Source organism: Lontra canadensis, unplaced genomic scaffold (assembly GCF_010015895.1).
Source record: "Lontra canadensis isolate GAN:19392208 unplaced genomic scaffold, GSC_riverotter_1.0 scaffold73, whole genome shotgun sequence".
Taxonomy (NCBI): Eukaryota; Metazoa; Chordata; class Mammalia; order Carnivora; family Mustelidae; genus Lontra; species Lontra canadensis.
In genome coordinates this window covers 66,509-137,790 of record NW_022631067.1, presented here as the reverse complement: position 1 = coordinate 137,790, position 71,282 = coordinate 66,509, and the positions used below count along the sequence as shown (strand labels likewise).

General features: G+C 44.0%; 2 protein-coding genes across 3 annotated transcripts; both read left to right on the top strand.

The window, feature by feature from the left end:
- The first annotated feature begins 3,090 nt into the window (after nt 1-3,090).
- Nucleotides 3,091-15,856, top strand: CFAP97D2 (CFAP97 domain containing 2). Its single transcript, XM_032880994.1, has 4 exons — nt 3,091-3,180; nt 13,245-13,325; nt 14,237-14,355; nt 15,597-15,856. The coding sequence occupies exons 1-4, from the start codon at nt 3,091-3,093 to the stop codon at nt 15,778-15,780; spliced, it is 474 nt and encodes a 157-aa protein (XP_032736885.1). The 3' UTR covers nt 15,781-15,856.
- A 26,002-nt stretch (nt 15,857-41,858) lies between these two features.
- CDC16 (cell division cycle 16) lies at nt 41,859-68,134 on the top strand. Of its 2 annotated transcripts, XM_032880987.1 has the most exons (18): nt 41,864-42,023; nt 43,150-43,204; nt 43,308-43,405; nt 44,786-44,824; nt 45,168-45,308; nt 46,937-47,096; nt 48,025-48,116; nt 48,597-48,730; nt 49,813-49,892; nt 51,686-51,735; nt 52,679-52,752; nt 54,189-54,314; nt 56,896-57,048; nt 58,582-58,645; nt 61,018-61,079; nt 62,415-62,550; nt 64,246-64,336; nt 67,664-68,134. In XM_032880987.1, the coding sequence occupies exons 1-18, from the start codon at nt 41,976-41,978 to the stop codon at nt 67,921-67,923; spliced, it is 1,863 nt and encodes a 620-aa protein (XP_032736878.1). In that variant the 5' UTR covers nt 41,864-41,975; the 3' UTR covers nt 67,924-68,134. The 2 variants fall into 2 exon arrangements, with proteins under 2 accessions (XP_032736879.1, XP_032736878.1); XM_032880988.1 differs by lacking the exons at nt 64,246-64,336; nt 67,664-68,134 and adding an exon at nt 62,711-63,014 and having other exon boundaries at nt 41,859-42,023.
- The last annotated feature ends 3,148 nt before the right edge of the window (nt 68,135-71,282 follow it).

The window sequence follows — 71,282 nt, the reverse complement described above, 5'->3', positions numbered from 1 at the left end:
GCCTTCATGTGAAGCAATATTTGCCCCCCAAACGCTGAATTAATCTGAAGTAATTTGAGATGGTTTTCAAACTACTCTGTGCTGTGGAATAAGAATGAGGCCCGTTGCCTTGTTTTGGTCACACTGCCCTTGTGGGAGAGCAGGGGGACATAAAAACCAAAGCTCGAACTTCAGGTTATATCACAAGACACATACAAGAATTAGAATATTAGGAGTTTAATTAACATAGATAACTTCACAAATGCTTTGTAGCAGGTATTACATACAATGTGATAGCAACCACACTAATAGCCTTCACATATGCAGGGAGTCGCCATTTCAAAGTATTCCTAATAAACCCAGTACTCAAGTCAACATTGAGCCAATAATGATTAAGGCTAGCTGAGCCTACTGGTATTGTCAGAACGAGCAAATCAAAGTAGGGTTACTTTGTACAAAGTATAAACAGAAACTGTATAATAGTAAGCATTCCAACCTAGCTCAAGATAAAAAACTTCTTTACTTAAAAATTCACAAAATAGAAACTGATATTGTGTATTGAATCTCTGAACAGAAAAGAGAACATTAGTAGAAACTGACATGGACACTATTAATTAAACTCCAGGCTTCCCAATTTTCTACTTTTATGAGTAATTCTTTGTTGTGCATAAATCCTTGTCAATGTTTCAGATTATTTCCTCAGGGCAGAGTGCAAGGAGTTTCTGGCTAGCTGATTTTTCTGATCTCATCTTGCTAAGAATATGAGGAAACCACAAGGCTGGGGGCCTCAGTCACTGACCATCCAGCTCTTGATTTTGGCTCAAGTCACGACCTCAGTGTCGTGGGTCTGGCTCCACGTTCAGTGGGGTGTTTGCTTCCGGATTCTCTCTCTCCCTCTATCCCTGTCCTCCTTCCCCGTCCCCGCCACTCCATGCACACGTGCATACTCTCTCTCCCTCTCTCTAAAATAAAGACACATTTAGAAAAAGAAGAATATGCTAAAAACCAAACTAAGTAGGAGCCTGGGTTGGTGGGTGTACCGTGCCGCTGAGAGTAATCTTTCTGGTTCCGTGTGGGGTACGTCTAGTTTCCCCAGATCCTCTGCTGTGGGACCCCACCATCAGGTCAGATATCAAGTCAGAGAGCAGATGTTAATTAGATACAATGTTAGTCAGTTAAGCGTAAACGTAAACGGGGGCGCCTGGATGGCTCAGGCTGTGAAGCGGGGGCCTTCGGCTCCGGTCGTGGTCGGAGGGTCCCAGATCGAGCCCCATGTGGGGCTCCTTGTTCCCCTGGGAGTCTGCCTCTCCCTCTGCCTGCTGCTCCCCTGTTTGTGCTCTCTCTGTCAAGTAATTAAATAAAATCCTTTTCTTTTTTTAAAGAGTAAACATAGATGAGGGGAAGCACAGCGGCAAGACTCCGACGTGCGCTGACTCACCGCACAAGGTGCGGTAATAACAGTGTGTGTCGTCAGTACCGTGAGCACGACAGTGCAGGAGAAAACCCGGAGAACATTTCATATCATTTATCCCGGCCAGCTTCTACTTTGCCGCCCGCCCCTGGTCTATCCTGAGCAGGAACAGGCTGGGCAGAGCCATGCCTCCCCTCCTCAGCTGACCGGCTGTGGCGTTGAGCACGGCCAGGAGTGTGTCAGCATGTGCGGCAGACAGACTTTGGGACAAGAAAAAGACGGGAAACATACAGAACCAGCCCCACAGTCTGCACAAACAAATCTTGGAAATCGTCATCATCAATACCATGACTTCATTAACCGTACGGTTTCCTTGAGCATCTATTGACTATTGGGCCTGAGCAATGACAGTAACTGGGCAGAGAAAATTATTTATTTATTATTACCATGTACTTCTTTCTTTATATATTCAGAGAAATATGACATGTAGATCTGATAGGCTAAGAAATCTTAATAAAGCCTCATGTCTCAAGGTGCCATCTGTATTTTTCAGGCAGTAATTCTTACATCTATCTTCTACTATGTATGCATAATTTCCTAATTGTGAACTAAGATAAACTCATTTTGAAAAACCCAACTTTTAAACTGTCAGTATATCAACAATTTTAGCAGCTGCAAAGTCTTCTGCCCACTTCTGTAGAGCTCTGGAACCAGCTCAGTCCACAATACCTCAGCCACCTAATACCAGACAGGAGAAAGTCATATTCTGATTTTATTCACATCTTATTTTTCCAAAGTCTGATTCAATTTAGGCTTAGCTAATTCTCTTTCAGACTGACAGCCACTGAGTCATGCTAATATGCACAACAAAATTCTTCATAAAATGCCTCTTTTCTGTTGTGTTCTGCTTCCTGACAAACAGCTCAACAGTGAGCCCCAAATCACGAATTCCGTATACCACACTTCTGGGGTGAGTGTGGCGAGATGTCAGACCAGCAACCTGAAAAGAATAATATTGCTATTTTGTCATTAGCCAGTTCCTCTAATCATGTCATCTTGAAATGATGCCTATGAATTCGACAAAGATGAACAGCTCGACAGACAGTCTGGCACCACTGTCCCTTCATCGGCCTCCCGGAAAACCCATCCCAGCCAGATAAATCCACGGAGAGAGGAATGGCTTAAAATGACTAAAACTTTCTGTACCTAATCCTCAAGACAATTGAAAAAAAATGAAGATCTCCCACCTAAGCTGCAAATAAAAATATTTGGAGTTTTCCAAATTATTACAAGTTCTTCAAAGATAGGAGGGAAAAGGGACGAGGACTGGAGGCAGGAAGGGGAGGAAGGGAATATGAGAGAAGAGGGAAAGAACAGTTGGAGAAGGAAGAAAGCAGGAAAAGAAGGGAGACTGGGAAGGGGAAGGTCAGCTGGAGAAGAAACTCTTTGCCCTCTTCCATGAGTAAGGGGGAGCTGAGCAGAGCGCATCAAGACGGCATCACGAAGCTATCTCAGATCTGTGGAGAAAATGCCCTTTAGAGCAGAAGAATCTTCAGTTCTCCTGTGTTAGGATGTTTTCTTGCCCTTTCTTTCCTCCTAGGCTTGGACGCCATGACAACGGTCAGCTGACCCAGCAAACACAACCCTCTGCAGATTGCACGGTGGCTGGTGGAAGGGAGCCGCTGTTTTTGCTGTTGGAAATGCGGAGAGCCCCCCGGCCAGCTCTTTCCTGTGTCAGTGAGTGCCTGCAGTGCACCTGGGAGAAAGCCTACCAGGATCACAGGAGAAAGGTAGGAAAGCTGAATGTCAGCCCAGATGGCTCCGAGCAGGTGCCCAAGCAGCCCCCACGGATTGCCAGGGCTTTCCCTGGAAACCAAAAACTAATTTTATTTTCAGAGATGGAATGGTTGGAATGGTGTTTCCTTAGAAGTTTGGTCATATATACTGCCATACGATGAAAATTCCGTTAAATGGATTGCGGTCTTTTAGGACTCTGAATTATGGCACATTTATAAAGTACTTAATTTTTCCTAATTGACTTGAAAGTATCTTAAGACACAGAAAAGCGAGGAGCCCTCTCCCCTGTCAAAACAGCATTTGCCCATGGGAACTAAAAGCCACCTTTTATCTCCATTAGGAGATATGCTACTATTTCCATTATTTGATGCAAATGTGGATATCATTTGAGAAGGTCACCTTGTGCTTTTGAAATGGCCTGCCATGGTGGTCTTATGCCTCCGAGACGTCAGTGGGCCCATCCCCCTTCACGAGGCTCGGCCGGTGCAGTCTCTCCAAGTCTGCGTCCCTCCAGGTTGAGAAATGCTCTAAGAGGGGAGTAAGCTGGGAAGGGGGCGTCGCTCTGTGACGCTCTGAAGGCATCTCGCCAGGGAGGGGACCCCAGGTTCCTGCAAGGATCCAGGTGAGCCTTTGCTCCTCTCGGGATTCTGTGTGCCTCAGTGGTGGTGACGCTGTGGCCTCAGGGAGGTCACGCTTACCGTAAGGCTGTTCTGGTGTCCCCCATACCTGGGCCCTGTACCTGCTGTCCTCCCTGGGAGCCCGGCCGTCCCAGGGCTCATCCTCACTTCCTCAGACCTCTGGGCTTCCTGCGATCTTCTCTGTGCCCTCTTTTAGGAAGCACATCCCCATCGCTCTCTGGTTCCTCGGTCTGCTGTCTCTTGTCACCACGTGATTGATGTAATGTATTCGTCTTATCGTGTTTGTTTCCCCCACCTGGCCAGGGGGTGGCCCCATGGTGCTGCTCTGATGTCCGTGACACCTGGAGCACCTAGTACATCGTGCTCAGCGGGGAGAAACTGGAAGAGCCCTTACGGTAGTAAGAACGAGACCAACAGGCACGGCTTCTTCAAAGGGCAGATGAGAATGTAAGCCATGAGCATTTTGTTGTTCACGTGTGCGTCCCAGGGACCAGCAGGCGGGTGACACCCTCAGTGTGAGTGAGTAACCGTGCTCTGCGCCTGAGAAACACGAGACAGAGAAGATTTGACCCAGTCATCGTATGGAGTGGGGAGCTGATGACTAGGGAAACCTGGCATTTGGCGCAGGACCTTGGTGCGGTGCTGGAGCCTGAAATTACCTTGTCCTGATGCGCACACCTCTGAGATAGCTCAGGAGCACACGCTTGCTGGGTCTGAGTAGGGACTGCTGAGACATCCCAATAGCACGTGGCCAGCAGCCGAGGTCACTGGGCCGGGGAATCCGTGATCCCAGCATCAGGTGTTAAAGGGAGGGCCATATGTCTCACCTGGGAGGGGACCACATGGAGACAGGGAGAAGGTCTCAGATACAGTCAACTAAGAAAGCTGAAAAGAAGGGAACTGTGGGTGTGGAACGGAGCAACTGGGGCCAGAGGGGCCATTCCAGGCAGGGACTATGTCAGGAGTCTTGGCAGGGATTTCCTGGAGAGGGGAGGAGAAGAGAGGAGAGGAGAGGAGAGGAGAGGAGAGGAGAGGAGAGGAGAGGGGAGGAGAGGGGAGGAGAGGTCAGGATAGGGGAGCGCAGGGAGTGGGCAGCACCGTCCCTGTGGAGTAGAACACATTGTGGGAAGACAAGACTGTGATCCAGACGGTGGAGGCCCCCATGAAGGAGGGGCAACATGGGCATGCAGAAGAAGGAAGGGAGAAGAGGAGCGCGGGCGTTGGGGTTGGCCAGGGCATTGGGGATGGCGGCCGCACAGAGCTGCCTGGAGGCCACAGCAAGAACCAACTCCAGATCTTACCAGTGGGCACGAAAACTTGGCTTGAAACAAATTCTTCTTCCATATTAAGAGTAAGGGGAGTCAGCTCTTTGGGGTTACTTAGTTTCTTACTGCTTGGCTGAGAATCCTTGGGAACATATAGGACCTCAATGCGTCCCGTGTCCAGAGCATCTCTAGGATGGAGCTCCTTGTCCCCAGCCCAGCGAGCATCTGGACGGAAGGTCAACAGGACCTTCTGTCTCAGAGCCTAGACATCCATTCATGCTGAAAATAAAATTAAAATGACCTTCATAAAGTAGACATTGCTACTGATATTTCCCAAACATAATAAAATATAAATGTCTTAGTCCTAAGGCAGAACTTAATTAATAGGGAAACACTAAAGGTACTTACTCCCTGTGAAGTTAGAAATAGGACAAGGGTGCCTGCTACCTTGTATACCTTTTGAATTGTGTTGGAGGTATCAGCAAACGGACAATACAAATCTGTTAGGCATGAAAATGTAGTGAAGTAGGTATTGGGTTTTTTTTTCTTTCTATTTGTAGATGAAATGATTAAATATCTAAAGAACCCAGAAGAATCAATGGAAAAACAAATATAAATTGGGAAAAATAATTGCAACTTACAGCACAAAGGGTTAATATCCTTATATAGAGAGAACTTCTGAAAAGAAAAAAAAAAGGCAAACCATTCCATATAAAGATGGGCAAGGGGGATAAATGAAAGTTCACAGAAAAAGAGTTGCAAATAGCTCTTAACCTATAAAAAGTTGGAAAAAAAATATAAAAGTTGGTCTACTTCACTTGTAACAGAGAAATGCAAATTAAACGTGCACCATAATACGATTTCTCAACTAGCAGGTTGACAAAGATCCCCCGAATTGTTGGCCGTGCTCTAGGGAGAGCGGCACCGTCTGCTGTGCAGGTGGGCGCGTGGCAGACATGGCCCCACGGAGGGTCTAGCGGTCCACAGTCAAACTGCACATGCATTTAGCCTTCAACCCGGCAGTGCCCGTTCCAAAGGCACCCTGGCAAAGATCTGAAAAGAAATTGCAAAAGATACTAATTGCAGCAGTATTTGTAATAGCAAAATTGGAGCGAACCCAAATGATCATCCAAAGCAAGCCGGGTGAGGCGCTTAGGGTGCTTCACACTACAACGCGCTATGCAGGTGCGAAAAGGGACACGAAGCCTCTCTTGATACCACTACAGAACTACGTCCAGAATGCGTTGTGAAAAGGAAAATGCAATGTGAAGAAAAATGTGTAAAATATGCTACATTTGCCTAAAAAAGAGGGGATGGAAATATATATACACATACATACAAATATATTGGCACATACATACTGTGTGTCCTTTATTTTCAGAAGTTAAAGGAGTGATAGTAAAACTAGGTCTGTCAACAGGGAAAAGGGCAAAGATGACAGGATGGAGCCTAGACTTCTTAGAAAGAGTTCTTTGTCAGATCTGACTCTGGAGACAGGTAAATATTTCACAGAGCATTAAACAAAATTAAACTTGGGAAGCATTCCAAAATACTGAAAATAAAATGGACCAAAATGTAGAAGCAATTGGTTTCATAACCACATTGAAAGGGCCTGTGGCAGCTGCCTTTGTCTTTTTAGTGTGGGTCTTTCTTTTTCGTTGTGGAAGCACAGCCCGCAGCCGGTGCTCTGCGTGTCGCAGGCGCACAACACAGCGGTTCCGTGACCCTCTACACCGCTCCATGCTCAGCTCCACAAGTGTCGTCGCCGTCTGTCACCGTGCAAGGTTATGACAATATTATCGACATCATTCCCTGTGCTGTCATTTCCATCTCCCCGACTTACTTGTTTTATACGTGGAATTTTGTGGCCCTTAATGCCCTTTACCTGTTTCATCGTCCCCCACCCCTCTCCCCTCTGGCAATCACCAGTCTGTTCTCTGTATTTATTTATTTTTTTAAGATTTTATGTATGTATTTGTCAGAGAGAGACACAGCGAGAGGGAAAACAAGCAGGGGAAATGGGAGAGGGAGAAGCAGGCTTGAGGGAGAAGCAGGCTTTCTGCCGAGCAGGGAGCCCGATGCGGGGCTCGATCCCAGGATGCTGGGATCATGACCTGAGCTGAGGGCAGATGCTTAACGACTGAGCTACCCAGACACCCCTGTTCTCTGTATTTATGATTGTGTTTTTTGCTTGTTTGCTTTGATTTTAGGACTCCACATATAAGTGAAATTGTATGCTATTTATCTTTCTCTGACATATCTCACTTAGCATTGTGCCCTTTGAGTCCATCCGCATCGCCACAAATGGCAAGATCTCTTTCTTTTTTGTGGCTGAGTAGTATTCCATTACACGTATGCACCACATTGTTATCCCGTCGTATGTCAGTGGACACTCGGGCTGCTTCCGTAGCTGCCTCTTGTTGTAGAGAGCGCCACAATGAGCAGAGGGCTGCACGTATCTTTTCAAATTAGTGTCTTCATTTCCTTTGGGGAAATACCTCGCAGGGAAACTACTGGACCCTACGGTATTTCTATTTTTATTTATTGATTTTTTTGAGGAACCTCCCTACTGTTCTCTGCAGTGTTTGCACCAGTTTACCTTCTCACCAACAGGGCATCAGGTTTCTGTTCTTCCCTCTTCTCCACACCCTCTCCAATACTTGTTCTTTCTTTCTTTCTTTTTTTTTTTTTTTTTTGATTCTAGCCATTCTGACAGGTTCTGATTTGCATTTTCCTGACGTGGGGAACGTGGAACCTATTTTCACGTGTCTGTTGGCCCACCTGGACGTCTTCTTTGAGAAAATGTCTGTTCAGATTGTTTGCCCATTTTTAATTGGATTGTTTCTCAGTACTGAGTTACACAAGTTCTTTATGTATTTTGGATAGTAACCCTTATTGTATTTGTCATTTGCTGATATCCTCTCCGGTTTGGTAGGTGGCCTTTTCTTTTTGCTGGAGGTTTCCTTCACTGTGCAGAATCTTTTCATTTTGGTCCCAATAGTTTATTTCTGCTTCTGTTCCCCTTGCCTGTGGAGACAGACCCGTAAGTCTGTGGCTGAGGCAGACGTCCACAAGATGCCAGGATTACTCTTATGGGTTACGTGTGTCTTTAGGGTGGGATAAAGCAAATGAGTAGTCATGTTGGTGTCACTGAGAACTGGAGATTTTAGCTCAGGAGAAGGGAAATGCAGAAGTAAGACCCCTTAGCCTAGCTAAGGGGAATGGGGTTCCGAACCAAAGCTAGAAGGACCAGGGGAGCTCTGTCTATGGCAAAGACCTTGAAAGAACAAACTTGGTACAAACGAAACTCCAGGGAACCCAGACTTGGTCTCTAAATGCCATTCCCCACTGGAAGAACCAGGCTTTCCTGTAGAAATGGCAGATTCCAAGTTGAGATAGGATATATACGTATTAACCCCACATCACTTTGTCACTCCAGAGGGCAAGGAAGCTGTCAAGGTTATTAGCACCTTCTCACGGGCCACAGGTGGGGCACATTGACTATCCATGGCAGTGGGCTGAAACCCATCAAATAGGTCTGAGTCTTTGATTTTCCAATGATATTAAACAGAAACACCATATTGGCCGCCATTGCAAGGGGTTAAGAACCAAGTCCTAAGAGGAGCCCAGTATGTATCCTGCCAACTGAAGCTTGGCTTCATCGAAGTATTCCCGCAAATAAACAGAATGAATGATGGACTTAGAATGTCTCTTTTTTACAAAAACAGAGACAAGCAGACATGTGTACCTTGTGATAAAATATCACAGCACCACCTAAGGGATAGTCTTGCCAGGGAAAAAACCAAACCTGAATTCCTGTCAGTTTACAGGTGGTGCCGGGCATTCCGTCAGCAAAATCCAACTGAGAATGTGCACAGGGCACATTCTCTGGCTTCCTTGTAACACGTTGCGGGGTTGGAGGGGAATGGAGGGAGAACTATCACTCAAAGAGATGCAGGGACACCGGGGTGGCTCAGTCGGTTAAACATCTGACTCCTGATTTTGGCTCAGGTGGTGTTCTCAGGGTCGGGAGATCGAGCCCCTGTCAGCAGGTTCAAGGCTCAGCGGGGCGTCTGCTTGCGGTTCTCTGCCCTCTGCCTCTCCCCCTGGCTCGCTCTCTCTCACTCTAGAATAAATCAATAAAGCTTTAAGCAAAGAGAGAGATGCAAGAGACATATCAAGTAAGTGCAACTTACGGACCTTCTTACTTGGGTCCCAAGTCACACCAGCAAATGAGAAAGAGAGAGGAGGGGAGGGACAGTAGAAGAAAGGGGCAGTGCCTGGATACCGAGAGAACTGTTGTCACCTTGCTGTGCTTACGGTACTGCTGGTCTGTGTCTTTTAAAGGTTCCCTGTATTGCGGAGACATACATTAAAATATTTGAGGGTGAAAAGGATTTGCTTGGTTTGCTTTGCTATCCTCTCAGATGAGGGAGGGCAGCCGGCGGGGCTGAGGGGCATGAGGCTACGTGGGAATCCACTGGCTATTTTTCTCATTTTTATGTTTAAAGTTTATATTTTTTAGAAACGATAATTTTGAGTGAAAAAGGAAGCCAAGTGGTAATGATAGATGGTAACAGTTTCCGTAAATTTAAGAAGGTGACAGTAAAGTGGATGGGTTGTAAGTGCCTTCCCAGCGGCAAAGATGGGGAAGCAGGGAGGGAGTCAGAGGAGGGGGACGTGCGGGCTGCGGGGGGTCTGTCTGGAACCTGAGGGCCCAGGCGCTTCTCCGGGCAGCGGGGTCAGGGGCTCTGCACCTGGAACTGGGCTGTACCGTAGGCCACCTGCTTTCTCGGGAGCCTGCGCAATTCTAGCTCCCGCTCTGTCTGATAATTCTGCAATCCTTTTACTTTTTATAAGAGTGATATAGATACATTTTGAAAAAAAAAAAAGAATAGTATCAAAACAGCTTGATAAAAAGCAGCAAAGCCTGATTCTGAGGCAGCCATGCACAGCCCTTCCAGCAGTTTCTCTTGGTTTTGACCTCCATTTCTCAGAATAAAATGCTCATTTGCCATTTCTTCTCAACATGGAAAGAATCAGTTTTTATTCAGTCAATAACCAATTAAATAAGAAATGTAGATTATTGATAGTTAAGGTGACTATGCAAAACCTTTTACTGTTGAGTCAAGTTGTAACTATATCTCCTTTCTCTTACAATTTCTTGTAAGAGTTAATATTGCCTTGTTTTCATGTTCTTGAGTTTTCTGTATATTTGTAGCTATTTTTTCCCAAATATTCCATTAGTCATCAAATGCTGATGAATAAATTCTCAAACACTCAAAAACTTCGCATAATCTATCAGCCCTGCCCACCTCCCTTCTGCCCCCCTCTGTCTTCTGCTCCCAGCTGTGCGGCCCACCTAACTGCTGGCTAGGGGGCTCCCTTTGCTGGTTTCCCCTGCAGAAAGTGCTTCTCCAGGTTAAGTCCTGGCTTACACCCTCACGTGATGAAGTACATGCGGGGGGTGGCTTTCTAAGAACAGGGGCAGGGAGCTTTTTTGCGGGGGGGGCGTCTTTTGTTTTGGATTTTTTTTTTTTTTGGTCTCCGTGTTAAAAATCCTTCATTCTCCCATCACTCTTTTTTTTTTTTTTTTACAGATTTTATTTATGTATTTGTCAGAGAGAGAGAAAGAGCGAGAGCGAGTGCACAAGCAGGGTCAGGGGCAGAGGGACCAGGAGGCTCCCTGCTGAGAAAGGAGCCTGATGCGGGACTCAGCTCCCAAACCCAGGATCCTGACCAGAGCGGCAGGCAGACACTTAACCGACTGAGCAACCTGGGTGCCCTCCTCTTATCACTCCTGATAGAAAGTTTGGTATGAGATTCTAGGATGGAAATAGCCTTCCCTTAGGATGCTGAAGGCATTGGTCCTCATCATAAGTTAGAGTAATATGAGCTGCTATAACAAATAGATCTTAAATGTATAAAGTATACATGTATAAAATGTATAAATGTATAAAAATGTATATATGTTATACATGTTATAACATATACATATATACGTTATAAATGTATAAAGACCCCAGCACTATCAGTCCCTGCGCCTATTCCCGTGTGTGGATGGCTCCGGACCAGACCCACTCACCTGGGGCTCCTCTGCCCATTAGGCTCTGTGACAACCTGGGTCCTGCTGGGGGGGTGGTGCGTAGGGGTGTGTGTGGGGGCGGGGCAGGGTAGAGCACAGAAGGCACACCTGCTTCGTAGAGACCTTGGCCTAAAACTGGAACATCTTTGATGCTGCTTTGGCAAAAAATCATCAGAGAGCCACACCTCAGTGCCAGGAGTCCTAGGAAGCATGGTCCTGTCTGGACAGGAGTGACAGCTCAAGACTGTGGTAGGGTGAGCGTGAGTTAACGGATGGTCAGCCCTCTGCTTCAGCCAACACCTTCTCTAAAGACTCCTGTGACTTCTGTGTGACCATGGGCATGGGTGTGTGGGTGTTTCTTCCCAGAAACTTTTAGGAAGGACCTCCTCTTTACTACTGTTGTTCTGACATCTTATGATGACATGCTTCCATGAGTCTCTTCGAGTTTATTCTGATAGATTCTTTCATTTTAGAGACTCTGAAAATTCTGTCCCCTTCCATTTTCTAGAAACCCTCCTAGTCCAATGTCCCTAACCCAATACTGAGTCTCTAGCGTCCTTTCATTTTCTCTCCTCCTGGCCGTCTCTCTACTTCTGGCTCACTTTGGGGAGGTTTCTTGCTTTTATCCTCAGCCCCTTAATTCAATTTATTTCAGTTTTAGGGTTTTTTTTCCAAGATTTTATTTATTTATTTGAGAGAGAGAATGAGAGAGGGAAAGGGATAGCTTGGGGAGGTGATCAGAGGGAGAAGCAGACTCCCCGCTGAGCAGGGAGCCCGACGCAGGACTCGATCCCAGGACTCCAGGATCCTGAGCTGAAGGCAGAGGCGTTAACCCACTGAACCACCCAGGCGCCCGGGAGATTTGATTTTAAAGGTAACATGAAAAAGTAAGGTACCGGGTGTGTTTTTAATCCCACCATCCCCGGCATACCTCTGCTCACCACCCCACAGCCCTGGCTAGCCCGCCTCTGGTCCTGGCTGCTTCCACAGCTGGTGACAGAGGGCCCCCAGGTCATGTATGTAGCCGTGTTCCTGCCTTGTTTCTGCTCCTTAGTCTGCCCCTCCCGTCAGGGGCCACGCATCCATCCCTGAGTGTGCTGTCCAAGCCTCTTGCCAGCTAGCCCCTCTGTGCTGTCCTGGCTCCCGCTGCCCGGCCCGCTGGCTTTCACTCCAGGAGCGAATGATGCTCACGTCATCGTTCCAGAGTCACCCGGCTGCTGGCCTTTCCCAACACAGTCGCTTGCGGGTCATCAGCTAATACGTCTGGGAGCTAGTGGTCTGGCTAGGGGTCGAGCAGGGTCTGGAATATGGGGGGGGGGTCCCTTTTTGTTGCAGATGGTAATGCAGGTAGCCCTGATGCACTCACTCCATCATGTTCTGGAAGCTAGGTTTTCTCCCCTCGCTGGCACGTTTTCTGACGGGAAGCTGCAGAGGTCACTTGGAAGTTCATCAGTGTTTCAGGGGCTCATCCTGAACATTCTGCTGGAGGCCCAGAGATCAGGGGGCGGTGGACACAGCCTCATAACTCACTGCCTTAAAGGCCTCTGGCAGGGGCGCCTGGGTGGCTCCGTGGGTTGAGCCTCTGCCTTCAGCTCGGGTCATGATCTCAGCGTCCTGGGATCGAGCCCCAAGTCGGGCTCTCTGCTCAGCGGGGAGCCTGCTTCCCTCTCTCTCTGCCTGCCCCTCTGCCTACTTGTGATCTCTGTCAAGTAAATGAGTGAAATCTTAAAAAAAAAAAAAAAAAAGGCCTCCGGCAACAGAACAGAAATGTTGGCTGGCACTTACGTTTGATGACTTCTTACTCTGTACCTACTTAATTCTCTACTTGAAAACCACGGTGTAGGCTCATCCCCCAGGGCTGCCCGTTTCCCCCACGGAATAACTGGGTTTTGACTTAAGTCCTGAGCCTCATTCAGGACCATCTGCCCCAGGCTGACCTGGAATCTTTGGTGCCACAAACAATCACCGATACTTGTCCCCAGGGCCACAGCCCAGGAGCTGCCCAATCTGGGTTCATGGTAATCACCAGCTAACGTGTGCCCAGGGTCACATGTTGCCCTGCACCGCAGGTCCAGGATGCCCAGCCCCTCGTGGACGCCCGCGCCCCCTGGAGCCTTGGCCACCTCCGCCTGAAACTCAAGAAGCTGAAGGTAATTTCTCTGCTACCTCTCAGGTGCTGGTGCAGCTCGTGAGGAAATGTCAACTCAGAAACTAGGGACGTGGAAAATGCAGGCTCAGTCAGGGATACGTGGTTCCTGTCATCAACGAGACCAGCCGCATCCGCGGCCAGTTAACCTCATGGTGCCGGGATGGAGCTATGGGGCGGCGGGGACGCCGGGAGTCCTCTCTGGTCTTCCCGCCGACCCTTTGTCTCCAGGAAGCGAGGGCGGCGAGGGGCGGGAGTGGATGGCGGTGGCTTTAAGGAGGTCAGTCAGTACCCTTCCTTTAAACAGGACCATTTATTTAAAAAAAAAAAAAAATAAACAAGACCACTTCTTGCCCACCACAGACTATTTCTGGAAGCATAAACCACCGAGTGAGAATAAGACTCTCATGGCTGTGCTGACAGGGATGCCGTGGGGCCTCCACGTGGCTGCCAGTGACAAGGTCCGAAGGGGGCGGACGGGCACGGACTGGGCCCAGGCCAGAGAGCTGGCAGATCCGTCAGTGTTCGGCCCCAAACCACGAGGGTGTCCGTTTCCTCTGGGCTCCGATCTCGTCTTCTAAAATTGCTCTCTTGAAACCTGAAGTGATTTCCTCATTAGCATCCCCATCTCGGAGTTTTGGAGGGTGACCTAATTTCACAAAGACCCGTGGCACCCTCGCTCTTACCCCCACTCTGAGCGCAGGGGATGTGGCCGCGCCCTAATGTATTCCGATTCATAGACAAAGGAGCCCACCCGTGGCACACGGGGTGCTGATGCTTGCCAGCACCTTAAAAGCCGCAGTGTGCTTAAGCCGAAGGAAGTGTGGGGTTGAAGTGACCCTCTAAATAAGTCTGTGCAGTCATGGCCCGGATGTGGCTGGTGCTTCCAGAGGCTCCCTGTGTGTCTGTCCCCAGCTGGAGGAGGAGCGGCTTGCCGTCATCGACAGGGACAACCGCCTGCTGCTGGAGAAGCTGTCTTGCGTCATGAGGACTGGGGGACAGACTGAGAGCGGAAACAACCACACGCACAAGAGGTACAGGGGCCCCCACACCCTACAGTCAGCACCAACCCGGGCAGAGCCCAGAGCGCGCCCCTCCAGGGCCCACACAGAGGAGCTGCCCCAGAGCTGGAACGTTTTCTTGCCGCCCACCCTGCAGGGAGCCCTGTGCCTTTTCCTCTGTCCTGCCTTAATCAAAGTATTTTCTGGGGCTCAGGCTAATTCTGTGCCCACAACAGAACAAAGACACCAACGGCAGCTCTCAGTGTCCCTCTGTGCTGTCCCAAGCCTGCTGCACCGTCTTCCTGCCTAACCCTCATAAGCATCCCATGAGGAAGGGGCCATGGGGAAACGGAGGCAGCAGGCAGCGAGGAACATGGCCAAGATGGCCCCCAGGAGGTTGTAGGAAGCAGATTCCTGCCCCAGGGCCTGTGCTCAGGCTGGGCTCCTGCACTTCCATGTGCAAAAACGGCCCGATGTCCGTCTGGAAAATGCATGGAAGGTCATGTGACTTTGTGTCCAGCGTGGCATGGTGACCGCTCCTGTTTGTTACAGGGGAGCCTGGTGCTGGTGCTACTCTCGACCAACAACATTGTTTTTACCGAAAGTGGGGCTCTCTGTGGAGGTGCAGGACAGCAGGCCTCCACAGTCTTTAAAATCTGCCTACAAATATTTAGAGACACTTATGAACCCCAAGAGCCCCTCTTCCCTAAAGCAAACAGCCCCTGTCCCCTGCACCCTACAAATCCCCAGAGTTGACTCCCTGGTTTCGTCACTGTCCTTTCCGTCCCGCAGTGCCTGTGAGGGATGACTTCAGGCGGGCGGGTTTTCAGAACTGTTCATACTTTAGCCCGCGCCTGTCTCCGAGGAGCTCACAGTGGTTTCCAGATTTCACAAGAAATTAAAATTTAGTTGACCCTCAAGCACCAGGAAGTGTGTCACAGAGGAGGGCTCCACAGGAGGGGCGGACCCTGCATTCCAGCTGGGCTGGCCTCCTGGACGCTGGGTTCTCCAGCAGTGGTTCCACGGAGGTTTCACGGGGAGGTGGGAGGGTGGGGGTAGGGGGACAGGGAGTGGGTCTGGGTGTCAGGAGTGCCTCCATGTCCAACCCCTGCCATTAAAAACCTGGAGGAATGGGTTAACCTCCATTTTCCTGGGTTAGTTTACATTAGATTTGGAATCACTTTCTGCTTTAAAGACAGATACTAGCTGGAGTATAAAATCACTGCAACGAAGTAGCCTAAACTAACAGTTCATTTCCATGCAACTCAATCCAGGACAGGATCCCGCAGGGAGAGCCCCCCACCTGCTGCCCGGATTCTCTTTGAAAAATGCAAGTCCCAGCCAGCCTGCAGGTCACCCCACACCATCGGGTGGCTTCCCCCTCCTCCTCCTCGCCTGCCTGATATGTCACACTCAGGAAATGGGGGAAGAAGGAGGGAAAAGAGGGAGCAGAAGTGATCCCGGGGAGGCGCCAGCCAGTCAGAGGGCACAGGAAGTGCCCGAGCTTGAACAAGGGGCCAGACAGACAGACAGACTTCCGGAAACACAAAAGGGATGTGAGGGGCCAGAGGGGGCCTGCGAAGCCAACCAGCTCCTCCCACACCAGGAAACCGTCTTAACAGGCCCTGCAAGCGACATGCCACCTCCTTCACCCGCTTGGATTTTAAAGCAAAGACCCCCTTGTGCCTTTCCTGCGCACTTCTCTTTGTTCAACTCTGGGCCATATGCCGAGAACAGAGTGTGGTCGCTTTGCATGTTCAGACTCGGGATGACTTCAGCATCACTCCTGTGTTGAAGCAGAGGGCACTGAGCTAATCACAAGGTGATAGTAGAAAATATGTGTCTCCTTGTGATCAGTTTATTGGAACCCCAGCAAGAATGGAAGTCAATGAGTTTTGTCAAGAATGCATCAGCGGGGGCGCGGGGTGGGGGGGCACCTGTGTGGCTCAATGGGTTAAGCAACTGCCTTCGGCTCAGGTCATGATCCTGGAGTCCTGGGATCGAGTCCCGCATCAGGCTCCCTGCTCAGCAGGGAGTCTGCTTCTCTCGCTGACCTCTCTCCTCTCATTCTCTCTCTCTCAAAAAAATAAATAAAATAAAATACGTCTTAAAAAATACATAAGCATAGGTAATGTTTAAAAAAAAAAAAGAATGCATCAGGGGGCGCCTGGGTGGCTCAGTGGGTTAAGCCTCTGCCTTCGGCTCAGGTCATGATCTCAGGGTCCTGGGATCAAGCCACGCACTGGGCTCTCTGTTCAGCGGGGAGCCTGCTTCCCCCCTCTCTGCCTGCCTCTCTGCCTACTTGTGATCTCTGTCTGTCAACTAAATAAATAAAATCTTAAAAAAAAAAAAAGAATGCATCAGTTTGAGCCTGATAACTGACCATTTCATTTCTCTGTCCTGTAGTTAATAAAAGACACTTATCAAATTAATAAATGGTGTGGAACGGAAGCCGCCCAGAGCACTGCAAACCAGTTGGTTCAATTAGTATAAAATTACCTAGCTACCTAACTACTCAACAACTATAAGAGCTACTACATAACCAGCAATTGGGCTTTCACTCTTCCTGTTATTTTTAAGGGCTTTATTGAGATTGTAGTCGGCATATGGCAAACTGTGTATTTGCGCTGTTCCATTTGACAAGTCTGACACACTTTACCCCGGGAGACTATCTCCACAACCAAGATAATAGCTACATCCATTGCCCCCCAAGGTCTCCTGTTCCCATCAATAATCACCCAACCCTTCCTCTTTCCCATCCACATGCATCCACAATCTGCTTTGTGTCCCTAGGGACAAGCTTGCATTTTTCTGAGTTTTGTGTGAGTCTCTCCCTGCAGTGTCTGCATTTTCCTGCCTTTCACCCCACGCAGTGTCGTGGCTGAGCGAGTCGACAGACCATTCCTTTTTGTGCTGAGTTGCCCTCACAGTTTTTTATCCACTCACCTATAGGTGAGCATTTGGACTGTTTCTAGTCTTTGGGTATTACAAATAAGGCTGCTAGGAGTATTCACGTTTTTTAAAAAACCAAAAACTATTATCTCTGCCCAAGACTGAAAATTCAATGATAAATGAAGAATCTCAAATATGAGTCACACAGAGAAGGTCTTCCAAGCATGACAGCATAATGAGGTCCCTGGACCCACTCCCCAGCAAAACGGATAAAAATTATTTTTAAAACAACCAATTTAAGTTTATGGAAATGGTCCTAAGGGCATATACCATATAAAGAAACATTTTTCCAAGAAAAGCTGCTAAAATGTGGCAAGAACAGATAGGTTTCATAGCACTTGAACTGGGACCCACTCTTTCTCCCCTCCCTCCCAGCTCAGCAAAGCAGAGACTGTTCCAGACTGCCACAGCCAAGAACACAGACTCCTTCTCTCACTTACTCCCAGCTGGAGAGCTTTCTTCCTGGAAAAGGCAGGACTTCAGCATTTATCATCCTGTCCCCAGCTGCCTACTACTGAGACCAAGTCTCAGATGAGTATGGCCCAGAGATGGGGGCTCCTTTCTGCTCAGCTCCCACTCGAGAATGGAGGCTCTATCTCAAGTGCGGTGTTGCTGAGAATCCTGGGGCCTGATCCCCTTGGTCTAGTTCAATTAGTGTAGTGATTTGAAGCCATGAAGGTCTACGTGTCCTCCCGTACACAGTGGAAGGGAATGGGGTGTCACGTATGGGGATGCTTGGCATCCCCCCCACTCTGAGCTTCAGAGCTCTGAGATTTTGCCTGGGAGATAAACATGCCATAAAACCAATGGCTCCTGATGTCCCCTCAAAGTAACTGACTGCTTTTGCAGCAGAGTGTGGGCAAGCTCCAAACTTCATTGGACATGAAATAAAAGACATCCACGTTGGGGAGGAAAGCATAAATCTGTCTCTATTCACAGATGATATGATCTTGCATACAGAAAATCCCAAGGAAATGACTAAAAAAAAAGTATTAGAACTAACAGACAAGTTCAACAAGGTAGCAAGATAGAAGATTAATAGAAAGTCCATTATATTTTTATATACTTGCAATTAACAGTTTGAAAATGAAATTAAGAGAAGTATTCCATTCACAAAAGCATCAAAAAGAACAAAATACTTGGGAATAAATTTAGTAAAAGAAGTGCAAACCTCATTTTGAAAACTACAAAATATTGTTGAAAGAAATTAAAGAATATCTAAATAAATGCAAAAAAACCCATGTTCATAAATCAGAAGACTTCATATTGTTAAGATGGCAGCACTTCTCAAACCAATCTCAGATTCAGTGTAATCCCTACCAGAATCCCAGCTGACTTCTTTGTAGAAGTTGACAAGTAGATATGAAGATTCTTTGGAACTGCAAGGGACAGCAAACTGTCACAACAGTTCTAAAAAGAAGAACAAAGTAGGAATCATGTGTCCTGATTCCAAACCTTTCTGTAAAGCAATGGTGATCCAGACAATGTGGGACCAGTGTAAAGGCAGGTTAGATCAATGGAATACAGTCGAGAGTCCAGAAATAAACCCATGTGTCTGTGCCAATTATTTTCAGTGAAGGTGCCAGGACCATCTGATGGGGAAAGAACAGTCTTTTCAACAAATAGTGCTAGAACAACTCTATACTCATATGCACAAGAATAAATTTGGACTCTTCACACCATACACAAGAATTCACTCAAAATGGATCAGACCACAATATAAAGCTGAGACTATAAAAATTCACATAAGAAAACACAGAGGTGATTCTTCCTCACCTCATATTTGGCAATGTTAGTAGATATGACACCAAAACCATGAACAAAAAATAAAATAGTAACTTGGATAAGTTAGGCTTAGTCAAAATTAAGAACTTTTTTTTTTATTAAGAACTTTTGCGTTTCAAAGAACAATATCAAGAAGGTGAAAAGACAGCCCACAGGATGGGAGAAACTATTTGCAAGTCATATATCTGATAAAGACTTGCATCAAGAATCTATGAAAACCTCTTATAGTCAAACGATAAAAAGAAAAATGGCCCAATTAAAAGATAGGCAAAGGATCTGAGTAAATATTTCTCCAAGGAAGATGTATAAAAAGCCAACAGGCACATGCAAAAAAATTCTCAACATCATTAGTCATCATGAAAAGGCAAGTCACAACCACAGTGTGATACAACTTTACTCCCACAAGAATAAAAGGCAGATAAGAAATGTTGCTGAGGATGTGGAAAATTGGAGCCCTCATCCACTGCTGATAGGAATGTAAAATGCTGCAGTCACTGTGGAAGACAGTCTGACCATTTTTCAAATATTTAAACATAGAGTTACCACATGATTCAGTAATTCCACTCCTAGATACATACACAAGAGAAATGAAAACATGTCCAAAAGCAAAACTTGTATATGAATATTCACAGCAGTATTATTCATAATAGCCAAAAGGTAGAAACGATCCAAATGTTCAGCAACCGAAAAACGAATAAACCCCTAACATGGAATGTTATTCAGCCATTAAAAGGAATTAAATCAAGTACTGGGCACCTGGATTGCTCAGTCGGTTAAGTGTCTGCCTTCAGCTCCCTGTTCAGCACGTGTCTGCTTCTCCCCCGCCCTCGGCCACTCCCCTCTACTTGTGTTCTCTCTCAAATAAATAAATAAAACCTTTTAAAAAATAAATAAAATAAAAGGAGTAAAGTATTGAAAATACTACAACATGGATGAACCTTGAAAACATCATGCTAAGAGAATGAAGCCAGTCCCCAAAGACCATACGTTATATGGTTCCACTTATATGAAATGTCCAGGTTAGGTAATTCCACAGAAATGGAAAGTAGATTAGTGATTGCTTAGGGTTGGGTGCATGGAGGGATAGTGAGTTGATAGTTAAAGGGTACAAGGGTTCTGAGGTTCCTGAGTGGCTCAATTGGTTAAGCATCTGACCCTTGATTTCAGTTCAGGTCATGATCTCAGGGTTGTGGGATCAAACCACGTGTCAGGCTCTGTGCTCAATGGGGAGTCTGCTTGAGATTCTCTCTCTCCCTCACCCTCTACCCCTACCCCTGCTCTGTCTCTCTAAAAATAAATAAATAAATTTTAAAAAATATGGTACAAGGTTTCTTTTTGAGGGTGATGAAAATGTTCTCATTGACTATGCTGGTGGTTGCACATATCCAAGATACTTATATGAGATCAAAAAGGAGGTTTTCATCTTAAAAGAACAGGTCTTATGATGCTAAATACCATTCATTGGTAGGAAGATGTTAGAGTAGGAAGTACCAGGAATCTATCTCTCCACGTAGACAATTGCACTAGCAAAATCTGTATGAAGAAACCGCTTTGGAACTCTGGAGTCTATTGAAAGCTATAACACACAGGAGGAAGCCTTGGATATAAAATTGTGGTTAATTTCAGTCAATATAACTCTTAGCAAAGTAGCAGGTACCTACTGCCCCCGGCCCCCACAGTCTCATAGGCACATGTGTTTCTGGAGCCAAAGTAGGCAACAAAGGACCTTACCTCCAAATAGCAGGTCTACTCTGTGATCACTGATTGCTGCTGCTGATCACAAATGTGCAGATGAAGAGGTGTTGTCCCTCTCCTCTTTGCTGCAAGACCATCCTCCTCCTGCTGAAGTGACTTCCAGGGAATTTAAAGGACCAGCGTACTTCCTCTAGCCACTCCTTCTCATTCCCCCCACCTTACCTTTTTTTCCTTTTGGGAGTGGTCTCACTCCCAAAAAGGAAAAAAAGGTAAAGAATGAAAAAAAAAAAATTAAAAGAATGCCCAGAAAAAGGCTCAGAGAAGAAATAAGAAGACATTAAGTTTATGTGCTAAGGTTGATCCTCAGCACAGAGACAGTCTATGACAATAAAAAAAAAATTAAAAAATGGATTAGCTAAGTATAATTTTAAACATCAGTTAGCCCTGAGGAAGGGGGAGAATCTTTTTTTTCAGAGTTACCATGTTACTGATTCAAATATCCAGTTTTCAACCAAGGCATACAAAGAAACAGGAAAGTAAAACCCATCCAAAGGGGGGAAAATGCATCAACAGACACTGTCCCAGAGAAATGACCTGATGTTAGATATACAAGACAAAGACTTTAAAACAATGGTTTTAGATACTCAAAGAACTGAAGGAAGATGTGGAGAAAGTCAAGAAAATGAGGTATGAACAATATGGAAAGATCAACAAGGAAATATAAAACCTAAAAAGAAACCAAAAGAAACTCTGAAGCTGAAAAAGTTCATAAATAAAACACAAAATTTACTGGAGGGATTCAAAGGAAGATTTAAGCAGGCAGAAGAAAGAATCAGTGAACTTGAAGATAAGCAATGGAAATTATCCAGGCTGAGGAACAGAAATAAAAAAGAGCAAAGAAAAGCAGGCAGAACCTAAAGGACCTGTGTGACAACATTAAGTGGATCAACATATGTATTAAAGGAGTTCCAGAAGGAGAGGAGAGAGAGGAAGGGGTAGAGAGAATATTTGAAGAAATAATGGCAAAGAACTTCCCAAATTCCATCTGAGAAGTTCAGTGAACTTCAAGTAAGATGAACTCACAGAGACCCATGCCAAGACACATTATAATCATACTTTAGAAAGACAAGACAGAGAGAGTCTTAAAAGCATCAAAAAAGAAGATAATCATTATATACAAGGATCATCAATAAGAGAATTAGCATATTTTTCATCAGAACCTTCGGAGACCAGAGGCAGTGGTCTGATAGGTTCTGAGAACTAAAAGAAAAAAAATGTCAATCAAGAATCCCATATCTAGCAAATCTGTTCTTTAGAAGTGAGGGAGAAATCAAGACACTCCCAGATATATGAAGGCTCACGGAGGTCATCACCACTAGACCTGACCCACAGGAAATGTTCAAGGGAGTCCTTCAGAGTGAAATTACTAGTTATGATGCAGTGAATCAAAACCATACAGAGAAATAAAGATCTCAATAACAGTAAATACAAGGCAAATATCACAGCTGGTATTACGGGAATTTTGGAACTCTAAATCTTATTTTATACACAATTTAAGAGACTAATTTATTTAAAAGATTTGTTATTTTATGTTTGGTGGCACATGATGGGTAAGAGTGTAATTTTATGACATCAATAACTAAAAAGGATGGGAACACAGCTGTAAAGGAACAGTTTTTGTAAGTTATTGAAGTTAATCTAGTATAAACTCAATTTAGAGTGTTATAACTTTAGGATATTAAATGCAATCCTAGTGATAATCACAAATAAAATAGCTATAGAATATATGCAAAAAGAAACAAGAAAATAATTTAAATGTTTTACTACAAAAAATCAACTAAGCACAAAAAAAGATAGTAATGCTGGAAATAAATAATATAAAGCTATAAGGCGTATGGAAAACAAATAGCAACATACCAGAAGTCCCTCCTTATCAGTAATTACTTTAAATATAAATGGATAAACTCTCCAATCAGAAGATAGAGATTGGCATAATGCATAAAAACACATGATCAAACTATATACCATTTATAAGAGACTGACTTCAGAACCGAATAGATTGAAAGTCAAAGGATTAAAAAAAAAAATCTCATGCAAATCACAACCAAAAGAGAGCAGAAGTGGCTATTCTAATATCCAACAAAATATACTTTAGATACAAAAAGAAAGTGACAAGAAGGATATTATGTATTCAAAAAGTTTTAGTATATCAAGAAAATAAAAAATTGTAAACATTTGTGCACTAAGGACAGACCACTAAAATATATGAAGCAAACTCTGATCAAATTGATGGGAGAAATAGACAATTCTATAGTAATAATTGGAGACTTCAGTATTCACTTAAAACAATGGACAGAACAAGCAGAAGATAAATAAGGAAACAGAGGATTTAACACAACAAACCAACTAGATCTTACAGACATACACAGACACTACCCAGCAACAACAGTATACGCATTCTTTTCAAGTATGTACGTGTGACATTTTCCATAACAGATCATATTTTAGGCCACAAAGTAAGTATCAATAGATTTAAAGAGATAGATATTACACAAAGTATCTTCTCAGACCACAACAAGATGAAATTATAAATCAGTAACAGAATGGGAAACTGGAAAATTCACAAAATTCTGGAAATTAAACAACATACTCTTAAGCAACCAATGGTTAAAGAAGAAAACACAAGGGAAATTAGTATATCCTTAGAGACAAATAAAAATGAATGTACAACATACCAAAACTCATGGGATATGCAGGAAATTGGTGTTAAGCAGGAAATTTGTAGCTATAAATACATTAAAAAAAAAAAAAAGAAAGGTCTCAAATCAACAACATAGTTTTACTACCCAAGGAACCAGGGAAAGAACAAACTGAATTCAAAGCCAGCAGAAGGAAGGAAATCATAAAGCACAGAGCAGAGATAAATGAAATAAAGTGTAGAAAAAAAAATAGAGACAATCAGTGAAACTAAAAACTGGTTTTTCAAAAAGATTTTAAAAAATTAATAAACCTTGAGGTAGATGTAATAAGGAAAAAAGAGAAAAGACTCAAATTACTAAAATAAGAAATGGGGGAACCTGGGTAGTTTGGTTCAGGTCATGGTCTCAGGGTCCCAGGATCTGCACTCAGCTTGGAGTCTGCTTGTCCCTCTGCCCCTCCCCCACTCGTGTGTATGTGCACAGGCATGTGTTCTCTCTCTCTCTTTCAAACAAATAAGTAAAATCTTGAAAAAAAGAATTACAGGAAAATACTACGAAAAATCATATGCCAAACAAATTGCATGCATAGATGGAATGGACAGATTTATAGAACCGTAAAACCTACCAACACTAAGTCATGAAAACAGATCTGAATAGACTTATAATTAGTAAGGAGATTGAATCAGTAATCAAACATCCCCCAACAAAAAAGCCCTGGACCCAATGGCTTCATTGGTGAATTCTACCAAATATTTAAAGAAAAACTAATACCAATGCTTGTCAAACTTCCAAAAAATTGAAGAAGAGGAACTACTTCCTAACTCATTCTGAGGGCAACATTCCTGATACCTAAGCCAGACAAAGACTCCACAAGAAAAGACTGGATACCAGTATATCCCTTATGCACATTGATGCAAAAATCCTCAACAAAATGCCAGTAAACCAACTAGCAGCATATTAAAAGGATCATACACCATGACCGAGTGAGATTTATTCCTAGAATACAAGGTTGGTTCAACATAAGGAAATGAAGTGACATGATACACCACATCATCTTCATCACCAGAAGGAAGGGGGAAAAGATGATTATCTCAGTTGATGCAGAAAGTGTTTGACGCGATTCAACATTGTTTCATGATAAAAAATACTCGGTAGGCAAGGACTAGAAGGGACTATACCTCCACGTGATAGAAGTAATGTATGAAACCTGCCATGGATGTCATGAGGTTGAAAGACAGAGAACTTTTCCTCTAAGAACAGGACAATCTTGTTTTCAACACTTCTATTCAACATGGTATTGGCAGGTCCCTCCAGAACAGTTAGTCAAGGGAAATAAGACACATCCAAATTGGAAGGGAAGAAGTCAAATGATCTTGGTCACAGATGATATGATCTGACAAGGGATTATTATCCAGAATATGTACAGAGCTCCTAACATGTGTGAAACCCATGTGATCCTGTCAAACCTCGAGTAGCTACAGGTCATCTGTACATGTACCTTTCAACGTGGGAAGAAAAGCAGAGGCTTGGCTGGATGTCGTCCCGCTGACGCAACCGTCTGAGCCGCGGTCTCCTAAAACAAGACCGGTGCGAAGCAAGCGGGTCAGCATTGCCAAGGAACACACTGTCTCCCAACACTCTCCCTCCCAGAGTATCTCAGGGCCCTTTCTGTGTATGCGGGTAGATTTCTGGAAAGTTCTCTTCAGCCTTCTGTCTTAGTGCACACGGTGTGTCCTGAGGAAGGCTTGACACCCTCTCTAAAAGATGCCCCCGTTGACCCTCACTCTGATGATGCTCTTTACCCTTATCAGATGGGGCACACTCTGTGATTTGGGAGTTTACCAAATTGAGTTGACTCCTATCTTCCTGAAAACCACAAGCCTCACCATCACAGGGCACTGTCTGTGCTGTTCATAGGTGCAGACCACCTGCCCAGCACAGGGCCTGGCACACAGCGTGTGTGGAGTAAATGTTTGTTGACCAACCAGTCGAAAGAACTCACTAGTGACTTCCCAGTTGCCAAATTCATTTGCTTCCTTTTGAAGTTTTGGGCATGATTTCCAGGTGTTCCTAATTAGAAAGTAATATACATTTATATCAGAGAATATAAAGGAAAAAATAAAATTGTGTAATTCCATCGCCCAGAGATAATTTTTGTGTTATTTGTCTGCATTTTCTCATAGTTTTGCTTTTGTGCATATAGAAGTGTATTGAGTATAGTTAGAATTGTTCCTCATATATAATCTTATATCCTAAATTTTTTCATCTAACATTAAATGAAAAGAATGTTTACACCTCATTAAAATGTCTTCTTGCATACCACTGAATGTGTTCACGGCCTGTTTCCATGGGGTGACCCCGCTGTGGATGTGCTCAGTCCCTCGGCAGCTGGGCTGTAGGTGACACAGTGTCCCTGCTGCTGTAAACAGAGCTGAGATCCCCCTGATGCTCCAGTGCTCACGAAGACTCTTTCCCGTGCTGCTCTTTTTGTGTTGGATGCAATCGTTGGGATTTTTCACCGTTTCCGACCTGCACAAGTGTCCCTTTTGTTCGATCGACCCCAGTGCGAGGCCCTTGTGTGCGGCTTCCTGTGCTGTGGGGGTAGCTCACTCCTCTTTAGGTGCAGCTCTTTCCACTGTCCCTCACACTTCTCTTCTGGCCTGTCTTGCCCTCAGGTCTCCTGACTGCCCAGAAGTGCTGGCCCCTCTGTCCCCCGCCCTCTCTCCACACCACTCCGCTGCTGCACGTTCCTCCACAGACCACGTCTTTAGCCTTGCTGCCCCCACCCACCATAAGCCTACTAGAAGATTCTTTTTTTTTTAATTTAATCAATTAATTAACAGATAATGTATTATCAGTTTCAGAGGTAGAATTCAGTGATTCATCAGTTGCATATCACACCCAGTGCTCAATGTCACATGCCCTCCTCAACGTCCATCCCCCAGTTACCCCCTCCCCCACCCCTCCCCTCCAGCAACCCTCAGTTTGTTCCCTAGAGTTAAGAGTCTCTCATGGTCTGTCTCCCTCTCTGGTTTCATCTAGTTTTATTCTTTCCTCTTCCCCTATGATCCTCTGTCTTGTTTCGTAAACTCCACATTTGAGCAAGATCATATGATAATTGTCCTTCTCTAACAGATTTATTTTGCTCAGCATAATACCCTCTAGTTCCACCCACGTCGTTGCAAATGGCAAGATTTCCCTTTTGATGGCTGAGTAATATTCCATTGTATATATGAACCACATCTTCCCTATCTATTCATCTGTGGATGGACATCTAGGCTCTTTCCATAGTTTGGCTGTTGTGGACATTGCTGCTATGAACATTGGGGTGCACGTGCCCCTTCGGATCACTACGTTTGTATCTTTGCGGTAAATACCCAATAGTGCGATTGCCGGTCGTGGGGTAGTTCTGTTTTCCACTTTTTGAGGAACCTCCGTGCTGTTTTCCAGAGTGGCCGCACCAGCTTGCATTCCCACCAACAGTGCAGGAGGCTCCCCTTTCTCCGCATCCTCGCCAGCATCTGTCATTTCCTGACTTGTTCATTTTAGCCATTCTGACTGGTGTGAGGTGGGATCTCATTGTGGTTTGGAGTTGTATTTCCCTGATGCCGAGTGATGTGGAGCACTTTCTCATGTGTCCGTTGGCCATTTGTATCTAACAGGTGATTGATTCTACCTCTGTGTCCCACCTAGTTAGACCTCGTGCTCAGGATCCAGCTACTACCCATTCTCTGTGACTCTGGGAAAGTTTTAACTTCAGTAAGGCTAACACTAGTTCCCAGCTCTAAGGGTTAAGTGAGATAACCGTAACTCACAGACTCTAAGATAGACCACGCACACACACACCCCTTAAGGGCTCTGAAGCGGGAACACATCTCACGGCGGCTGGCAGGGCACGGTTTTGGAGAAGGCAACTTCTCTTTCTCAGTGGCATATACGACAACAGTGGCAAGCTGTTGTCAGTGAAACACAGTGTGTATAAGTGTTCTGAGGATGGCAAGGATGACACTCGACTGCCCACACTGTTCTGACACGTCTTCCCACACCCACCCAGCCGCTTCCACGAGCCTGTGCTCCACCCTCCAGCCTGTCCTCTCCTACAGCCCGTGGGAGTCCCTGCTCCTGCCTCTTCCTCTCGACGTCTCCCCGTAGCCCTGCCTCCAGCCTTCACATCTCCCACCTGGGTCCCTGCCGCGGGGTCCCACGACTTCCCCTCCACTCCCATTCTCTCTCATCTGTTCTCCCCTTCTCTACAGTGGCAGAGACGTGCCTCACAGCCATTCTGTGGCTTCCCACTGCCCTCCAGGTAAGTCAGAGCTCCTCAAGCTGCACCTGGCCCTGCAGAGTCCAGCCCCTGCAGACCTCCTAAATGCACCTGCCACCAGGGACCTCCTTCCTCTGCTTGCCTGCCCCCTCGCACAAACGTCACTTCAGAGTTCTGTCCCAGCACCACTTCGGGTTGCTATTTCTTCCCAGTGCCCTCAGGAAGCCCTGAGCCTCCCCACCCCGCTGCCCCCAGCGCACTGACTGCCGGAGCTGCATTTTCTCCTTTATACCTTCATCGTGTCTGCTGGCCGTCTTCCCTATACCTGCATTGTGAGGTAGCTGCTCATCTCTGAAGCCCGGCCCCTCCCAAACCCCACACCTGGAGCAGGACGGGCTACCAAATGCTTGTCCAACAAGTGAGCTGAGCAAACACTCCTTTTCTGGGACCCCTGCCGGCCCTGTGGGCACTCAGGCTCAGTCTCGCCAGTGCAGAAGGGGGTTCTGTCAGGATTTCAAGAACCATCTGCACTGTTTTTTGGAGTCTAAACAGGTGGAGAAAAGAACAGGAACTCCGCAGAGTGCAAAGAGAAAACAACACTCTGGAAAGGACCAGAAACCCGAGCCATCGTCACACAGAGCCCAGAGGTGGCAGGAGACCGGGACAGGCTGGCAGGTACCCGGACGCTGGCAGAGGGCGTCCCGAGAGACTGCAGACATGCACAGTGACTAGGTGCCTGCAGTTTCTTGTTCAGTTTAAATCCGTAGCTACTTGAAATTTGTGTACGCTGCATCAGATTTATCGCTCATTTGGACTCACTGATTCTTTGCAGTTTTTAGGGCATTTTATCTGTTGTCTGCAAGCATTTGCCAAATGGTCATATCCTAAAAACAGATGGCATGGAACAATGACTCAACTGATGAACACAGCCATTTCCTCACACACAAAAATTACAAGGAGATGGAAACAAGCTCAGCCGATCGACTATAGGTTGAGGGAGAGAGATTTGGTGAAAAATAGTAACTTGGCGGGGTAGCATGCGTAAAATATCACTAGGAAATCATCTGAGAGTCCTGAATTAGCTGTAGACACTTTGTCGAGAGGCAGAGAAAATTAATAATTTGAAAAGTTTGCCAGATAATTTAAAAACTAAACTCTCTCTCTTCATCTTATTCTTGCTGCTGGCAAAACCATAATTCTGAACGAAGATAAATAAGATTTTCATTTTGTCATTAATTATCCTGTTTATTAATGTCCCAATGAATCGTATTAAAGACTTGGAAAATCTTCACTTACTCCCCACACCTGTGAGCTGCCCTGTTGTGGTACATTTCAGCAGATTGCTTTCTCTTGAAGTCTACTCAATGGTAAGACATTGCGTAGACACTGAAGTTTAAATAAACACCCTTAGCCCCAAAACCCTGCCCCGAGTATCCCCAGGTCCCACGGGCCCCCAGCCCAATTCCCTCCTTCAAGGGGCCCTGGTCCTTTAGGGAGCTGCTGGCCCCACAGACATCTGTGTGGGCAACAGTAGGGAAGTTAAGTCCCAGCTTCCTACATACTTGACTTGGACATGTCCTACACAATCTTGAGGCACAGAGGGAACAAATGCCTTTTCCAAAGATGCATAGCTAATAATTACTAATTATTGAGGCATTCAGAAAGTCTATTTTTCAATTTATATTGAAACCTCAAATAGTTCATCTCAAATCTTTGTGTCTTTTTAAGAATTTTATTTATTTGAGGGCATCTGGGTGGCTCAGTTGGTTAAGCGACTGCCTTTGGCTCAGGTCATGATCCTGGAGTCCAGGGATCAAGTCCCACATTGGGCTCCCTGCCCGGGAGGGAGTCTGCTTCTCCCCTGACCTCTCTCATGCTCTCTCTTTCTAATTCTCTCTCTCTCTCAAATAAATAAATAAAATCTTTAAAGAAAAGAATTTTATTTATTTGAGACAAAGAGAGAGTGAGACAGAGAGATCATGAGTGGGGGGCAGTGTAAAGGGTGAAGCAGGCTCCTTGCTGAGCGGGGAGCCCGATGTGGGGCATGATCTCAGGGCTCACGCTTAACGGACTGAGCCACCCCGGAGCCCCTCAAATCGTTATTTGTAATTACGAGACTAATGTCTGTTTACTGTGAAAAATGAAACATCAAATGGTAAAGTGCGTGAGTAAAAGAAGGGATTCTCTTGGACTGAACTCCTTAGAAGTAATCACTGTTGGCTTGCTAGTGAGCAGTGACTTTTATTCATTATATTTGTTTATTTAAACAAAAATGGGATCATATTCTATTCAGTTATGGGCCCCTCCTACCGTTTTCTGGGTGCTGCTGCCGCCGCTGCCTCCTGTGGTTGGTCTCCGCAGGCTCACTCGTCCGTTGCCGTCACTCTGTGCCCAATACCTGTGCCGTTTTATTTCAGGTCTGTGTCCTCAGGCAGAACACTGATTCCGCTTTTCACTCTCGCCTCAGGGGCTTTTCCCTCAGTTTCATCCATTTATGTTTATTGATTAAGTATCCTGTTCCCTCGCTTCTGCCTTTTCCCTTGTTTTGTTTCCTTTCTTTCTCCTCCATTATGTTGTTTTCTTTAGCAAATGTCAAGAAAATGCTTGGAACCTATGGGTCAAATCCATCCTTCCTTATTTGTGTTGACCCTCTTGAAATTCCTCTTTTACATAACAGGAAACAGGTAAAGCCCGAGGGCGAAGGGAGATGTTAAGATAAAGTCAAACAAAGGGAGGGAAAACAGAAGCTCCTAGAAAGAGGGTTTCCTGCAGCAGTGGCAGAGACCACACTATGTTTGAAGTGTCTGCTTGATGCACTGGCTTGATGCTGTCCGGAAACCGGCCTTGGCGCGGAAGCTCTTGGGCTTCTGACAAGACCAGACCCTAGGGATCCAGGCCTCCTGGGGAGGTGATCCCTGCTCTCCATGGAAAGACAAACACGGATAGCTTAAGGAAACAACTCATTGCTTCTGGATCCCAAGTCAGAAAGAACTGTGGTCTGAGTGTCCCAAACCAAAGGACAGCTCTGTCACAAGCAGCTTGCACCCCCCTGTTTTAAGTTCCCAGAAACTTCAGCTTCCACATGTCTATGTACAGGAGGAAGAGGGTGACAGGCACAGGGGCAGAGGGAAGGACACCCGCTATGGGGACTCCTCAGCCAAAAATCCCTCCCCTGCTCTTGGGTCTGAGGGTTTGAAGTAGAAGAACTTTCTCTGAGGGTTTGCTTGTGCTTTTCCCTGACAAGCCCTGCCTCCCAGCCTTGGAAATATTAGGGAATTAGCACGGAGGTGGGGATGGAGGTAGCAGGACCCTTTTTATGGGAGGACTCTTTCCTTCAGAAGGAAAACCAAAACCAAGCTATTTGAAAACTGCAGGGTTAGGGAGAAAAGAGCTGTTCCATAGGACCAGAAGGTTAGAAAATGGTTCCCAAACCCCCGGTAGCCCTCCTTGACCAGCTGCCTGAGGACACCCCTCCCTAATGTCCGTCAGCTGGGCCTGGGACTTGTGCTCACCTGCTCCAGACAGGGTACACCACAGTTTACAACTCCAGAAATGGGCCTCTCATTGACTTGGCAGAGAAAATGGCTCTTCTCCTGGAGAGCCTGGTCCCTTCTCCTGCAGCTGCATCTCCTCTAGTAACACTTACTGTCCTAATTTGCTGAATGGCTGCACTGCCAGCTTCCCTGGGAGCCTCAGCATTTTTTTTTCCTTGTTTAAATATTAGCTTGCAAAATATCTAAATATTTTGAAGGAAGGATTTCAACTTCCCTCCTCGTTTATCCCTAACTCCAAAGAGAAATTACTTAGCTAACTTGGTACCTGTTTTTACCCAGAGAGGATAAGATTTCTATAAGATCATCCCATAAAGCTCATTAGCCAAGAAACAGATTCTTAACTACAGAGAACACACCAGTGGGTAACAGAGGGGAGGAGGGGGAGGCTGGGGGGGGTGGGGGGGGAATGGAGGATGGGTATGACGAGGGCACTTGTCCTGATGAGCACTGACTGATGTACAGAACTGCTGAATCAGTGCATTGTGCACCTGAAACTAGCATTACACTATGTGCTAACTAACTGGAATTAAAATAAAACCTTAAAAAACAATAAAACTCATTAGCCACCCTGAAATTTACAGGAACCCTCAGCTGACTGGAAGTATGTATTCCTCTAATCCAGTGCCACAGCCCCAAATAATCACACACACGAGAAGGAAACACAAATGAAACCCACACCAGGGTCGCAGGCAGCATCAGTAGGAAGCTGATACAAATTGCGCAGAGGGGCGTGCTGGGGGCAGGGGGCATGAGGCGGGCGTCTGTTCACTCTGCCCGTGAGCCTGCATTTCTCACCGGCGAGGAAAGGATAGGAACCACCTCCCAGAACTCAGGTCAGGGATAAACGAGTAACATTTGCAAGAAAATGATGATAAACGTGCCTGACATTTACTCGGCAAGTAGTGAAATATCATTTCTTTCTTTCCTTCCTTGTCATTTGCATCTTCACACAGAATAAAAATATTAACTGATAAAAAAACCCCACTTTTGAAAATTATTACACTCCCACGGTCACTGCAACATTATTCACAGTAGCCAATACATGGAAACAACCTAAGTGTCCACCAATAGGGGAACAGATAAAAAAAAATGTGGTACACACACACACACATACCTGCACACACACATCCACACACACATCCACACACACATCCAGACATCCACACACACTCACACACATCCATACACACTCACACACATCCATATATACATGCACACACATCCATACATACATGTATACATATACATAAACACACACACACATAAACAATGATAGAATATTACTCAGCCATAAAAAAGAATGAAATCTTACCATTTATGACAACATGGATGGACCTCAAGGGCATTGTGCGAAGTGAGGTAAGTGAGACAGAAACACAAACACAATACAATCTTCCTTATATGTCAAATCTAAAAATAAAACAAAACCAAAAAAATAAGCTAGATGATACAGAGAACAGCCAGGCAGTTGCCATGGTGATGGGGGGGGTGGACAGACAAAGAGAGTCAAAGGTGAAAAAAAAATAGTAGAGACAGGGCATTTAATATTCCTGCAAACCTAAATTCTGTTCATAGAAAATCATTCAAAGGAACATGTTATAGACAAACGGTACGTTAAGACATTGACTCGTCTCAAGGATTTTATAATTTCAGTGTGTGTGTATATGTGTGTATAGACATGTATGTCTATGTATGGATGTGTGTGTGAATGTGTGAATGTGTGAGTGTGTGTATTTGTGTATACATGTGAGTGTCCATGTATGGGTGTGTGTGACTGTGTGTAACTAGGTGTGTGTGTGTGTGAATGTGTGGATGTGCGTGTCTGTGTATGTATGTGTGTTAGAGAAGTGGGTTTGGAAAGAAGTGGGATGATGAAAAGTAGGTGTTCTATTAAGGTTATTCAATTTTTTGAAAAACTGTATGTATGTATGTATTTATTCGAGAGAGAGAGATGGAGAGTGATCATGAGTGGGGGGCGTAGAGGGAGAGGGAGAAGCAGACTCCCCGCTGGGCAGGGAGCCCAATGCTGGACTTGATTCTAAGACCCTGAGATCATGACCTGAGCTCAAAGCAGATGCTTAGCCAGCTGAGCCACCCAGGCGTCCCAAGGTTATTTCTATATGACAGAATCAACCCAGGGATAAGGGAACATTTTTACATCAGTAGTTGGAATCAGAATTTAATTACTGAAATATTTCTGCATCATCATTCAACAATTACTCCTCCAGACCCTGCCATATCATACACTCAGCAGAGCTCCCAGTAGTGACTTCTCAGTTTTGGTTTGCAGTTAGGGTCAGAAGAGAATTCAATAGGTTCTTTTTAAAAGATTTTAACCATTTAAGATATTGGAAAATAATCTGACTTATTTCAAGCCATAGTGATCTGTTACTGTGTTTATTGAGGTGGCTTTCAACTCAGCCTGACTGACTATGTAAGTTCGGATAATATTTTGTGATCATCTTGGCCGTCCCTTGATGGGTTCTTTGCCTGATTATATCTTAACTATATTATGAAATTAAAAAGAGCCATAAGAACTCCACTTCTAGCATTTCAGATGACTTGTGCACTGAGGCCCCACTGCTGCTGCGGAAGGTCAGGGGAATGGGACTATCTGCAGCGGAGGACGTGGCCTTAATTCTACCCTGTCCAAGTCCAGATGGTACTGTAACAGAGCAAGAAACCCTATTCCTCTTTCCCTAAGTGACCCGTAAAACTAGGTCCCACCATCCAGACTTTTTCCACAGATGGTTTCCAGCCCAGCCTTTACAGAGGATGAAGGAAACAAATGAAAAAAACAAACAAACAAACAAACAAACAAACAAAAAAACAAAACAAAAAAACCCCTGGCCAGTGGTGTCCTGAGACCCAGAGCCACCCAATACCAATAAGCCAATGTGTGTGTGTGTGTGTGTGTGTGTGTGAGAGAGAGAGAGAGAGAGAGAGACAGAGAGAGAGAGAGAGAGAGAGAGAATATGTATGGGTCTGTGTGGGTGTCTGGATGTGTATGGATGTATGTGTGTATTTGTGTACAGATGTATGTGTCTATGTATGGATATGAGTGTGGGGACTCAAAGTGCAATTGTGAAAGGACTGATTTGGTGTAAGAGTACTTTAATGCATTTTAGAAAGATATTCAACAACAAAATTAAAAGGATACATGATTATCTGATTATCTAAATAGACGTTTCTTTAAAGAAGATGGGCAAATGGCCAGTAAGCCCATGAAAAGAAGCTCAGTGTTATTAGTGAGGTCCTATCACAATAGGACCTCACTACACACCCACTAGTTGACCCAAATCAAAAGACAGAAAATAACAAGTGTTGGTGAGGGACATGGAGAAACTGGAACTCATCCTTTGCTGGTAGGAATGTAAATGGTAAATGGGGCAGCCAGTCTAGCTGTTCCTCAAACAGTCAAGCATAATGTTACCATCTAACCGAAAATTCCACTGTTTTCAAGAGAACTGAAAACACATGGCCACACAAAACTTGTACAAGAATGTTCACAGCAACATTGTTTATAATAGCCAAAAAGTAGAAACAACCCAAATGTCCATCGACTGATGAGCAGGTAAGCAAGATGTGATCTAACCATCCAAAGGAATATTATGCAAACATGAAAAGAAAAAGATGATATGATTGATTCTAAATGAAATAGAATTGTCAGTAAATTGAAATATTGTATTTCCTTCACATTCTAGTAAATTGATATTTTACTGTCCTTGCCTAAGGAAAGTGTTATGTCCAATATGTACTTTTAATCCAACCGGAACTGGTACTGCTGTTTAGCAAGGCCACGCCCAAGCCTGAACCCAAAGAGTGGAGGGGGAGGGAAGGACTCCAAACACAAACTGGGAAAAGAAGACAAATGTGAGAAGTGTGGCGGGGAAAATGGCAAGTGGCCACGGACTCCCCCAAGTCCTGGTTCTCTCGGGTGCCGGCTAGGTCCTCCCCACCGCTATCACACTGAGGACAGCTGTGTGCACGCGTGACACAGCGCTCCAAGACTACCCCTGACCAGATGATGCAGCAAAACTAGTTTTTGTGCTTCTTCAGCTGATAACTGTAAACCAGTTACACAGAGGAGTAATACTGGGAGCTACGGAGGTTTTTCTCTAGCCATGATACTTTACTATCATTGTGCTGTTGGGCATTTGTTTAAAATTCGCAGGTGGATTTGCATAATTTACCTTAAAAAACCTGTGACCATAACTTTAACAAATATCTAAATAAATCAGATTAAAACTCCATGTGAAGAAACTACACCAGACTCCAGAACACATAACCCTCTGCCTCCTGCTCCCGTTTGTGCTCTCTTTCTCTCTCAAATAAATTAATAAAATCTTAAAAAAAAAAAAAAAGGCTGTCAGATTACTCCACATCATCAAGAAAGAGCTCTCTGTTGGGAAACAGCACAGGTCTTCCCACAACAGGGTGATTTTGGCTCTTTCCTCTCTGAACTTTGCTCAGAGAGTCTTTAGTCGGCAAATGGGTCTTATTTCACACATGCCTCTTAGGGAGCTTTGATTTTATTCTGTTTTTTTTAAGATTTTATTTATGTATTTGACAGACAGAGATCACAAGCAGGCAGAGAGAGAGGAAGGGAAGCAGGCTCCCTGCTGAGCAGAGAGCCCTATGCGGGGCTTGATCCCAGGACCCTGGGATCATGACCTGAGCTGAAGGCAGAGGCGTTAACCCACTGAGCCACCCAGGCACCCGGGAGCTTTGATTTTAAAGATAACTTGAAAAAGTAAGGTATCGGGTGTGTTTTTAATCCCACTTTACACTGTGCATCAAATTAGTTTCAATGTATCGGACTTTGAAATGCTTTAAAATCACCGTAAGTATAATGAATGGGGACAGTGATGGGTGGTAGAGGATGGGTTGGTGGGGGTAGAGGAGTGGCTGGAGGAGAGGCTGGGTTTATCTGTGTGTCATGCTGCCTGCGCTTGGGGGCCTCCTTCCTTCCTGACCTCTAGGTCCCTCCTCTATGTCACCCAGCCTCTAGCAGCACCTCCATAATGCAAATGACCACACACTGGTTTCTCAAAGATAGTGAGACATGGGACTGCCAAAAACTCCCAAATCTATTTTGGGAACAGAGAAATTTTATATAACCCACAAGTATATTATGGGTGAACTACACACAGTACTGACCCTCAAAACAGTGGCTGAAACAGAAAGAACCCTAGGAACTATTAGCCTGGAGCCTTCCATGATTCTCAGGCTCCTGACATGACAACCTTCTGACATCCCTGGACTAACCAATCTCCAGTCCCAGGCCAGCTATGGTCCCCTACAACCCAAAGAGCAAAGCCAAGTATTCATGGAGAAGTGGCGGTCACTAGTGGTGCTCCCTGGTACTGCCGCTCCAGCTCCTGAACCCAGATGCCCAGAGGAGCAGTAGGCTCAAACCACTGGGCACTTCCAAATTGTCCAAGGACCCTCCAGTTAAGATCTTCTCTCTCTCTGCAAGGGGGATGCTGCTGATGGTCATTTTCCCAACCCTCAAACTCAGCTCCCCAGCAGGAAGGCTCCAAAGCAGAGACGGTAATCTCCAGTCAAGTTTCTGTGGGCATGAGTTACTTTGACTCCCACTGACACAGATATGTGACATGTCCCCGGGTCACGTGCCCTGACTTAGAACCAAATGAATAAAACAATCAATGAAGCAACAGTATTCCATGATGGAAATATGCTCAAATTACCATACCACACATGCTCAACTGTTAGAGGCCCTGCACAACAAAGAACGACTCAATTCCTCGTGCTCAAGTGAACACAGGGTCACAGCAAGCGATCAGCAATGTCCTAAAGATTCTGAGATGGTCACTCACCCTGAGCTATTTCCTCCAGAACTTGTAGTTGCCTTAAAAGCCACACTTCAGTCACTAACAGATAAGACAACAGAAGTCATTGTTGCCCTGACATCCAGCTTTTAGCTGTGGCTTTGTGCTGACTGGCTCTGTGACCTTGAGCAGCAAAATTATCCTTGCAGGATCTCATTTTCCATGAGAGCAGGTGTCACAAGGCTGTACATTGACTTTTTTTTTTTTAAGTTTTTATTGATTTATTTCAGAGAGACAGCACAAGCATGACGGAGGGGAAGGGCAGAGGAAGCCACCCACAGCTGAGCAGAGAGCCTGGTTGGAGTGGGCCTGCACAGGGGAGGGGGCTGGGGGCCTTTGATCCCAGGACCCCAGGATCCTGACCTGAGCTAAAGGCAAATGCTTAACTGACTGAGCTTCCTAGGCACCCCTAGGCTGTACATTTATGAATCAACATAAAACCTCAAGTTAACAAACATTAATCAGACATTACTTATCTACATGGAGGTTAATTTGAAAGACAATTGTTGGGGTGCCTGGGTGGTTCAGTTGTAATAACAGCCACAAAGATGTGGAATTCCTGACCTAGTGAATGCGCTATGCAGACAGCCTCTAGAATCGGGAAAAGCCAAGGAATTGAATTCTTCCCTGGAGCCTCTAGATGGAAAGCAGCCCTGTCAAACTGTGACACTGGTCTGGGGAGACTCATTTCAGGTACTAATCGAAGGTTAGGAACAAAATTAGAACTCTGCCAAATGTTTGAATGCACAAGTATGGTTTGATTAATAGAGGAAATTCTATTTATTTCCTTCTCCTCACATTCTCCCACAGTATTGGCCTTCAAGGAACACACAGATTACGGGGCATATGATATGAAAAAATGAACAGGCAATTACAATCATGTTTCAATGATGAAAATACAGTGTTACTAAAAAGTGTATGAGGGACACATAAGCTCAACTTGGGGAGCTCAAAGATCTCCTAAATGAAATGGCCATTGTATTAATCTGTTTCCCAGAGAAACTGAACCAATAGGAGAGGAGTGTGTGTGTGTGTGTGTATACATGATTTATTATAAGGAACTGGTTCATACAGTTATGGAGGCTGAGAAGTCCCGAGATTTGCAGTTGGCAAGATGGAGACCTGGGAGGGCCAATAGTGTGAATTCCAGTCTGAGTCTGAGTCCCAAGGCAGATCAATGAATGTCTCAGCTTAAGCAGTTAGGCAGAGAGCAAATTCTCTCTTACTCTACCTTTTTGTTCTATTCATGCCTTTAATGGATTAGATGAGGCCCACATTGGGGGAGGGCAATGTGCTTTACTCAGTCTCCTGATTCAAATATTAATTCTATCCAAAACAGCTCATGAACAAACCCAGAATCATGTTCCATCAAAGATATGGGTATCCTATGCTCCAGTCTAATTGACATATAAAATTAACCATCACGGACACTCAGGTGTGATCTGAAGTGTTAGTTTGTATAGCATCACATCCCAGAGCCTAGTTTGATGAATATAACATGAAACATTTTTCAGTTGTTGGAAAGAACAAAGCAGGTTCTGACAGGGAAAGATCGTTAATGTATACCAGTGAGCCAGGCAAATCTCAAAATAATTACATATCACACCATCCCTTTTTTGTAGAAAAGAAAAAGATATTTATAAATGTGTATATGTACATTCAAAGTACAGAAAGGAGAGTATGAAGTGTAGAGCAATAGTTGACAGTGATTGTTTCTGGGAAGAGGTGAAGAGAAAGGTACACTTGATCTTAGCCAAAAGGCCGAGAAGCGATGTGAAGAGAAAGGTATAGGAGAAGAAATTTCAGTGTGTTACCAGTGTGTGTGTGTGTGCGTGTGTGTGTGTGTGTGCGCGCGCATAGAGGAGATGACAGATTATTCACAAAAGTGCTAAGAAAAGAATTGAGTGGATAGGATTCTTTATGGGAAGTTTTATGTTCTTTCCATTTCTCTGCATTTTCTTTCTTTCTTGGGCTTTTATATTTATAAAGGTTATATCTACCTTTAAAAGGTACTACATGTACATGGTCTGAAATTCAAGGGGTCAAAGAAGACACCCAGGGAAAGTCCTCTCATAGCTTCCAGGGCTCATCCCAGAAGGCATTGCACTGTGGCTCGTTTTCTGATTTGTCCTCCAGGGGAGAGTTTAAGGATCTTCTTACCTATTCGTTAGTTAGTTTCCTGTTTAACCCAAATGGATGCATGTGAGAAACAGTTTCCTATACCTTGCTTCCCCCGCCTTAACATATGTTGGAGATTGTTTTATATCCATACACAGAACTGCCTTGTTCTTCTATTTCTTAATTTCATTTATACATTTTGAAGTTTATGTATTTATTTTTAAGTAATCTCTACACCCAACATGGGACTCGAACTCATGACCCTGAGATCAAGAGTTGCATGCTCTTCTGACTGAGCCAGTCAGGCACCCCTGCCTTCTTCTTTTAAACAGCTGCATGGTATTCCACTATGTGAGTACACTGGGAATTCTTGAATCGGTTTCCTATCTGTCAGGTTATTAAAGTGTCCCTAACCTTCTGCTCTGACAGACAGTGCTATAATGACTATCCTTATGAAGCAGGTCATTCAGCACATGTGCAACATGTATCTCTAGAAGTGGAAACATTAAGGCAGAGTATACATATTTAGTTCTGGAAGACTTTCCAACTTGTTCACCATAGACAGCATACCAACATCACCCACAAAAATAACATATGAGCCTGTTTCCCTCCACTTTTTTTTTTTTTTTTAAGATTTTATTTATTTATTTGACAGAGAAAGACACAGTGAGAGAGGGAACACAAGCAGAGGGAGTGGGAGAGGGAGAAGCAGGCTTCCTGCTGGGCAGGGCTTGATCTGCAGGGCTTGATCCTAGGACCCTGCGATCATGACCTGAGCCAAAGGCAGGCGCTTATCGACTGAGCCCCCCAGGCACCCCTCCCCACACTCTTGTCAAAAAAGCATCACCAATCTTTCTGATCTTTGCTGATGTATGAAAAGTGGCACCCTACTATCATTTTAGTTTTTATTATGAATGAAGTTGAGTTTTCTTTCATATGTCTAGACTCTATTTGTATTTCTTTCCTGATGAAGTATATTTTCAGTAATTTGCTCATTTTAATTCTTGAGCCACTTTTTTTTTTTTTTTAAGATTTTGTTTATTTTTTTGAGAGAGTGAGAGAGCGACCATGGGGGGGATTGGGGGAGGAGCAGAAAGAGGGAGAAGCAGGCGCCCCGCGCAGCAGAGAGCCCCTGTGGGGCTCCATCCGCAGACCCTAACCGAGACCTGTGAGCCAAAGGCAGGTACTCAGCTGACTGGGCCACCCGGGCCCCCGAATCATTGGTCTTTCGACAGAGGCTTTACCTCTGAAGGAAACTGGCATGTTATGGCAAGTTTCCACTTGATTTCTTGTCTTTTGACTTCATTCGCGGTTCATCCATCTACACACTTTTTCTTCTTGGTAACGAGAGTGCATCGGCTTTGCTTAAAGAACGTAACTTCATTCTGAGGAGGAAAGGCTCAGTTTCATCACTTACGTGGTCGCGGTCCCTGCGCTCCGTCCGGGGCACGCCACGGGCCGCTGCGCGACTCTCGCACACACGGTCCACCGCGTGTTCCGCAGGTTCCTCCGGCCGCGCCGCACTCGCCGGGAAACCGCGGGTCCGGGAACCGCTGCGGCCCGTTTTGGGTCATCGTGGCCTCCGGTCCCCTCCCCGGTGACCGCCCACCCAAGCCCCGCTCCCGGCAGCCGCACAACCACTTCCACCCCGTCTCGCCGGCCGGCCTGGTCTGCGCGTCTCCCACGCGCGCGGTCGGAGCCAGAACCGCGGGGGGCCGTTCGTGCCGGCGGGGCGGGGGGACCGTCCGCGAGGCGGGAGGCCGTCCCCGCAGGTGAGGGGCCACCGCGGGCGGACGAGGGGCGGGGCGGGGGGGTCACGGCGGGCGGACGAGGGGCGGGGCGGGGGGTCACGGCGGGAGGACGAGGGGCGGGGCGGGGGGTCACGGCGGGCGGGGGGCGCGGGGGGGTCACGGCGGGCGGGGGGCCACCGCGGGCGGACGAGGGGCGGGGCGGGGGGGTCACGGCGGGCGGGGGGCGCGGGGGGTCACGGCGGGGCGGACGAGGGGCGGGGCGGGGGGTCACGGCGGGGCGGGGGCCCGCCCGAACCCCGCTCGCAGGGCTCTCCGGACCGCGCGCCGCGGAGCTCAGGCATCGGGTGCGGGAGGGTCGCTCAAGCGGGGCCTCCGGGACGGACCGCGGGCGCCCCAAGGTCGGCTGGGCGCGATCGCGGGGCTCGGGGCGCCCACGGCGGCCCCGTAGCACCCCCCGGCCCGGAATCGGTCTCCGCGGGCAGCCTCCGGGCTCCTCCCCGGGCTTCGGTCGCGGCCTCCTCGACCCGGGGCTTCTGCCTCCGCGGCGGGACGGGGACACGTGGGGCCTCCGGGCCGGCGTCGCCGCCTACACCCCAAGCCCGTCCGCGGTCGCCCCCGCCGGCCGCAGGGCGAGCGCATGAGTGAACGGCGCACGGACGGCACGACGCGCCGCGCGACCAGGGACGGTGAGTGCAAAGGAAAGGCGTCCATGGCCCCCAAACCGCCGGCAACCGGAGGGTCAAAGAAGCGCCTCGGAACCGAAGGCGCGACCCCGGCTTCCGGCGCCAGACGGGACGCATTCGCGGACGGCTTCCGGGGCGGGGTCTGGCCGGGAGCGGAAGCTCCGGCGCGGGGCCGGGCGGGGTCGGAGTGGGCGCGGGCCGCTGCTGCGCGGGCTCCGGGCGGGCCCGGCGGGCAGCGGGAAGGCGGGCGCGCGCCGCGGCGGTGGACGGCGCTCGGTCGGACTCCCCGGCCCCGCGGCCATGAACCTGGAGCGGCTGCGGAAGCGAGTCCGGCAGTACCTGGACCAGGTGGGCGGCCCGACGCGGGGAGCGCGGGCCCCGGGGCGCGCGGGAGGCAAGCCGGCTCGGAGCCCCGGTACGCAGGGCAGACTGTCGTCGCGGCCTTGGTGGCGCTTGGTCCGGCCGGGCCTGGGCCTTCGCCCTGGGCTAAAGCCCCGAAGGGACGGGTCCAGCCCCGCCCCGCCCCCCCGCCCGCTGTGCAGCGGCGGGGACGAGGGACACCGGAGTGGACGCCGCTGAGCGGCCCGCGGGCCCCACACGTGCGCGGAGCCCGACTGCTGCGCGCGGAGCGGGTGCTGGCTGGAGGCGGGACGTTGCCGTGGGAGGACGGCGGCAGGCGGCTTCTGAGTTGAGCCGGTTGATGGGAAGTGGTAGGTCTCGCTCGGCAGAATCTAAGTGAACGAAGACGCGGGTGACCGTGTTTTGTCGCGTCCCGGCTTTGAACTAGTCGTGCGCGCTGTGCGCGAGAACCGCGGCGTTCAGGAGCGACTCCGGAACCGGCGAGGTCACGTAGGTTTTGTAAAGTTGGGAACGAGAAGGGGAGGGAGCCACGCGCGTGTGAGGTGTTCAGTGGCTGTGAGATGCCGACGCCCGCGGTGCGCCGGAGCGCGGTACCTTGGTGGGTCCGCAGAACGGCACGGGTGGCCCTGAGCACTTTGTCTCTGGCCCTGGGGACTGGTGAGCAGTGAGACGGGCCTGGTGTCCACCCTTGGGGCACTTGAAGTTTGCCAATTTGTAACCATTCCCTAAGCATTCCTCTTGGGGGATTGACAGGCAACAGAGTTGCAGTTTGCGTTCAAGGACGGAGAACGTTGCTAATGAGGAGATACTGTAAAAGAATTGTTTAAACTGTCGAGTGTTTTAGGGACCTGCTGATAACATTTTTCCAATGTGTAACTTTAAAAAAGAAATCCTACCTTCTTGAGCTGTATATTGTCAAAGATCTTACAACAATGTTTTAATTGTACCACTGAACCAAACTCAGCTGAGATGTAAAATGGAGATAGGATTGGTGGACCCCCGCAACATGCAAGCAGTTACTGTATTAAGATGTTGATTTACTATATAGCATTCTAATAATATTAGATATTTGTTTGAAACTATTGAAATAACAGTAATTTTTTTTTTAATACAGCAACAGTATCAAAGTGCTCTATTTTGGGCAGATAAAGTAGCTTCACTCTCTCATGGTAAGTGACAACTTCTAATTTTTTTTCCTGATTTTTGTATTTTAAACACCTTTCTACTTTTCCTTGTACCTCTTACTACTTTATGTGCCTTTTTTCCTTCCAGAGGAACCCCAGGACATTTACTGGCTGGCTCAGTGTCTTTACCTAACGGCGCAGTACCATAGAGCAGCTCACGCCCTTCGGTCCCGGAAGCTGGATAAAGTAAGTGTTGGTTGAACGTTAAAGCTTCCCAAAGCTTTTCAAAATTGCCATTAGATTAAATGTCAAAGTTATTGAAAAGGGTTCAGTTTTTCTTACTGAATGTGAAGGGAAATGATCTTATTCCTAATCTCAGTCACTTTTGCCCCCCCATCTAGTCACTAAGCTTTGAAAATTCTGTTTTCTAGATAACCCTGGAGTTATGGATATTCCCTTCACTGTCATCACTGCTTATACATGTCAGGTCTTTAACTTGTCTGTTTTGTTTTAATCTTTTGTCTGCTTTCTCTAGTAACATCTATCCCACTCTACTTTCCCTCTCTCTCTCTTTTTTTTTTAAGATTTTATTTATTTATTTGACAGGCAGAGATCACAAGCAGGCAGAGAGAAGGCAGAGAGAGAGAGGGAAGCAGGCTCCCTGCTGAGCAGAGAGCCCAATGTGGGGCTCGATCCCAGGACCCTGGGATCATGACCTGAGCTGAAGGCAGAGGCTTTAACCCACTGAGCCACCCAGGTGCCCCTTCCCTCTTTTTAACCGTCTTTTAAACTATCACAAGTCTTTTAGTCTTTTAAACTATCACAAAATACAGAAACACAGGCCTGGCTCTAGCACTCACAATATCACTCATGATCTCCCATCACCTACAGGGTAAAATCAGTAGGCACCAAAGGTCCTTTATGATTTCTCTGCAGTCTGTGTGGAACCCAGCACCATGACCACTACATGTCACATGCAACCCAGTCTTGCTGACTACTTGCAGTCCCCTGGACATATGACAGCTGTTCATGTTCAGTGCCTGAAATGCTGGCCAACCTCTCACTTTTCTCTCCCTTGCACATGTTTTCTTTAACTGGCTAGTATTTCTCATGCTCTTCTTTCAGACTTTATGTTGTTTATGCCTTACATAGTGCTGTGTTTATGTCTTCCTGCCAAAACCTCCTTGAGGGCAGATCCCAACTCCTTTTTATTCTTAACCATCTTATTGTATTATTTTACCTTTTTAAAAAAGATTTTATTTACTTCAGAGAGAGAGAGAGGGCGCACACAAGCATGGGGGGAGTGTGGGGCAAAGGGAGAAGCTGGCTCCCAGCTGAGCAGGGAGCCCGATGCAGGACTCTGTCCCAGGACCCGGGATCATGACCTGAGGTGAAGGCTGATAGTTAATCAACTGAGCCACATGGGTGTCCCTCCTTACTCCTTTTTGAATCATTAGTACCTGGTAAACAGATGAATAGGAGTTAAAAAGACTGGATTTGGATTTTCTGCAAGAGTAAAAGGACATTATGAAAGTAACTTTCTTAATTTTATGTTTATAGTTTTCTCTTAGAATGAGGGTGTATATTTTCTTGATCTCTTTTTTAATAGATTGATTTGTTTCTTAGCTGTATGAAGCTTGTCGCTACCTTGCAGCTAGATGCCATGTAAGTATGCTCTCAGTTTCAGTTTTCTTTGGTAAAAATTTAATTATGTGAATGTTACACATCCCTTATGGATGTGTAAGGATTCTGGTGATCAAGCTTGGCAGTAGAGTAGTTCATGAGGAAATGTTTTCTTTAGTATTGTTTGCTATAAAATATTGATTCTCCATTTACTGGAATTTGACATGCATGAAGAAGATTTTGCTTTAGAATTTTAAATTTTAAACTCTACGTTTTAAATTCAGGTAATGGGTATGATATTATATTGCCCTTTTAAAGTCTACAGTACTTGTGTGTGTACCGTTAGCAGTCATGGGTGATGGACAGGATTTCTGGTTTTACACAGTATGCTGCGAGAGAGCATCAGCAGGCTCTTGACATTCTTGACATGGAGGAGCCAATCAACAAAAGGTTATTTGAAAAATACTTGAAGGATGAAAGTGCCTTGAAAGACCCCTCCAGTGACTGGGAAATGTCACAGTCTTCGGTAAGTCATGCAGTTAGCATGCTGCCGTAACATCAGTGAGAATTACTCACATATGATGGCAAACGTAAATCACTTTCTTTTATTTCAGTATAACCACGTTAAAACAGTTTGGTTCCCAACTTATTTGCAACTGAAACACAAAAAGATCCCGAACATTTCTGCGTCCTTAGTTGGAAGCTGTAGTTATGTCCTCATATGTTTGAATCTGGAAGAGGCTCACCTGAGATCTTTCTTCTCATTTTTGATACCTTAAACCTTTCCCCATCTTACTGTGTTGCAACCCCCCCCCCCCCCAAAAAAAAAACCTTGGTTACCTTAGTTTGCTTCTTTGCAGGGAGTGGTCTGGTGTTACTATGTTATTTAGTATATATTTCAGTTTGTATACTTCATATCTGCCTGAAGTTGTAAATTCTTTGTTGGTGGAGATTATGTAACATAATAAATAATATTCACAGTTTTTTAGTCTGAACTGTTCTATTTTTCTTTTTTTTAACAGCCTTCTTGAGATATCTATGTGCTAAGAAGTGCATTAATTTTTCCACTAAGAAAGATATTTATGAGGGAGCTTGGTATTACCATTATTATTTTGGACTGTTTATCCATTAATTTTCTTGCTAAGAAATGCATGGTTTACTTGTAATGTGTTATTATTTTATGAAATTACTTTTTTTTTCCCCCCCCACAGGTCATAGGGTACTGACTGGGTCTAAGTTTAGCTTGTTATATCTTCTAATATTTTTAGGTTTGGAATTCCTGATGACTTTTCTGTGCCTTTCACCCCTTTCAGCTGCCCGTTTCTGGATCATTTATAAGTTTAGTTACATGTTTCTTGAGGGTCAGAGTCTGGAATATAAGTTGAATTACTCATGTTAACTGTAGTAGTGTGGTGGTTACTGTGTGAACACCGTAGCATGTGCTAGCTGTGCAGAGAATGATTCCCTCTAGTCCTCAGGCCTTGTAAGTTAGAAGGGGAAAGGAAACTTGTCTGGGGTTACTAGTAAGCATCAGAGTTGAGATTTGAACTTAGATCTATCCAGTCCTACAAATCCATGACCATTGTGCTATGTTGCTACATTTTCCAATATTAACTAAGAACCTTTCATTGAGAGCTGCCTGTCAAACTGCCTGAGTTTAATATTTGTATGCTGTTTGCTATCTAAATCATTACCCTTTTTGAGACAGAACAGATAAGGAACAAAGTAGCTGTGGCATGTGCTCTATAAAAATTGTTAAAATGAGAAGAGCCTGGGAGAAACAGCTTAGAAAAGTTTTACTTTGCTTTCCTGTTTCTGTTAATTTATGCCATCTGATGGTTGGGATGGAATAAGTCCTTTTAGAGGGTAAGAGGAGTCTCAGTTTTCAGATAATATATAACTCCTTTTATTTTATTTTTTTATTTGCACATGGGCGAAAGCATAAGGGTGGGGAGGGTCAGAGGGAGAAGCAGACTCTCCACTGAGTGGGGAGCCCGATGTGGGACTCGATCCTGGGACTCCAGGATCATGACTTGAGCCAAAGGCAGATGCTTAATCCACTGAGCCACCCAGGTGCCCCAGATAATATATAATTCTTGATCAAAAGTTAAGCTTAGAAGTATTGATTTAGTGTGTGACTCATTTTTCCAACAGATAAAGAGTTCTATTTGTCTCCTACGAGGGAAGATCTATGATGCCCTGGACAACCGAGCCCTGGCTACCTGTAGCTACAAAGAAGCTTTGAAGCTCGATGCCTACTGTTTTGAAGCATTTGATCTTTTAACATCACATCACATGTTGACAGCCCAAGAAGGTTTGGAAACTCAGGTGTTTTCACATTTAACACGATTAATATTGGTTGGATGTTTTTTCCTCTGAAATCTGTAGAATCAAGAGCAGACTATGTGCAGGTTTAAATAGACGTATTAACTTCCTTAGCATCTTCAGATGTGGAGCACATTGTTATCAGAATCTTTAGGGGTTTTGATATGATGAGACCATCTTTTGGAGAAGTGAGGTAGTGCAAACTGAGTATCTGATTCAGAGGTGCCCGACCTGTGTATATCTCAAAGCCCTGAGGGGCTTTGAAAACATCAGTGTGCAGTTCCCAACTCCAGGCAAGTGGAACAAAATCTCTGGTGGTGGGGCTTTAGCATCAGATGTTTTAAAGCTCTCAGATGACCTGAAGGTACAACTAGGGCTGAGAACCATAGACTTAATATGTGAGCAGTAATAGGAGGAGACATGCAAGAAGCAGAGAGAAAGTGGAGGTGTTGTATGAATGAGGTTCAAGCATAGTTTAGGCTAGTGCCTTGGTTCTCAGCAAGGTTGATTTTGCCCCCTACGGGTCCATTTTTGATTTTTACAAATTGGGCTTGGGAGTGTGAGGTTGCTACTGGCATCTAGTGGGTAGAGATCAGAGATCCTGCTAACCGTCTTGTGGTGCTAGGACGGCCAACTCTGTCCACACAGAGTGAGGTTGGGAAACCAGCTTGTTGGTCCTTGCACCTCGTGATGACCAACATTACCTAAAAGGCTTCATGGCTCAGCCCTCCAAGTACTTCTCGTCCTCTGGGTCTGGAACCATTGTCTTAGTTTTTCTAGTACATTTTGATCTTGTTATTTTCTCCTCTGAGTTTGATTTGCTTAGACCAAGAATTATAGAAGAATATTTTTCATTGCTGATGTTCCCCCCCCCCATAAATATTGTGAGGACATTCTTTGTTCTTAACATTTTTAAGAAAAAGAACTTCTTGAGTCACTACCTCTTAGCAAGCTCTGTACCGAAGAACAGGAATTGCTACGCTTTCTCTTTGAGAACAAATTAAAAAAGGTAAGTAAAAACATGTAGTTTTTGCTTTGTGTAAATATTTCCCTGAATTTGGCCTCTGTTCTTTTAGTGGTTAAATTTTTAAAAGTTAATTTTTGTTAATTTAGCATATTTACAAGAATAAATTTAGATCACTTAAAATATATGATGTGATTAATAAAAAAGCTTCCAAAAACATGTCTTTCTCCTAGGGACTCGTTATACTAATTAAACTATCACATAAATGGGATGATGATGTATGAAAATGAGGACTTTTTCTTATGCTTCCTGAACTTGTAATTTGTAAATTACTTCCTACCCTGGAATTCCGTGACAAAATTGAGAAGAGAGTTGAGCTAACTGAGAGGAGGATGGATGGGACTGGAAGTTAGAGCTTCCAGAGGCTCACACCTGCCCTGTGCAAACCCAAGCCCTTGGGCCAGATGGAGTCTGCCATTTGTTTTGTACTACTCACTGAGTTCATGTTTACCTTCTCTGTTGCAGTATAATAAACCTAGTGAAACTGTCCTCCCCGAGTCTGTAGATGGTTTGCAAGAGAATCTGGATGTGGTAGTGTCTTTAGCTGAAAGACATTATTATAACTGTGATTTTAAAATGTGCTACAAGCTTACTTCTGTGTAAGTATATCTACTCATTTCTGTGTGGGAGCATAGAGCCCAGTCCCATTTGTACCTAAGAAGGGTCAGGACTGCTTTCCGAGTTATCTTGAACTAATTGATGATAAATTAAGTTGTCTTTACCTTTTGCTGAGTACTAGAGGGTTCCTGTTGTCTTAAAGGAGCAATTTATAGACACAGGTTTATGCACACTGTTGCTTTATTCCATTACCTTGGGAATAGACATGCCCCTCATCTGTCTTTTACAATTTGCAAGTTTGGAACTATGATTCTGGGACGTAGTCTTGTAAAATCCATTCTTTGTTAAAGTAGGGACGGGTGAATTCCTCTAGGTACTGGCTGCTGAGTCAGGCTCACTAACTAGTCCATCCATCTCCCCCCATACCAGTCTTCAAGTGCACACGATTCAAGCTTGTCTTTTAGCTAAATTACATATGCTGTTTTTAATGTGTGTGTTGTTGAAGTGAACACACATAAGCTATTTTTAACAGATCTTTGGGGTTGCTTAAAATCCTTGATACCACAAAAATTTTAATTGACAAATGCTTATGATCTGTTTATATCTGTTCATATTGTTTTTAATCCTTTTAAATAATTGGATTGCTTGTTTTATGTGTTATAGTTCCATTGACTTGAACTAAATATATGTGATAGTATTTATTTCTATTATTAACAAATAAACCAGAATTTTTCCTTTCATCTATAAGATAATCATTACCTTAACTGTGCCAACCTGAAGATGAATAAGAAAGTAAAAAAGAGGGACGCCTGGGTAGCTCAGTGGGTTAAAGCCTCTGCCTTCGGCTTGGATCATGGTCTCAGGGTCCTGGGATCGAGTCCCGCATCGGGCTCTCTGCTCGGCAGGAAGCCTGCTTCCCCTTCTCTCTCTGCCTGCCTCTCTGCCTGCTTGTGATCTCTCTGTCAAATAAATGAATAAAATCTTAAAGAAAAAAAGTAAAGTATTGTAACCCATAGTATTCTACATAATGTTGTAATGAGTATTTAGGCATAGCTGATTTTGATGAGTTATGATCTGTTACATACTGTTTCTGGTGTAGTAAATGTGTTGCTTTGACTTTCAGAGTAATGGAGAAAGATCCTTTCCATGCAAACTGTTTGCCTGTACATATAGGAACACTTGTGGAGCTGAATAAAGCGAACGGTAAACTTTTTTTTGATTCAAATAGTAATTGTTGGGGTGCCTGGGTAGCTCCTTTTGTTGAGTGTGGTTGAGTGTGCAACTCTTGACTCAGCTCTTGATCTCAGGGTAATGAGTTCAGGCCCTGTGTTGGGCTCTATGCTGGGTGTGGAGCCTACCTAAAACCAAACAATAAATAAAATGATAATTGTTAAGGGATGGTTGGGTGTGGGGGTGCCTGGGTGGCTCAGTGGTTAGGCGTCTACCTTTGGCGTGGGTCATGATCCCAGGGTCCTGGGATCAAGCTGTGCATTGGGAAGCCTGCTTCTCCCTCTTCCTGCTGCTCTCCCATTTGTGCACGTACACACACTCTCTCTGGCAAATAAATAAAATCCTTAAAAAAATAATAATTGTTAATACAAAAAAATTCTGTAACTGGAAATTTTCTCTCATAAATCCTGGATAATTGAGATTGCAGGTGACAACATAGTGGAGTTCTTCAGTGAGGGTGAGGAATAAGGGTAAGAAAGGCTTATCGAAATGACTGATGGTCAACCAGGACACTCTTCCTTTATCCTTGCCTCGTTTTCTCCAATGTAGTTTCTGGTTTAGGTTACATAAGCTTTTTTTTTTTTTTTTTTTAAGATTTTATTTATTTGAGAGAGAGAGAGACCATGAAAGGGGCGAGGGGCTGAGGGAGAAGCCAGCTCCCTGATGAGCAGAGGGCCTGATGTGGGACTCTATTCTGGGACTCCAGGATCATGACCTGAGCCGAAGGCAGTTGCTTAACCAACTGAGCCACCCAGGTGCCCTAGGTTACATAAGCTTTAGAGTACTGGGGGGCAGTTTTTCTGTTTTTCCTTTTTTTGTAAAATCCGTAAGAAAATTGATAAGATAGCAGGCAGTAACTCTTTAGAAACTGGAGGGGGATAGATTTTTTTTGCTTGTGCTTTCCATATTTTAACATTTCAGAAACATTCAGTTACATTTAGATGCTATTTGCCCTTAAATCTTTTAAACTGAGTAGTGAAATCGGCCAGGAGTTTAAAGAGCCAGACACTGCAGCTCCAAACCCCTGCTGCTCACAGCCCATGGACCAGCAGCGTCCCGTCTCCTGGAGCTCTCTGCAGATGCCGTCTCTCTGGCTCTCCTGGTCTAATGAGTCCAAGTCTGCATGTGGGAAATGTCACCAGGGTGTTTTAGGACTTGGACTTATTTATCAAGAAGTCATCTTGCTGAGTTGGTAAACTGAAGAAAGTTTGGTTATGCAGATTGGTTGTGGGTGATTAAGATGGTCCGTAATAAGGCCATGGAGTCAGAGACATCAGTTTTTGTTTTTGTTTTTAAGTTTTTTATTTATTTATTTGAGAGAGAGCCTGAGAGGGGAGGTCAGAGGGAGAAGCAGACTCCCTGTGGAGCTGGGAGCCTGATGTGGAACTCGATCCTGGGACCCTGGGATCATGACCTGAGCTGAAGGCAATTGCTTAACCAACTGAGCCCCCAGGCGCCCCCAGTTTTTAAGACAGGTGAAGAGCTGAGACCTTACTTTTTAAGCAACATGACGGGCTGTGTCATGTGTCGTTCATCTGGTTCATCCCTTCTCACTTACGGGGTCAGGAGTGGGGACGGTGGAGGTGAACGAAGCAGCTGTAGCAGCTGCCCTGTGCGGTTCATGTATCTCATTAGGTAGAAAGAAAGAGAAGTATGAAGTTATTGCCGTGAGAACAAAATCTATGTGATTTTGTTCTATGTAACTAGAGGAAAGTCATATTTTAAAATTCATTGGATGTAATTTTTTTTCTTTTTCTCTAATGTAGAACTTTTCTATCTTTCTCATAAGTTGGTGGATCTATATCCTAGTAATCCTGTAAGTACATGTATAATGTATACCTTTTTTTGGTGGGTTGTTTTTTGTTTTGTTTTGTTACCTGAACCTTAAAAAATACTTAATTGGTGTTTAAGTAGTAACTCACATTTAAGTTCGAGTGAATAATGTTTTATTTCAAGGTGTTGGAGGAGAACTTTCTAGTGCTATGATAATTAGAAGCAGCATTAAATTTTTCAGTCCATGAAGGTTTTTTTTTCTTTTTTTAGATATCTTCAGACAATAACAAAAGACACAAATAAGACAAAAATCCTTTTTTTTTCTGGTTATGGAAATTATATATACTTAGTTTAGAATACTTGATGTAAGAAAAATAAGATGTTGAAAGTGAAAGTCATGTCACCTCTCGCGAGTAATGCTCTTTCATGTTGCATGTGTAACATACCTAACTGAACTGTGTAGTGATTGAATCTTTGTGTCTCCCACATTGCTGTGGGTCACAGCCAGGACCCAGAAGTTGAAACTGGAATCAGGAACTATGTCTTTAGAGACAGAAGTCAGGGATCAAGGCCTAAGGCCCACACAAGGTACACAATCTGTACCTTAGGCCAGCATGAAAATAATTAAGAAAGAGGCAAAACCAGTGCAAGAGAAGTCAGCTAATGAGGTCGATCCCGGTGAGTGCCTGCTAGAGCCAAGGTCGAGCCAGGGCAGCCATGACGCGGACTGGTGTTTGAACTAAGCGTTTAGGGACCTCATCTTGAATGCTGCAGGAGCATCGTTGAAGGCACTTTGAGGAAGAATCTATTCTTTTTCATCTAGGACTTGATAGACAGCCTGTCTTACAGAAGTTTCCAACTTGAACTAGAATAACTTGAGCTAGAACATGTGATGGGACATTTAGTCCCGTCTCTGACCTAATATGTTAGAGATTTCCAGTTCTAAGTTAAGCATCTTTGGTCACAGTAAATTTTGAATTTTGTAGGTGTCTTGGTTTGCAGTGGGATGCTATTATCTTATGGTTGGTCATAAAAATGAACATGCCAGAAGATATCTCAGGTATGAATCTGTTGTTTTCCTCTGTAATAAGCCTATAGGAACTGATTTTTTGTTCATCCTTTTTAATACAATAACTAGTTAATTTAAAAGCAGTATGAAAGAATGATTTCTTTAGCATATTCGGTTCAGTTATATCAATTATGTACCTTTTTATAAGATGTCATGAGGGGAGATTAGTGGTGTGGACCTTGTTCTCAATAACTTATGATATATTTAAATTATTTATAAATGAGAAGAAATATGAAAGAATAATGTCATTTGAAGCCTGTTTTTTATTTACAGAGATACTGTTAACAGTTGTGAAATTACGTGAGACCACGTGAGATTGGGATCACTAAATGTGACTGTAGAACAGAATTCTTGGCATAGTGAGAGCTAGCTTATATAAGGATCTGCTGAGGTCTTAGCTTTAGGAGCTCCATGCAGCTCACTCAAGCTCTTTAATCAGTATTATTCAATTACTGAAGTACAGAAGAATGTCCAGTGTGGGAAGAATAACTACAAATTTAAGGTTTTATAATAACTGACTTCTTCCATATGAACAAAATAGAAAATGGCTCTAAGGGAAAGTGTATAAACTTTGGACCCAGATTTGAACTCTAATGCAAGTCCTGCCACTTACTAGCTGTAATTCCTTGGGAAAGTTAATTTCTCTGACCCTCTCTTCTTTAAAAATGGGAATGGTCCAATACTTGTATCCCAGGCTTGTTAGGAAAACTAGGAGGATGACATGTGAGGATCTTTCACTAGGAAAAAAATAGGAGTTCCCTGGTTAGTTGAATGTTACGTGTTTTAGAAGAACTTGTGCTTTCTCAGTAGGAAGGTATGCTTCTCTGATTAAGTGATGGGCTCCACATGAAGCAAGGAACATTTGAGTGATGGAAAATGTAGAAAATAAACTGCTGGGAAATGGGAATCTCATCCTTTATGTTTTCCATGTTTTATGATACGGGTTACCAGTGTGTCTGCTGACTGGGGATTACTTAAGACAGAGACCATGCAGTCCAGTCTGCAGAGCCAGAGTGACCCTCTTACCACCATCCACGGGCTGTCACCTCATCTTCCCAGGCTCAGTGTAATTCATCTTGCGAGTCATTAGGATTAGGTGGTGCATATAAGGCCTGTAAGATGGTGCTTCATTAAATGGTTGCTATCACCACCATTAGTGAAACAAAGCTCCTGTATTAAGTAATGTTCGTAAATTCTGTACAGGATGGCAGTGGGTTATTGTACCTAAAAAGTCGTGGACCTCTCTTAAGATTTTGCTTGCTTACTGTTAAGCATTGTGTTATTTTAAATGCATAAATGCAGTTGTTATGCAAGTATTTAATATCTTGAGAGCTCATTTATTCTAATATCCTCGAAGCCTTCAGCTTAATATAAAAGAAAAAATTTTAAGAATGACTGTATGACTAGGATGACATCTCTTGTTTCAGCAAAGCGACAACACTTGAGAAGACTTACGGGCCTGCGTGGGTAGCATACGGGCACTCGTTTGCGGTGGAGAGTGAGCACGACCAGGCCATGGCCGCCTACTTCACGGCCGCACAGCTGATGAAAGGGTACTGCAGAGCATGTGGCAAAATCCACGAAGGATTGCCTTTGCTCACAGAATGACAATTCCATTATTACTGTCACTGCCGTTGGGTTCCTGAACTAAACAAAAGTACCTTACCTGTGTCTTGTTAGTAGCTTATGATTGTAAAATAACTGGAAATTGAGGGAAAGAAAGGCTGGTGTAGTGATTGTGTCTAGCAGCTCACCTTGACCAGTGCAGAAGGGAACCAGGAAATTAAGCTGAGGGAAGAGACGCGACCCTTCTCATGCTTATGCAAGAATGAACGTATTCATATGCCAGTTGTTGTTTATATCCTATTTAAGTCCAGAAGGGATTTGCTGTGGGCTTAGAGGACTGTATTTGCCAGTGTTCTAGGTTTATATCAATATTAAGGATATCGATACTCAGTGACGTAAATGTGCCCTAAGAGTATCTTACTCTGGGACTTGAAGTGTTGCTATTGTCCCTGTCTACTCTCTTTGGACTCATGTGGCCCCAGCCCTAGGCCTGCCGTGCGTTGTTCTTTTATGTGGGCTGCCTCTGTCTCTGGGGAGGTGGTAGGAGTGCAGTAGCTCAGACTGCTTGATGATCTTGGCAAATAATGCCCCCTCTTGAAAAATAGATGTATTTTTCAAGACAAACTGAGACAATACCAGTTACAGACTTTCAGCAACACCTGATGTGCAGAAAGCCCTTAGTTCAAGTTAGCTACCTTGTACTCTTGTGTGCTATTAGTTGAGGATTCTCACTGCTTTAAAGATGGGAGGGTCGCCTTTTCAGTAGTCTATGATTTGTCTAGGTGTGGACCTCTGAGTAGCCTACTTGGAAGGGTTTTTTTTTTTGGCTTTGGGGTGTTTTTGGCCCAAATATTCTTTGGTTTCAAATATTCTTTCTGCTCCTTACGGTCTCCTTTTGCTTTCTGGGGCAGATGCATCATTATGCATATTTTGGTGTGCTTGGCGGCATCCCCCAGGTCTCTGAAGCTCTGTTCGTTTTTCTTCATCGTTTTATCTTTCTGTTCCTTAGATTGGGTAATCTTCAGTTGATCTGTTTTCATGTTCACTGGTTTTTCAGCCTTTTCAAACTGCTGTCAAGCCCTTCTAGTGATTTATTTTATTTTATTTTTCAACTCGAGATTTTCTGTTTATTTCTATTTTCATATTTAAAATAGGTTATTTAAAATGTTTGTCTACTACATCCAACATCTGGTCTTTGTCTCAGACAGTTTCTATTGACTGATTTCCCCCCTCACCTCTGACTCTCAGACTGCTAATTGTTCTGTGTGTCTTTTGAACATGTCAGCTATTTTTCTAGAACAAACACCCCTCAGATTGTTGTAACTTCCAAAGTTTTGAAAAAGTTTATTTTGATAATTAGGCAGTGCTCTTGTTTCTTTAATGGAGGAGAGGTTTAGAGGTCCTTACTTGGCCATTTTGGAAGTACTTTCTCCAGGTAAATCCTTTTAAAGAGTTCATGGGGCGCCTGAGTGGCTCATAAGCCTCTGCCTTCAGCTCAGGTCATGATCTCAGGCTCCTGGGATCCAGGGAGCCTGCTTCCCTTTGTCTCTCTCTGCCTGCCTCTCTGCCTCCTTGGGAGCTCTCTTTAAAAAAATAATAATAATAAAAAGAAGGGAGTTGAGGGAAATTGGAAGGGGAGATGAACCATGAGAAACTATGGACTCTGAAAAACAATCTGAGGGTTTTGAAGGGGCGGTGGGGGTGGGGGGTGGGCGGTTGGGGGAACCAGGTGCTGGGTATTATGGAGGGCACGTATTGCATGGAGCACTGGGTGTGGTGCATAAACAAATGAATTCTGTTACGCTGAAAAGAAATTAAAAAAAAAAAAAACAAAAAGTTCTTCATGACTGTTCTGTAGGTGATAGAGTCTTTATCTGAGTCATGATTCTTGATTAAAACCGAAGAACATACCAACCAGCTGGTTACTATTTATAGACTTTCTTAGACCCATCTTCAAGGAAATGTTCTGTTTCTTTTAATGTAATTACTGGTCTGACAGAAGATGGAGATTCAGTTAAGTGATTAGTACTTAGTCTGTGCCTAGAACTGTTGCAGAGGATGTAAAAATGGGGTATACATGACATACTTCTGAACTCGCTGGCATAGAACTGATAGGAATTGAGATAACAGGAATCCATACAAGGAAGAGCCATTTAGGTTAGAAAGGCAGAAGCATTTAACAAAGAGGAGTGGAACTTGAATACGTCCCAAAGGACACCTGGTACTGAATCAGAAGAGGAGAGGAGGGAAGACAGTCCGGGCTAAGGGTCTGACCTTAGCATCATGGAAGAAAACAGGAAGCACACACATGCCCTTCTGCTTCAGAGGGTTTTTGATTTTTTTGCTTTTACTGTAGAATGATGAAAAAGATGAATTGTTTGCCGATAAGCAGTAAAAACCTGTTAGACCTTGATTAAATATCAGTAAATGAAGTGTTAGAAAAAAAGTAAGCACCTTGTTTTTCAGCTGTAAGTTATTTTGCAGACAGGATTTAAACTTGGTAAGTTAATTTCTGCCGAATTATAAAGTTTTAGGTGTTGAATATGTGAAATTTTCCATTATTTTTAGGTGTCATTTGCCAATGCTGTACATCGGATTAGAATATGGATTGACCAATAACTCAAAATTGGCTGAAAGATTCTTTGGCCAAGCGCTAAGCATTGCACCAGAAGACCCATTTGTTATGCATGAGGTTGGCGTGGTTGCATTTCAGAATGGAGAGTAAGTACTGAGAGGCCCAAAATCCTTCCTTTTTTTTTTTTTTCTATAAATGAAGTAAAACCTCAGTCACTATTTATTAGATTTTTGTTTTTAAATACATACCATTTTAGGAGATGGAGGTAGATAGTTTGAAAAAAAAGAAGAAAATACAAAATGTTACTTTGGATTTCTTTAAATTTGCTAACGGTTTGGTCCCTTTGGACACGGGCTACACAAGCTCATAGTTCCAAAACCGGACAGTTGTTGCCCATGGTGAAGTGACCGCACCCCATAGGGTGGCTTGGAGGCATCATGGAGCCCTTCTTCTTCTCCTTTTTGATTAGGATCTGGAGTCGTACATTTGAGGAAGATTTCCCACAATTGTGAAACAAAACTGTTGTTGTTCATTTAGTTGCCAGTTAAACCAAAAAGTAAACTAATTAGAATGGCTCAGTCTGAGTTTCCTGGTCACTTGAGACATTACTCTGTCCTTGGATATTTGTAGAATAATTCAGTGTCATACTGTAAAGAGAAAAATATTTGTAGTCCTTTGCACTAAATTATACATTAATTTAAAAACAGCGAATCAGTACTACTGTAGTGTTTTTTATGGTGTATGTGTGTATCTTCTAAAAATTGGATGATCTAGTATATATGAAAGCAAGTTTGGAGCTGTTTTAAAATAATATACAGTGATGATTTAATATACAATCCATTGGTTTTGTAAGCCACAGTCAGCACTTTCCTGTTTGCAGAGAGATGCACATTCCCAGACGACGCAGAGGTGACGTTCTGCTTTCCTATTAGTGCTCTCATACTGTAAATGAGCGGTTTTTCTGTTTTTGTTTTTGTTTTTTTTTTAAGATTTTATTTATTTGTTTGACAGAGATCACAAGTAAGCAGAGAAGCAGGCAGGGAGAGAGGAGGAGGGCCCGATGCGGGGCTCAATCCCAGGACTCTGGGATCATGACCTGAGCTGAAGGCAGAGCCTTTAACCCACTGAGCCACCCGGGCACCCGAGCATTTTGGTTTTTTGCAGTCTATTTTGTGTTACATTTGTCACATTTTTGTGCTTTCTCTTGATGGTGTAACTGTTTAAAATGATCCCAAGCCTGGTACTGATGTGCTGTTTGTGACCCTACACACAACAGGGCTACAGATGAGTTTTGTTGCTGGCTGTGTTCAGTGTCAGTGGATTAGCATGTATGTTAAATAAGGTATCAGTCAACAGAAGCACATGGGAAACGGGATATGTGTTCAATAGTTGACCACAGGTTTGTAGGAACCTGACCCTATCATCTGCCAGGAGCCATAGTTTAGTATTTGCTAAAAGTGTTCACTGTGACTTAATGGAATATAAGTACCAAGAATAAAGAGAATTAACTGTATCTTCTAAAATCTGATGACCTGTGATGTTAATGCCATAAAATTAATCATGTATTTGGTTTGAATTTGAATTTTAATAAACTATTTACAGAAGTTTACCTCATTTTTCTTACTATGTTTATGCTTGCTAATTTTGAATAATCTGCACACTTTTCTCCTCTATTTTAGATGGAAAACAGCAGAAAAATGGTTTCTTGATGCTTTGGAAAAAATTAAAGCAATTGGAAATGAGGTATTCTGTATAATATCTGTAACTCTTAAGTGTGTTTGCTGTTGAATGAGAACAATAATAAGGACAATCTGTCTTGCCTAAGACAATGGGCTAATACTTATCCTGGCAAATGGCTTGTTAATGTTTAGATATCAGGCATTTATTTTGCTACATGGTATAAATCGGGTCTGTTTCTAATTGAGAGGGTAAGTGTCAATTGTTTGCTTCCTAAGAGACTATAGTTTTGATATGTGGGAGTAATTAGAATATATTTGTTGATTATTTGATATGGGGAGTGTTGTGATCGTGGACACTGGTGGGCACTGTATCTATCCTCTAACATACGATACCCTTCTCTGGAACTGAAGTGCCCCCTCGTTGATTAATGTGTAGACAGACAGTGCCCACTGCTGTAGGAGTAAGGCCGGACATCACTTTAGTCAGACCTGTCATGGCTCTTTCTTCCCTTGTACTTAAAATATACTTAGATCTCTCAGGTTTGAAATAGTTAACTAGGTTTTACCATGGGAAAGATATGTGCTCATGAATTAACTTCCCAGCTAGCTTGGATGTATAAACCTGGGTATTATTTTAAAATTAACAATTTTAGATACTGTCAACTTCTGTAGGTAAGGGATTTGCATATTGCTGCTCTTCCGGTTCTTGATTCCTCTCATTAACCTCTATTTTGTTTTATTCCTTTCTGATTGCCACTTCCCATTTTTACCTTGTTCCTTTTGGGGCAGCCTTGTTTGTAGCCACATCTTCCCTGGCTGTTGCTTCCTCTACTGACAGACCCAGCTCCCTCTGGATCCCTGCCAAGGGGCAGTCCACTTGTCCCCATACACACAGCTTTATCTCTTTTGGTCTTTTATTTGTCCTAGGAACTTAAAAACACTATTATTTCTGTATGTTGATACAAGTATGTATATAATGAGTGTGTTTTTGTTCATATGGGGTTGCCACATGTCACCTTGCCAGTTTTCAGAGTTGAATAGCTTAGAGCTTTGCTGCTCTAACGAGACCAGCTGCCTTAGCATCACCTGGAAGCTGACTAGAAGTGCACAGTCCTAGATGCACTGAATCCTAGTCTGCGGTCTTAGCAAGATCCCAAGATGATTCTCAGGCACAGAAAACTTTAAGACACACTATCACAAACCACACTGAGAGTTGAAACTATTTTTTGATGATCTAAGAGCACTGTGGAGTCTTATAGAAATTTATAGTAATGGGTTTAAGTACAAATGCACAATACTCTGAAATTGATAAAATGCCCATTAAAAAGTGAAATGAAGATGGGGAAATACTGTTTGACTTTAGTTGTTAACTGTAGCAAATGTCAAAATAGCCATAGGGGAGCAGTGGTGCCTAAGAATCATGAATGAAGGGTGTTTTTTTGTTCCCCTGGGCTCTGGCTTCTGGAGCCAGGCTCGGGAGCTGGAGAGTGTGGCTTGGTATGTTGTCTGATTAGCTCAGACTGATCGTGTGTCCACAGTGTGCTAAGCTCTGAGCCAGGTGTTGGGAGCCAATAGCAAACTGGAGTGATAGTTCCTACCCTTAGACCTGTTGGGGATTGTAGATTAAATTGGCAGTAATTAAACAGTGCACAAAAAACGCTGTGATTGAGCAAATAATGGAACCCACCAGGGGCAGTTAACCCAGACTTGAGGGTGGGCCAAGAACGCCTCTTGGGTACGGTCTCTTACTCCTCCGTCCTAATGCAGGCGCAGACGTCAGCCAGACACAAGTGAGGAAAAGGTTATAGAAGGTTAGAGAACAGTGTGTGCCGACTTGGAGCAAATTGATTACAGCCTGGATTTTAAGTTCATAGGATTTAAGTTCACAGGATTTACATCAAGAAATGTGTCAAGAGGGTTAAGTGTTGATCATTAAGGGCCTTGTACCTTATCCTGAGGTGGTGGGGCCCAGACAAGACTTGTTACATGGGGGTTGGTGTTACAATGAGGCAGCTGATGAGCGAGTCTTTGGTGGTTCCTAGGGGGCATGAGAGGCAGGCGCTCAGAAGGGCCTGAGGCTGGGGAGCTGGGATGGCAGGATCAGAGTTTAGTGGGCGGTATATTGGATTTGCAGTGCTTGTGAGCTTTCTAAGTAGGAATATTTAGTAGGCAGATGGAAAGCTCTGGGCTGGAGATACAGAAGTTGAACTTCTTTATGGTGTGGCTCATTAACAAAGTTGTGTTAATAATAACAGTGTCCTCAGGAAGTCTCCTAATAGGAAAGAAAGATGGGAGAATCCAACAAATGCCTCCTTCATGCTGTGTAGACACCGGGAGAGAGGGCAGCCTTCGTGGGCGCGTGTGATGGTGTGGCTGAATGGGTCCATCTGAAAGGTAGCATTCCTGAGTCATGGGTTTGATGCTGCTGTGTTTCAGGTTACGGTTGACAAATGGGAACCTTTGTTGAACAACTTGGGGCACGTCTGCAGGAAGCTTAAGTAAGTAAAGTAGGACGTTTTAAAAAATACTCTTTGTGACTGAAAGTTTACTTAATTTTGTGTAGCCTTCTCCATCCTTTTTTAAAAGATTTTTAAATTTTTAATAATCTCTACACCCAGTGTGGGGCTCAAACTAGGACCCCCAGATCGGGAGTTGCATGCTTCACCGACTGGGCCAGCCATGTACTCTTTTCCGTACTTTCATTTTGAGATCTTCCAACTGGGTCCTTTGCTGTTCAGATATAGCAAGCATCAAAATAATTATCTCTAGTGGTTTTTATTACTTCTTTATTTTTATATTCTGGTGGTATAATTCTAGAAGTTTAAAGAATTACACTTTTATTTTCTTAGATTAAAAAAATTTGTATTCAAAATTAATTTGGAAGAATTAGGATAGTAGGGTTTAGTTAAAACCATGTCCATAATCTAACTCACTCTTTTTCTGTAGGTACGAGGTTTATGGTGTGCTAAACAGCAGCCTTTGAAGAATAGATTTTTTGGTTAAATAAATTTGGGAAACTCCAGGCTACTCAAAATACAACAGGGTTTTCTGTTTCGGGGTCTCTTGGAGTCTTTACTGTTCATTGTGAGCTGCAGCATTTCCCAAACTTTAGTGAACCTTTTCTTCACAAAAGATGTACAGAGAGAGTCAGTTATCATATGGTTTCACTTACTTGTGGGCATAACAAATAACAAGGAGGACATGGGGAGATGGAGAGGAGAAGGGAGTTGAGGGAAATTGGAAGGGGAGATGAACCATGAGAGACTGTGGACTCTGAAAAACAACCTGAGGGGTTTGAAGGGGTGGGGGGTGGGAGGTTGGGGGAACCAGGTGGTGGGTATTGGAGAGGGCACGGATTGCATGGAGCACTGGGTGTGGTGCAAAAACAATGAATACTGTTATGCTGAAAATAAATTAAAAAATTAAAAAAAAAATGTACAGGGCAGGTATTCCAGAGAGCTTTGGGAAATACTGTCCCAAGTAACTTCTGTGGACCTTTGGTTCTTTTAACCAGCAGTGGTGTGGGGGGGTTTGTCTTGCCATAGAGGAGGCCTTGCAGTGTCGTGGGGCTCCAGCTCCAGCCTTGGGTCCCTGTGGGAGTGCCCTCGGCTGGCTGGCGGAGCAGGAAGGTCTATTTCAGGGAGGTGTCCAGGTAGACGGTAGATCTGAAGAGCCGTTACCAGCCAGAGCTGTTATTCTGATTTCCCAAAGTGCTTCTGATGTTTTTATATGGATTGCTTAGACCTAGCAAATGAGTGCTTTCACTGTACCTACGAATTGTTTCTTTCTTCCTGTTCTTCCCACTCCCAACTCCCTCTCTCATCTTCTCACAGAAAATACGCCGAGGCCTTGGATTACCACCGTCAGGCACTGGTGTTAATTCCCCAGAATGCGTCCACCTATTCTGCCATTGGGTATATCCACAGTCTGATGGGCAACTTTGAAAATGCTGTTGACTATTTCCACACGGTATGTCGAGTTAACATTTACCACTTTTTTTAAAAAAGATCTTTTTTTTTAAGATCTTTTCTAGGCAGTGTTGGGGTATTTGTTTGTTTTTCTGGGTAATGTTTATTTTGCCATTTTAAAATTCTTCAGGTGACCTTGTGCTTTCTTCTTTCCTTTGCAGAGAAAAGCATGTGTGCATTTTGCAGTCTCATCAAATGAGAGATAAATATGAGACTTGTCCTAAATGTACAATGAGACATACATGTATCTGTGGTATTTATTGGCCCCGTTTAAACAGGAAAAAAGAAGTTCCAGTCTCTCTATTTAGGACTTGTAATTAGTGCCCTTAGATCACTTTGGTCAGTGAACAAAGCAATCTGTGTTCATCACAAGGAAAGAATTTTTCCTAAATCCACATGCCGTATTTTGCCAAATCTAAGACACCATTAATAAGCAAGTGGACCACACACGCGCACACACACTCAACACAGACACAAATAAACCTTGAAACTTTACATGATTTTCTTTTTTCTTTTTCTTTTTTTTTTAAGATTTTATTTATTTGACAGACAGAGATCACAAGCAGGCAGAGGGGGAGAGGCTCCCCGCTGAGCAGAGAGCCCGATGCAGGGCTCTATCCCAGGACCCTGGGATCATGACCTGAGCCGAAGGCAGAGGCTTAACCCACTGAGCCACCCAGGTGCCCCTACATGATTTTTTCTTATCTCCCTGATTTTTGGTACTTGGAAAAAGTGCTCTTTTTGGCCATACTGGGACATACAGATTTTCATCGGGGATCACTCTAGTTATCTACATAAAAAATAAAATGTAAGTGAAATAGATATTCAAGGTACTCTATCAGAGTTTGGTTCTTCTAAATCACTTGTGTACCAGATAGTCAATGTGTCTGCTCTCGGTGCCGGATTGAGACTCCGCTCTTGACTAGGTTTCTCCCAAACAAAGACATTGGCTCTGCAGATCTTAGGCTGCCAGGAAGTGTCAACAACAATGGCAGTTCCTGTATTTGAGAGCGTTCACGTGGTTTGTGGTCTAGTCTCTGTCTCCATGGCTGCCAGGTCCAGCTACTCACTGCCACGTCGCAGGACACTCATTATGGCTATGGGCAGCTGACAGCAGTATTAAGAAACCACCAGTTGTTGGTTGTTTAAGACATCCCAAGTTCAGAAAGGTTACAATTTGAAAAAAATATATGGGTCTTAGAATCAATGAAATCATGGTATCTGGAGAGAAAGATAAAATAGGAGAAAACACAGAGGATTGGTTAAAATTTTCAGGTGAGATCAAGTCCTGTAAGTGCCACTATGATAACCAGAATACTGAGCTACTGAGAAGTGTGGACTAGCTAGCAACTTTTCTGGTTTGTGTGATCTTTCAAATGTGTGTGAAGATGGGATAATTTGCCTCTCTTATATAATTAATACAGAAGGCTTAGAAGTCTCTATGTGGAGATACGGTTTTGAAAATCTTTTTGGACAAGTGGGATTTCAAACCTAAAACAGAATGGTGTAATGACCCTCCACGTGGCCATCACCCAACTTCAGCAGACATCAATTCATGGCTATTCTTGTAGCCCCCCCTTCCCCACTCCTCCTGATTCCCTGGAGTGTTTTGCATTGAGTCCTGCAGGAATATTTTTAAAAGAAAGAGAAGGAAATACATTTTCTTCTAATAACCATGCTGAATCTTTTCTGACAGGCCCTTGGTCTTAGGCGAGATGATACATTTTCTGTCACGATGCTTGGTCATTGCATTGAGATGTACATTGGTGATTCTGAAGCTTACATTGGTAAGATTATAATTACTTTGGCTGACATTGTATTCTATTCTTTGGATTGTTGTGTATCTCTGTAAATCTCCTGTAAGGTTCTAAGTTATCTTTCTAACCATTTAATGATATCAAGAAACTCCATTTATTTTGTTGAAACAATGCTGTGGGAATTAAGGACTTACTAAGTATTCATGCATTTTAAAATTGAGCACTTGGTAAATGCAAAATACTCCTATAGAGTGTGTGTAAAGTGCTGCGATACAGGAGAATCAATTTAATTGATGGAAAAAGTCTTAAAGACTTTTAGTTTCTAATAATTTCTAATTCCTAATAAATGAAAATCTCTGGCCTTAATTCTTTATAAAATGGGGTTTAAGCCTATTAATAGCATATTAACTTTTATATTTCAGTGGGATATTAAGTTGGCTTACATTCACATTACAGTGCTCTGTAATTCTTTAAATAACTTTTTTGTAATAATAAGCAAGTCTTAAGATAAATTTGGATGGAAATGCTGTATTTGGGCACTTAGTTACAAACTTTTTTTTTTTTTTAAAGATTTTATTTATTTATTTATTTGACAGGTAGAGATCACAAGTAGGCAGAGAGGCAGAGAGAGAGAGAGAGAGCGAAGCAGGCTCCCTGCTGAGCAGAGAGCCCGATGCGGGGCTCAATCCCAGGACTCTGAGATCATGACCTGAGCTGAAGGCAGCGGCTTTAACCCACTGAGCCACCCAGGTGCCCCAGTTAGTTATAAACTTTTTAAGGTAACGAGGGTATAGTGAGGTTAAACCTTGAGACCGAGACATAAAACCATGAGAGGAGAAAAGGGTTAAGTTAATTAAATTAGGCTTCAATAAAATGAAGAACTTCTGTTCATCAAAAACACTGTTAACAGAGTAAGAAAAGGCAAATCATAGACTAGGGGAAGTTACAACTTGTAAACTGGTCAAAGAACTTGTCTGGAATACAAAAAATCTATAAATCATTAAGAAAAAGTTCAGTTAAAAATTGGTCCATGTTGCACTATATATTTACTAGAATTTAAATAAAAATTTGAAAAGGAAAAGAAAAAAGGTAAGCCTATAGCGGGCAAAATACTTGAACAGGAGCTTCAGCAAAGAGGAGATCCACTGATGTTGCAAATGGGTGTGCTCAGTATCATTACGCATCATGGAAGTGAGACTAAAACCACACTGAGATGTCACTGCGCACCTGCCAAACTGGCTGCAGGTGGAGAACACTAGTAGTGCCTAGCGTCGGTGGTGATACGGAGTAGCCGGTACTCTGGTGTATTGTTGCCTGTTGGTGTACTACACTTTGGAACACTGTTGAGCGTGTCTGCTATGGTTAAACGGGCCTGTTCAGTCCGTTATCTGTTGCTGCCTGACAGACCGCTCCAACCCACTAGGCCGCATTATTTCTCAGAGTTCTCTAGGTTGATTGGTGGCCCATTTGCTGGTCTCATTCACTAATGCAGCTGTGGTCAGCAGACACTTGACAGACTGACAAGTCTAAGATGGCCTCATGCATAGATGGGGACCGTAGCTGACACAGCTAGGTTGCTTATGGGTCTCTTATCTCAAGCTTCTTCGTAGCGTGGAGGTCTCAGGTTCTAAGGAAGAGAATTAAAGCCTCAAGACCTTGAAAGCTGGAAGTGTCACAAATCACTTCGATCACATTCTGTTCAGCACAAGTTCCAGGACTCAGTGCGTCATCCTGAGTGGGGGCTAAAGAGGTGTGATTCTTTGGGGTGTTAGGGTGGTGACCTACCATGTTGCTCTTAGGGTGTAGGAATACTGCTCCCAGGTGTGTTCCCAGTGTTCAAGGGCCTCAGGAGGCCAGTGCTCACACACAGGATTCTTTCCAGCAGCTACGTTTGGAATTACACCAACTGGAAATAACGGAATGGCCATGCATAGGAGAATGGAGAAAGAAATTGGGGCGAGCTCATGCAGTAGAGTACTACACACTTGAAAGGACTATTAAGTCATCCTGTAATATAGGTGAATCTCATTTTGACAAAAAGAATATACACTGATTAATTCCATTTATGTGAAGATTAGTAATAAGCAAAACTAATCAATGCTGATAGAAAAATTTGAGCAGTGATTACTTCTGACTTGGGAAGGGAAGGTATTCACTGGAAAGGGCACGGGTTGGTTTTCTGGGAGCTGGAAGTGTGTTCTCTTTTGGGCTGGTGGTGGTTATGTGGGTGTATGTATATATGAAGATTAGCCCAGTAATGCACACTTTTTAGTGTGTATTTTATAACTCACTTCCTTAAAGCTAAAGCATAAAGCTTGAACACCCTAAGCTTAAAGCATCCTAAAGACCCTGGGTTAAAATCGCAGCTCTGCCGCTCAGCCGTGTGGCTTTGGGCAAGTCTGAGCCTCAGGTTCTTTTTTTCAAGGAGGATTGTGAGGCTAAATGCAAAATTCCCATAAAGCTACGGAGAGTCTGGAGGTAGAGAATTGAGTGAGACAGACATTTTGCCTGTTCTCTTGAAGCTAATGGTCTTGAAGAGGACATTCCCGAGTATATCAGTCATCATGTACTATTTTTATTATTTTTTTTATTCAGGTGAAATTGTCATGTTGCATATTAGTTTCAGGTGTACAACATAATGGTTCAGTATTTGTATATACTGTGAAATGATCACCTAAAGTCTGGTTAGCGTGCTTCACCATGCATACTTAGAAAATTTTTTCTTTTGTTGAGAACTTCTAAAGTCTCTCTTAACAACTTTCAAATACACAATGCAGTATGATTAATCACCATGCTTCACTATTTTTATTTTTAGAAGACTTGCATGTCGTTATCTGTCAAAACACCTATTATTGAAAGCTGTTAGTTTGAACTGTGTAAGATTATATTGTTTATGTCAGAAATGATTGACCCTCGTTTACCTTCTCTGTTGGAAGGCTCCTGTCCATTAGTCTTAAGATTTTGATGTACGGAGAGTGTATTTCCTTTCACTGTGGTTCCTGTGTGCCTAAGGCTTGTGACTGTAGTTGTGCCAGAATGCCGGCCAGCGGTTCTTGGTTCGTAGCAGGCGAGGGCAGGTGCCTGCTGGCTGGCTCCGCTCCTGTGTGAGGGCTTTAGGGACAGGCATTGCTGAGCCACTGGGAGCTGAAACAACATGTGCTTCTAAGTCTCCCCAGCAACCCCTCTTGATAATAAAGGGAAAAAGAAGAGGAGAGTGATTGGCATATTTTTTCTTCTGAGCTATATTCATCCTCTTAAAAGTAAATGACTAAATGATGGAGGTAGTGCTGTGTAACCATGGAAATGACAGATAAATGACAGAGTTTATTTTATTCTCCTTGTGTTGTTTCCTTCTAGGAGCAGACATTAAAGACAAGTTAAAATGTTATGACTTTGATGTGCATACAATGAAGACACTAAAAAACATTATTTCACCTCCGTGGGATTTCAGGGAATTTGAAGTAGAGAAACAGACTACAGAAGAAGCAGGGCTTGCACCACTAGAAACCTCAAGGAAAACTCCAGATCCCAGACCTTCATTGGAAGAAACCTTCGAAATTGAAATGAATGAAAGTGACATGATGCTGGAGACCTCTATGTCAGACCACAGCGCATGATTGCAGACAGTTCTCAGCTCCCGTCCTCCTGCGGGAGGTCAGGGTTTCCTCACATCCTTGTACCGTCTTCAGAATTCCCCATTTCTTGGCACGAATACAGACTCTCCTCTCCATTTAGGAATGGAGACCTGCCGGAAGAGACCACACCAGACACCTTTGCAGCATATGTTTTCTGATCCTACAAAACAGTTCTGTGTAGAGAAATAAAGAGGTAAATTGCATATTATGTCTTTTTTCCCCCTTTTTCAATCAGCTTTTCTTTTGGACTAATTTTAGGTTTATGAAAAAAAGCTGCAGAGGTAGCAGAGAGAGCTCCCACAGACCCCTCACCGGGTTTCTCCCATTCACATCTTAAGTGACCAAGGAACCTTGTCATAAAGAAGTGCACACCAGTACACTACAAGTAACGTAACTCCAGGCTTTACTGGGATTTCACCGTTTTTCCATTAATGTCCTCATGCTGCCCGAGCACCCTGTTTAGGAGCCACACTGCACTTGGGCTCCTCTCCGCTGTGACCATGTCTCAGGCTTCTCTGGTCTTTCATGACCTAGCTGGGTTTGAGGAGGACTGGTTGGCTGTTTTGTAGATTGTCCCTCGATTTGAGTTTTTTTGATGTATTTCTCATATTGGACTAGACTTCTTGGTTTTGGGAAGAAAATACCACCGATGTGGATGACGTACTATTCTCATACCTGAGGTACACAGTATCAGCACGACTTACAACAGATGGTGTTAATCTCGATGGTGTCTACCAGGTTTTCCCGCTGTGAGGTTACTGTTTTTCCCTGTCCGTAATGCATGCTTTAGAAGCAAGTCATGAAGTTCAGCCTGTCCTCAACAGGACCAAGGTTTTTTTTTGGGAGTTAGTCTGTTTTTAGAAGGCAAGGGATTTAAGCTCCATCTCCGGAAGGGAGAATATCTGCATATATTATTTGGAATTCTTCTGTAATGAAAATTTGTTTCTCCTCCTATTTATTCAATCATTAGTGTGGACTTTCACTTTAGATTCTAATCCTACACAGTATTATTTTAGGGCTTCAATTTTTTCAACATTGGCCATTGGGAGCTCCTTCAGCTTGGCTCCTCTGTCCCCGTGATATACCCCCATCCGTTTGTTTTTTTGTTGTTTTGTTTTTTGTCTTTATTCTGGTAAAATAAGCATAACATGAACTAAGGACTTAAGGTAATAATAATGCGTCATTATTGACACAAATAAACCAGTGCGAGGTATGGATACGGGTATGGGCGGGGAGTCCGTGGGAGCTTGTGCTTTCTGTTCCATTTTCCTGTAAATCTAAACTGCTCTAAGAAATTAAGTGTGTGAGTGTGTGCTTATAGAGAGAGATAGCCATCTTAACCATTTTTAACTGTACAATTCGGTGGCATTGATTTCCAATTTTTTCATCATCCCAAACAAATTTTGTACCTGTTAAGCATTAACTCCATATTCATCCTTCCTGCCAGCTCCTGATAACCTCAAATCTTTTTCTTTTTTTTTTTAAGATTTTATTTACTTATTTGAGAGCAAGAGAGAATGAGCACAAGTCGGGTGAGGGCCAGAGGGAGAAGCAGAATCCCCACTGAGCACAGAACCTGATGTGGGACTTAATCCCAGGGCTCTGGGATCATAACCTGAGCTGAAGGCAGAGGCTTAACTATGGAACCACCCAGGTGCCCCCTGATAACCTTTAATCTACTATGTGTCTGACTTTGCCTATCTAGACCAATCCATATAAGGGGAATCTTACAGTATTTGTCCTTTTGTGTTGGACTTTACCTAGCATATTTTTAAGGTTCTTTTATGAGAACTTTGTTCTTTTTTATGGCCGAGTAATATTTCATAACATATACCACCTATATCACATTCATCAGTGGATGGACACCTGGGTTGTTTCCACCTTTCGACTATTGTGAATAATGTTGCTGTGAACAGGAGTGTATAAATATCTGAGCCCTGTTTTTGGTTCCTTTGAATGTGTCCCTAGGAGTGGAATTGTTGGCTCATGTGCTAATTTGGTGCCTGACTTTTTGAGGAACTGGCCAACTTTCTACAGCAACTGCTCATTTTAGAGTCCCATGACCAGTGCATGAGGTTCCAGTTTCTCTGCATCCTTACCAGGGCTTTTTATTCTTTCTTTGTTACTATAATCATTCTAGTGGGTGGGAAGTGGTAGCTCTTTTAGTTGATTTGTGTTTCTGTAATAACTGGTGATGTTAGCATCTTATTTGGCCATTTATAGGTCTTTGGAGAAATGTCTATTCAGATCTTATGCCCACTTTTAAATTGGGCTGTTTATCTTTTTGTTCTTGAGCTCTTGGAGTCCTTTACCACTGGTTACTCTCAGATATGTGATTTGCACATATCTTTTCCCATTCTTTCCACTGTCTTTTCACTCTCTTGAGAGTGTCCTTTGATACACAAATTTTTAATTTAATGAAGTTTAATTTCTCTCTTATTTTGTTTACTATGCTTTTGGTATTATATTAACAAAACTACTGCCAAATCCAAGGTTATGCAGGTTTTCACTTAGGTTTTCCTCTAAGATTTCTATAATTTTAGTTTTTCTTCTTCTTATTTTTTAAAAGATTTTATTTATTTATTTGACAGGGAGAGAGATCACAAGTCGGCAGAGCAACAGGGAGAGAGAGAGGGGGCAGCAGGCTCCCCACTGAGCAGGGAGCTCAATGTGGGGCTCGATCCCAGCACCCTGAGATCATGACCTGAGCTGAAGGCAAACGTCTAACTATCTGAGGCATCCAGGCACCCATCCAACTTTGTTCTTTTTCAGAATTGCTTTGGTGTTTTGTGGTTTCCTTCAGTTCCATGTGCATTTACTTTTTTTTCCCATTTTTGTAAAAGAAAAAAAAAGCATTGGAATTGTCATGGAGATTTCATTGGATTTGTAGATCTTCTTAGTATCATGTCATCTAATCCATCGACACAGGCTGTCTTTCCATTTATTTATGCTGTCTTTAATTTCTTCCAGCAATGTTTTGTACTTTTCATTGTGCAAGTCTTTCACATCTTTGGTTAAATTTATTCCCAAGTATTTATTCTTTTGGATGCTACTGTAAATGGAATTGTGCTCTTAGTTTCCTTTTTGGATTGTTCATGCCTAGTGTATAGAAATACAACCAGTTCTTGGGTGTTGACTTTATATCCTGAATGTATTTATTAGTTTTAACAGTTTGTGTGTGTGTTTACATACATATATTTATTTAGAGTTTTCTACATAATAGGATCACGTCATCTGCATGTAGAGATAGGTCTGCTTCTTTTTCCAAATTTGGATTCCCTTTATTTCTTATCCTTGCATAACTAAGTGCTCTGGCTAGAATTCCAGGATTATGTTGAACA

Bases quoted from the DNA above. Each gene is read 5' to 3' on its own strand.
- CDC16 (XM_032880987.1), top strand. From the start codon at position 41,976: ATGAACCTGGAGCGGCTGCGGAAGCGAGTCCGGCAGTACCTGGACCAG. The intron at 45,309-46,936 runs GTAAGTCATGCA...TTTTTCCAACAG, and splicing joins GGGAAATGTCACAGTCTTCG to ATAAAGAGTTCTATTTGTCT. The intron at 48,117-48,596 runs GTAAGTAAAAAC...TCTCTGTTGCAG, and splicing joins TTGAGAACAAATTAAAAAAG to TATAATAAACCTAGTGAAAC.
- CFAP97D2 (XM_032880994.1), top strand. From the start codon at position 3,091: ATGCGGAGAGCCCCCCGGCCAGCTCTTTCCTGTGTCAGTGAGTGCCTG. The intron at 3,181-13,244 runs GTAGGAAAGCTG...CCTGCACCGCAG, and splicing joins ACCAGGATCACAGGAGAAAG to GTCCAGGATGCCCAGCCCCT. The intron at 14,356-15,596 runs GTACAGGGGCCC...AACTCAATCCAG, and splicing joins AACAACCACACGCACAAGAG to GACAGGATCCCGCAGGGAGA.